Source organism: Musca vetustissima, unplaced genomic scaffold (assembly GCF_032173495.1).
Source record: "Musca vetustissima isolate MV318-11 ecotype Yass unplaced genomic scaffold, APGP_CSIRO_Mvet_v1 utg36391, whole genome shotgun sequence".
In the NCBI taxonomy this organism is placed as follows: domain Eukaryota; kingdom Metazoa; phylum Arthropoda; class Insecta; order Diptera; family Muscidae; genus Musca; species Musca vetustissima.
In genome coordinates, this window is record NW_026879293.1 from 5,565 (window position 1) to 77,653 (window position 72,089).

Genomic DNA, 72,089 nt, shown 5'->3' on the forward strand with positions numbered 1-72,089 from the left:
TTAATTGCATTTTCTGTGGATCATTTCCGTTTCAATAAATGACCTTATACGGATTTTGAACTTTTGCGAAAATTGAACTTTAAAAACTTCAGCCGAAAATGAGATGTACTCAATTTATCTCAAAAATAGAGTGGCCCAGGTTATCCATGGTTCTTAATAGACCGCATTGAAATAGGTATAGATCGATGTACTTTTAGGGTGCACGCAGAAATCGGATGCGCGTTAATGGCATATGGATTTTTCGGAAATTATTCACGTTTTACGAGTTTTTGGGTACTTCAATTCAACGTGTAGTTCATCTTAGCCGTCTAATGAAAGTTCGCAAAACATGCATGGATTGGAAGATAACCTTCAGTATTTCATGGAAACCGCATGCGCATTTAATGATTTTGAGAATTACGCGATTTAGACACATTATAAGATTTAAGATTTATTCCTACTTGTAGAACCCAAAGATTTATCGGTATTGTCTTGCTACAATTCGCAAGTGGTATACTTATATACTCGAAGTGATTATTTTTATATTTTATATATTTATTTTTATTTTTAAATTAATTTTTGGTTGATACATGTCATTAATATAATAAAAATATTGACGTAATCTCCTATATTTTTTATTATTTTTCTTATATTTCGCGAAGATGTGCAACTTTTTCGCAATTATTATAATATATTCATATTCTTATTTTGGGAATGATATAATATATATATATATATGGTCAGTATAATAAACGTTTTTGGTCAGTATAATAAACGGCGCAATTTTAAAATTTTTTTCTTATGCCCAAAATTAAAACTTCGATAACTTTTGCGCGCATCAACCAGAAATTTGATCGCGAACGGTGTCGGAGTCAGAACATTTTTCTCTATATGTGTACCAAAAATCATTGATGTACCACCAAAACAAAAAAGCCGATTTTTTGAAAATGGAATATTAAAAAATTGGCAATATTGCCAATACAGTATTTTTCGGTTAATTGACCCTACGGTTAATTGGTTTCCACGCTTAATTGAACCACATGATGGGCCAAAAAATATTTCATAGGAAAATACATATAAATTTTCTCGGATAATTAAACCCAGTTAATTGATTTTCCCGCTTAAATGGTTCAAAATTCATGTCATCAAAAATAAATTTCCTTTTACTTTTCACCGGTTAATTGCACAACAATAATTGAAACATAATCTGCCATTTTTTTACATACATATTTGACATAATTTGTGAAAAAGAAAATAATTTGCTAAGAAAAAACTGCGAAAAAGCGTAATTTGTAGTTGACATTGGACTTTTTTAAATCATAAATAGTTCCAATTATACGTGATTACTGTAATTGAACAAACTATTCAATTATGCGGGTTCGGATAATTGGTTCCTCGGTTAATTGAACAAAAATTTGTGCAAATTTTTATGTGCAATTAACCGAAAAATACTGTATATATATATATATATATATATATATATAAATGTAATGAAATTGAAAATTAATATATAAGAATAAACAATTTATATAAAAACTTCGTAATTATAAGAAAGCACTGTACTTCAAATGATTAAATAAATTGTAAAATTTTTTTCCTACAAATAGTATTAGCACGTAGCATTATCTTGTTATGGTTTTAAAAAAATGCATTATAGTTTTAAGTGTTCGTTATAATTATTTTTGTTAAAACATTTGGAAAAGAAAAAATATTAAGTCTCAATAAAATCAATCAATCACTTAAAATAATTTAATCCTTAAAAATATTTTGAATATTGCTACTGAAAACTAAATAAAAAAATATTTCTGACTATAAATACATGCAAATTTATAAAAAAAACCAGTGAGCGGAGCAGTATAGTCGGACGGGGCCGACCATACGATACCCTACACAACTACCACGAACTCTAACATTCTGAGGATGTTTATTCCGAGTCTGAGTAATATTTCGTGATATTTGCCCCCTCATGCCCGATTAGAGGTCAACAACATCTCTTCCTTACTTTTTCGAATATTCAGTACAGTCCTTCTAATTACTTGTCCAGATTACCTTCACTGTGGTTTTTGTTGTGATTTTCGGATTATACTCGACTCGAAAACACACAAAAAATTAAGTTTTCGGTCCATTTCATCCCAAAATTTCAATCTGATCATCACCGAATTGTAGGCGTTGTTCTTGACCATAACTGGAACTTCATGAAAAATTTTAAAGCCATCAGCGCGATATTCCCCCTTTAAATTTGGTATTGAGTTACTAAATAATATCTGAATACGTAAGCACCTGTAAATATTTGACTGTAACTCCCACATCTGAGTAGATACATCACTATATTTGGTATCAATTTAAAGGCCAACCACTCCTCTTGGATATGCATTCAACTCCTCGGGTCTACATCTTCCAGGAGTAAATATATATGCCATAGAATACAAATTTTGTCATTTTTCACACAAAAGTCAGGGTCCATTTGACCCACTAAATATTGACCGATCTTTATCAAAACATGCATGCTTATTCTCTGGCCCGGTCCGCTTCTCCATGCAAAAATTCGCGGTGTTTGGGCCATAATTGCGGCCTCTGGAGCGACCAGAAAAACCGACAAAAATAATGTTTTTGGTCCATTTCATCCCCTAAATATTAACCGATCTTTTCCAAAAACAATAGGGGTCTTCATTGGTCAGAACCCGTGAAGATTGGTCCATAACTGTGGCCTGTATCGTGTTGACAAATTATAATGGACAGACGGACGGACGGACACACATGTCTAGATCGACTCACAGCTAGTCGAGATATGACGATCGGTATACTTAAAGGTGGGTCTAGGACCAATATTTCGCGGCGTTACAAACTTTTGGGGCTGCACAAAGCTATAATACCCTGACAACATAGTTGTGTAGGGTATAATTACACTGTTACTAAAAAATATATATCATGTATTTATGAATTGAGTGAAGTTTACTGAACATCTCAAACTTGAAAGTAGAAAATCTATAGTGTATGTACGGTGTGCTGTGTGTCAATGGTTTTTCAATTGGTTCAGTTGAATGTGTGTGAGAGAATAGTGATATTTACTCTCGCGAGAGTGCAAGCGTGCGGTGGTTCGCGCGATACTGTTACATATGGTCTGTTCGGTGAGCTAAGCCGCAGCCAGGCCATCCTTAACATAAGTTATATATGGTCTGTTTCCGTACTCCAAGAATCTACGATAACGAATTTTTCGGTATTCAAGTTTCTCTGTTTTAATAATTTATGAAACTGAAAGATGCCGAGCATGTTCATATTTTTATGAAAAGTGTTGTTTCAACATTTACAATATCATTTCTCAACTATTGAATTTTTCCAACTCTTGGAAGAAGCTGATTTTTTGGCATTTAATTGAAAAATACTAGAAAATAAAACATATTGCTGCTATGGGTAGAAAATAAAACATATTGCTGTTCCGATATATGGATGCATTACGCCATCTATTTTAGCATTTCTTTATAAGTCGTGCATATCTAATTTTACTCAATTTTGTTTAATTATTTATATGGTGCGGCCAAAATTTATCATATGTCAATTTAAAATATCTAATAACTGTACTTACCTATTTGAGTCCCAAAATAAGACAAACATAAGTAAAATGATCTAATTTTATTTATATAAATAAATATATTATGTCAATGATTTATTGGTGAAGTGTGTGGCAGTGTGTGAGTTTTGTATAACATAAATGAATCGTAGACTTGACAAAGCTCAGATAAGCGATATTCTTCCAAACATACTATTCCTTGTAAATTTGGTGATTGTTTCCTAGCACATGTCATACAGTGGACTACATGCCTTTTCTCCTGTTCCCTTATGAAGAGGATGTTGAAAACTTCAATCTGCAGAATAGAAAATGTATTTATTAATATATGTTAATGTTTTGATCATCCTTTGAAATATATTTTTATTCTAAATATGCTATAAAACGTTGTGATAAATAAGTCAAATGGGCCGATATCTGTTTGAGTTATCTTGGTTCATAAAATCTGAAATGGATATCAGTGTGGCCATTTTTGCTACTAAATTTAGCATTTTATTTTTGGATTTAGCTGCTAAATTTTCATATAGCATTTGCATTTTTGTACTTATTTTAAAGAAAAAATCTTATAATGTATAGTATTAAATGTAAATCACTTCAGTAGAATTAAAACAATCCTAGCATTACATCTCATTAGAGCAATTGAGTTTTTTCATTGAATTTTATAGCCGAAAACATTTAGTAATATTAGGTAAAAATTGTTACCAAATGTTGTCTGTTTTCCCAAAAATCCAGTAAAAGAGAGTCAAGTAAGAGAGCTAATTTGACAGTTCAACAACAACAAACATACTGGAGTTTACTGAAAGAATTTTATGCAGTAAAATTTTGCAAACTCAGCCTATTTTGGATCAGCTGTTTTATGACCAAACACAAAAATTATTCAAAACATTTTTTTAATTTGCAAAGTTCAATTTGAAATTAAGTTTTATAAAAATTACAGCAAATGGAAGAAAATTCGTAAGTAATGCAAAGTTTCATTAAATTAGAAACAATTTCTTTATATGTTTAAATGTTTCCGAGGAACATACGAAATCAATTTTTCTTTTACTGTTCATTTTATTTTTAATATTAAAATATTAATTGTGTTCGTCCTTGGTTTGTTTATTTTGGCGAAAATAAATATGTTTTCTTTAATCAGCTGTTTATTTGCTGAATCTTGGAAAAGTGGACCGCAGACGGTCATGCATGCTTGACATGCATTTTGTGGTGTTAGTGAAAATTTGTATGTATGTGCCACACCTACGATGCATGAAGCAAAATCAAAATTTATTGATTTTGACGTGCGGTGGAGGCATCATGTATATTTTCATTTGTGACTTTCTTTTAAAGCGAATAGTTGTATAGAAATTTCGCACAAGGACAAAATCGACAAAATTGTATCGACCGTTATCGACATTGTCTGTACAGCACGAAATCAAAAACAAAATGAATGCATGAACCATGTGCATTGAAGCTTCATGCACACGTATACGATTTTGATGTCATGCGTGCATGATTGTCTGCGGTCCACTTAAATGTTGTCTGTTTACTTTTTCCAGTATTATCGCAAAATAGAGTAAAAACGGCTTAATCTCTGAACTAGAACTTACTGAGTAAATGTTACTGGAAAAGTAACCAGACATACCTTCAACGAAGTTATTTTTAATAGATTTAGGAAATCCACGCACATAAGAATACAAAATTTGAGCAACTTTTAATGGGATTAGTTTCTAACACTTCAAAGCCAGGAAATGGGGACCTATATAGATAATTATTGGATCGCATTAACACATGTCTTGGTCAGAGGTAAACATCTAAATTATTTATCTATACCAGCTGGATTATCCTCATAAAATAGGCTAACCCAGTAATTTTTTTCGTACACTGTAAAAAATTTGATTGACTATTTTTTACAGAATTGAGTTTTTATTGTTCTTTTTACGATACAAAAAAAAAATGATTTGATATTTTATTCAAATTACAACAATATTTCTGACTTTTTGTAAATATTTTCTTTTTTCTCATTGGTTTTCTTCGAAACCTTAGAATTTCGTGAGGTATTACGACCTTTTTTAAGTTTGATTTCAATATAAAATTGGTTTAACTCAATTTTGATATTTTCTATTGTTTTAAGTTGATAATTTCATATATTATTTTCCCACTATGTCGCTTACTACACTACGTTTCTTCATTCGATTCTCATGTTCTAATCAAATTCGATGCTAACCTTTCTTCTCTCTGAGATGATGTTTTTGATATTTACGAAATCGAAGTTCAGGCTGTTGAAGTTAGAGAAATCTGGTCTAAGGCGAAAGAAATGTTAGATAAATATCTTACCCATTAGCATACTCGTGACGATGGTGATTATGCAGATGGCTTCAAATCAGAAGAAGGTTTTAGCCCAACAAAAAAGAAGTCATTAATAGAAAACATCTATCGCTACTAATGTGCCAAACATGACAAGTTCTCCTTACAACTTGATTTGTCAGTTCAATTCTAATTTTATTCTCCCTTAAAGCTACCTAAACTAATCTAACATAGCCTAATATAGAAGATAACAATTGTCACCGTGCATATGGTGCAGTTTGTCTCTATTTGTTTACATTACATTAGAAATGAGCGCACCAACATCTTGGTGTGTGCGCTGCTATTAATTCTTCATTATCAGCTCACACACACATAAATCACATTGTAGCGATCTCTACCCTGTATGACTTTCATCAACTAGTTTAGAAAATGTTTAGTTATAAAGAAATTATTATTCAACTGATTATAAATTAGCTAGAAAGTGATCTAAGACTCAACCACATTGAAACCAAAAATATGTTAATGTCATCAAAATCATAACACACGCAAAAGAAGAAACCGGTATCTAATGACCGTTAGAATTGTATTCCACACAACAACAAAGAATGCAAAGATGAAGAAAAAAAGCTACAAATAGCATTTTAGGAAACATGCCAATAACGCAAAATATACATTTGAGGAATTGTCAACTCTTCTATCGAGAATTGTTTAGTGCTTAAATTCGCGACAAACGATAGTCCACATTCGCCAGTGGCACTTTTATTAAAAAACCAATTGGTATTGGATGTTAGATATTCCACTGATTGAAAATGAGACAAACTCAGGGTTAAAACATATTCAAAGAGTAATTAATGTGTACATTTTTGCTATGGCGATCTACGAAGTTTCTACGAACGCATATTAGTATTTATTTGTATGGAAAGGTTGCCAAAAATGACAGTCATGTTAGGAACAAATGGAAAGACTTACATTGCGTTATTTTAGAGGGAATTCAGACCTCTACAAAGATTGGAAATAAGGTCCGTTTCTTCAAATCGGCTTCTTCCAATCCAGTTCGTATAACGGTGTGAGTTGTTGCTAGAATTTCCGAAACTCTTCCATCATTTTCGTTTAATTCAGATTTTTCTTCTCGGATACTAATTCTTTGTTTGGCATATACGCAGTTATTCGACGGCAGGCCTGTAGATAAGTGCAGGTCTCTACACAAAAATAATACTACCAGGCATGCATATCAATATCTCAGATCCATTAGTTGCACAGAATACGATTTCGAGTATTCTTTGCATATGTCAGTGTGCACTCCACCACAATTTCGGACACAGCTACGTTGGCTTCGTCGACTATATAATTAAAGGAAAATTGACAATGACAAAACTCAAAGTATAAAAAATCAAGTTTTTGATATCCATAGGCAAATAATGACTTGATTATTATCCTCGATCGCTACAACTGCCTCAAATTTCTGAGTGAAGGCACGATGCTTCTGTTGTTTTATGCGTTTAGCTGGATCAAGAAATGAAAATATGTGCCACTAAATTATGTTTTAGAATTTGTTTTCTATTTAGTTACAAATTATTTCATTTCTCACAGATTACATCAGTATTCCATCTAATGTTCCACCGGGTAGCCATTTCATCTTCTATCTGTTATTCGTTTTTCTAATATTTGAATGTTCGTAGATGATGTAAAACTTTTGGTAGTCAAATACACTTAACTCTGCGTTAATCGTGCAACAAGTCTCCCGAGCCCAGTCGATGACGGATGCTGATTGACAGCTCGGGTATTACTTCTGCAGGAACCAACGGGCATCGGTTGTTGTTGGTTTGCTTTATATCTTGACACTTTCTCTCACTAGAATATGTGTATGTAGTTGTATTAAATAAAGATCCTTTGGGATTCCAACGATCATATGCGATCACTAAGATCATCTGCGATCCGCGTGAAACTCTGTTTTTAATTGCATTCCAACCGGCAAGAGGAGCTAACGGTATGTTACGTCGCTAAACCTTAAGAAATTAACACTTTCCAGGACCTGTCCCATTCCTATTAATTACTTTATAGTTTCTTAAAAACCTGATTCTGCAACTCGTTAACAGATCTTGGTATCATTTTAGACAATAAACTAGGATTATTGACTTCTCTCAAAAATTAACAAATTGGCGGACCTTGGAAAAAATATTTTTGGAAAATCGACCAAGTTAAAAAATAAGGTAGATCTTCACCGATTGGATTTATCCTAGTTCATACGATAGCTATACACTCACAAAATTTGGTTAGTTATCGCGCTTGCCATTCGCCAAAACGCTGTTTGGAGAAAAACGCGTTTAAAATTTGAGAAACCCTCTTGCCGTCACTTGATGCTAGCACAATAAATCACCTATATCTTCAAAAATTCTAGAGATTTTCAATTGAAATAATGTAGGGACTTTCTTGAATAAGTGTAGGGTCGAATTAAATCAAAATACAAAATTTTTTGAAACCGAGCTAAGTCGTTGCTAGGTTTTATAAACCTGTTTTATAAAAATTATTCTAATAAAATAGAATCGGTTCAAGACCAGTTCCTTTTGCAAGCTCTTCGAAGATTGCTTTGAATCCACTTGGAACACTTCCAACGTCTAACCGTTAACCGTCTACAAATAATTGATCCTCTAACTCTTGAAAGAAGGCGATTAAGGCTTAGAGCAATATTTATTGTAAAATTGTTACGTGAAAAATTGACTCAAACATTGAACCGATTTAATATTCACTCCTTATCGTCAGATAGACATAATTCCCTACTAGCTAATCATCTTCGCTAATCACTATAGACAAATCTTGTTTTCTCCAACTGAAAGAAAATATTTGACGTGCTCACGTTTAAAAATATATTTGCACCAGAAAATATTTCGTAAAATTGCCAGAAAATATAAATTTATTTGTCAGACAATTGGGAGAAATTTTGGCCAGCTTTGATTTTTTTTTATTCCTGTTGTGTATTTTCTGAATTATTTTTATAACATTGTTGTTTTTAAACAGAAAAACAACAATGCCATAAAAACTATGGGAAACCAATGTAGACCGATATTGATAAGTTTTGGTAGGATAAGAACCCCAAATATCTAATTGGAGACAATTTCGTTGAAAAACAAAATATCAAATAATGGAGCTTATCATTAAATTGATTTCACATAAAAGTTAGAGACTACTTCGCTGAAAAACGGAATAACGAATAATTACATTTTTCCAATGAATATTGAGAATAAGACTAATAGTTTTTCATTTATGTTACATTCACGCTTCATTTATTCTTCATTCCCCTAAATCCCCAAAATAGCCAAATTAAGGCCAAATACTGATAACTTTCACTCGAATAACCAGTCCCAATCATTTAATTTGCCGTCATTTAATGCTAATATTTCGACACATGTCATTGCTACGAGTACATAACAATTATTAATATCATATTCACACAAATGCAATTAATATTTTAATGTTGTAAACCTCACAGAAATAATGAAGGTTTTTTTCTGTCACCTAAACTTTTCGCTAAAAAAAATTGGATACCTGTCTTATTTCTGAGTTATTTCTGTAAATATAATATGTATTGATATTTTGTGTACATACATTATACAAAGAATTCCACAAATACGTTGATGCTATTCACTTACTTTAGCGGAATTTCGCGTATCAGCTATAAATAAAATGTTGTCTATGTTTCGAAATTCAAAAAATAATATTCTTCCGGGAACTCCTTCAGTTGATGCCACCGTTAAAAACGTGAGCTCATCATCCCACACTTCTCGTGATGTGGGAACACAGGCATCTAGCTCCACAATATTGAATATTGGGAGTACTAGAATAGGCCAAAGCTTTGTCATAGATCCTCCAAATGTAGATAACATTCATAATCTCGCGGTACCCCCTTCAATATCGATATTTTCGTGGAAATTTTCTTCATTGACCCACTTTCAGAGATTTTTGTTTGTGTGACAGTCATTACATTACAACGCGTCAAGGATTCCCCCTTTTTTCTATCGTAAAAAAGTAACAAATATTTTTTCTAACATTTGTTACTTTTTGTTTTTCTATGAATTCGTAGAGAAAATATTGTTTACATTAGATAATTTGTTGCTGTAAAGTTATTACAACGCGTCAAGGATTCCCCCTTTTTTCTATCGATCGGTCAAAGTCCATTCGCGGACAGTCTTATGGGAATATTAGAACCAAAACAACATTCTAACATTTGTTACTTTTTGTTTTTCTATGAATTCGTAGAGAAAATATTGTTTACATTAGATAATTTGTTGCTGTAAAGTTAGTCGAAGAACTCTTTTTATATCGCCTTTCATAGCGATAATATTCTTCATAGCCACCGCCTATTTTTCATAGCCATTTGAAAATTTTGTTCGGTCTTCCTGTGCTGCATCAGGAAAGTAGTTCGGGTCTTAAGTCACTTCAAGGCGGTATTAATAGTTGTATTTTCGCAATGGCAATTTATGACATACCAACGGAAAATTGTCTCTTTCAACTTGGAAAGAGTTAAATGCATTCTTGACAGAATTCATAGTTTTCTGTGTTTGCATGAGATGAAAAATTTCGGCACTGTGTAAAAATCAAATAATAAAATCAGTCCCGTTTCGCCTCGTTCGTAGCTTGACTCTTGTTGCATTTTATGTTCAGAGCAACACCGATTACACCTTTGCCATCGGTTTCTAAATAGTACACCTTCCGACAGATTTTAATTAGTTAAAATACATCTTCTTAAAGGACACGAAATCAAAAAATGAAGTCATACTCTACTCATACTCTGAACAGAGTAACTCTTTTGTGAGCACTCCGAGTCAGAATGTGACTCCTACAAATTCACATTTATCGTCTTCGGCTTCTGCATTTCGACCACGAAATTTAAACAGTAATATTGATGGTTTGTATTTTTCTGCTGTGATTGGTCACTGTTGTTCGACAGACATTTCACGCCACAACATAAATTGTTTCCGTAAATCGTACGAAATTATTGCAAGGCGGCCCTCCGGCTCACATATTTCGGGGTCCCTAATGGCCCTTTTGTTCCGCGGGACCTTAATGGATCCATCCATCGTTCCACGGGGTTCCTAATGGCCCTTTAGTTTGTAAGATTGTTATTATTAAAAAAATGAAAAAAAAAATATTTTGAAAAAATGTTAACGGTTTTACTTTTATTTATATTTTATCATCGAATATAAAGCGATTTACCCGTTTCAGCCCCGATTTTTTCCTGTTGTAAGAGAACGATTATCAGTGCACGGCTTTAATGCAATTATCTTAAATATGATATGAACAAAACTTGATGTCGCTACATCCGTGTCATTTGGGACCATAGTGGATTGTCCCAAATGACACGAATTTCGTTTATAGTATTGAAATCTACAAAAACCATGATTGTTCTTGTAATATGTACTACCCCCCTTACTACTACTAGTACTACCCGATTATAACGGTGAGTCACTGATGTTGAATTTGCTTACTACATTTGAATAGAGAATTTCGCCATATGTTTTATGTTGCTTACTTGAGTTAATTGATCGACCTTAAAACAAAGTGGATGTAATAAAAATTGAATTGTATAACGATAGTGATGGCAATTATATTAATATTAATTTCGTAAAAGAAAATAATTAAAAAATCAATACTATACAAAATAATATAAGTTTTCTCAAAAGCATTATACATTTTGGAATCTGTTTTATTTTTTAAGTTTCAGTAAACTGAACAAATTTTGTTTAACTTCTTTTAGCAAAATAATAAGTACCAAAATTACTTAAAGGTGTCTATTTTTTAAAAAAATGTTTATACCGATTTGCGACTTTTTGCGCTTTTTGACTAATTTTGATTTTCAGTCGTTAACAGTTTAGAGAATTCAGCATTTTTTGTAGTAACCACCGTTTTATAATAAATTTGTCATTCTGTTACAAATGGTATGTAATTTAATATCCATGATTATCTTTGGGTAGAAAATCTTCCTACCAAAAACTATTAAAATGGCTGACTTCTAAAAATTAATTGCATTCGAACAATGCATCTTGTTTCATAATGCAACAGTACCAAATATTTACATTGCATATTTCAAAATATCGCCGTCACGTATTAAATATATTAATATGTGTAAGAAATAAATGTATTTTAAGGGGACCCCCCCATTCTCGGGGTCAAAATTTTTGTTGATATAATTCGAATCTACACTGATTAAAGAATGTGTCTACAAAATTTCAAGTGAAAATCTCAAGAACTGTTGAAGATATATCCGATTTAGTGAGTCAGCATCAAGTGACGGCTAAAGGGTTTCTCAAACTTTAAACGCGTTTTTCTCTAAACATTTTTTTGCGAATGGCGGGCACGATAACTCAAAAACTAATAATCCAATCGGTTCCAAATTTTGCATCGTTTCTCTGGGAGTGTATAGCTCTCGTATGAACTAGGATAAAGCCAATCGGTGAAGATCTTCCTTATTTTTTAATTTGGTTTTTGGTCAAAAATCGGCGATTTTCCAAAAATATTTTTTCAAAGGTCCACCATTTTGTTAATTTTAGAGCGAAGTCAATAATCCTAGTTCATACGAGAGCCAGACATGTACTCTTTCTAACACCGTTGGAATTTTCGGATTCCGATGTTCCAGTGAGAAGTTATCATGCCCGCCATCAAAAATAAGGACTTTTCTTTAATTACAAAAAACAACAACAAAACAATAACAAAAATTTTTTGTAAATTATTTTTCTTCTTTTTTAAATCTTCAATTATATATGTGCAAAGTTACAAACCTTAACAAGCATTGGTATTGATTTACCAGCCCATTGAAAATCTTAAAAAATTCAAATCGAGAAGGGGGGGGGGGGGGGGGGGGGGGGGTTCCCTTAAATGTATTGTTCATTGAAAATATCTTTTTTTGGAATTATTTAGGCAGTATTAAAACACATTTTACTTTGAATCAACTTTTATAAACAATCGAAGTTTGTCCGGTTTTTTTTGTAGAATTTGATAAATTACAATAATATTGCCAAATATTTTTTACAGCCGCGCTTTCCATATTTGATTATTTCATAAAACAGCTGATTTGTTAGTGATACATGCATGACATTCATTTCATATTGTAAATGATTGCAAAGTTGCAACGTTTGGTAACTTTGCACGTGTACGATGTTTAAATACCGTAGTATTTATGCCGGACCTAAGAGGGCCACATACATTTAGATTTACTTATATATAAATATATAAATATATATATATATATAATATATAGTCAAAAACAAACAAAAATTAAAAATATGTTGCAATTTTGCTATATTGTTATATTTATTAATCAATATTGTACTTCCAAGATTCGTGAAACTTTGATGCTATTTCAAAATCATTCGAGTAGAATCTGAAACCGACCAATAGTGTCAAGAATAAAATGTTTGAACAGTACAAGCTCTGCAAGGTACATATATCCTGTACGAACTCACTATATTAAATATTTATCAAGGTTGTAAAAATATAGATCACTAAAGTTGACCGATTATAGAAATAGAATACAAATAGATGACATACATTTTGTAGAAGACATCACGGGGAGGTAAAGCCTCTTTGAATGCTTTTGTTAGACGTAAACTTAGCAAATGTTTAGAGAAATGCAACATACCTGAGTCCCAGAATACAGAACGAGTAAATAGAACTGATTGGAAAATACATCCTTTTCAGTTTTAGCGGATGAAACTATATATGAATACGATTTTTGGCAAGGTATATAAAAAGTCAAAGAATGGAAAAGTCGAGGAATGGAAACGGGAAAATAAATTTCGAAATTTTATCATAAACAGTAATCAATTCAGGTTTGGATCCAATATGTTTGAGAGGTCAAGGATATGACGGCGCGCCTAACATGTCAGGCAATTATAATGGAGTGCAGACCATTATTAAATTAAAATTAATTTCTGTGGTATACATTCAGTGTTCTTTTTCCTTTTTAAAATTAGGGTTAAATGCAGCTGAGAAATTTGAGAAAATCAAAGTATATTTTCCACAATTTTGGACGTTTGCTCTTTCTTTAGAAAATCCAAAATGGGTTTCCTACTTTATGTAGAATATTTCGAGAATCAAATAAATCTTTCAAAAGAAACACAATGGGCTGAACAGCAGGATTGCGTACAAATATTTTGAATAGAAGAGATAGTAGAAATATTTAATATTTAATTTGGATTTATTTCTTAGAAGTAGAAGTTTCAGTGCCAAGAAGGGTTGGTACGCAAATGTAGAGGTCAAATGTAATGAGTTCGAACTCCAAGTATTTTTATAAAGCTATATTATTTGCAGATTGCTGGAAATAAAAAATACTATCGAAAATTTTATGAAAAATATCTGAAAGTGTATCTGTGGATCACTATGTGGAACGCGAAAGATCTCCCATCTTCTAATCCACTTGACGCAATTGTAGTATGTGACTAAAATCTATTTCCAAATATATATATATTTTTATAAATCTTCATAAAAATACCGGTTACCGGGTTTTCTGCCCCACATGATGAAAAATCAAATGCAATGCCCACGCTCTTATGTCTATGCATTAATCTTAAGTAAATACTGATCACAAAACTAAAAAATCTTAAAATAGAAGACTTGATTTGAAATTAAGATTATTTTTTTTAAATGCAAAACATTAGTATGTACCCAATACATTACCTCCTATTTAGGATAGTTGCATTAAACCTGTGAGCAGAAAATTATTTTATGATTGCTTTAACATCTTTAACATCGAAAATTCCTGAACGGAATCTACGAAACCAAAATTGGCTGTTACAGTATCAGAACCATAAACACCATTCACAATTTAGCCGCTTGGCTTGAATTTTCGCCTTTGTCAAAGAAAAACTTTAAAATGTACCGAATTTTCTCTTTGTTCACTTAAATTTTTAACAACCTGTAACTCACAACAGAATGCACCAAACAAAAAACAGCAAAATAATTTTTTGTTTACTGCGAAATGTAACCCTTCTAACGAGCGTAAATCTGAAATTGTTTGATCGATACTTTACGAGAAATCTATCAGTACAGCCATGGATTTTTTTCCAAAACCTAATATTTTCTAACAAACATATACCAATTCAACATGCGTAAAAATGATCAATATTAAAATAAAACATGTTTTTTTTAACTTAATCATATTATATTTAACCCAATATGTTCCCGTGGCTATGGAACTATTTACTGTGCAAGAGTTTAATGCAGCTACCCTAAATAGGGTATAAAGAAAATTTGACGTCGCTACATCCTTGCATTCGGGAGATGCAGTCTTCTTTCTGAAAAATAAATGTCCAATATAGACGTAAAAATAATAAAAAATTATTCTGATGGCAAAAATCGTATAATTCAAATGAAAATCGATTTAAATAATTTGGACTGTATATACAAATTGGTACTGTGGTAACTTCACCAAAAATTTGAATTTTTTAGATTTCTCTTTTGATATGTGTCCTCAATAATCACATCTTAACAAATGTAATGCAAAAAATATGTATTTACTCGCTGAGTTTTAAATATAAGCTTTAAGTCTGTGGGCAACATTGGTCAATAAAGCGTTAAGGAAGGAAATATTTTCCTTTCGATACATTTAATAAAGTCAATCACAAGCTGTTACGATTAAAACTTGTGTGCTGGGATTTACTAATAGAAGTCTCAACTGGATTTCTTCATACCTAAAACATAGGAAACAAAGTGTAAAATTTAATAATACGATATCGAGAAGTATTTCCATTTCCTCTGGAGTGCCACAAGGCAGCCATCTAGGTACTCTTCTATTCTCTTTATTCATAAATGACCTACCTCAAACAATACAGTTTTCATATATCCTGATGTATGCAGATGATGTGAAATTATTTCTCAGTTTTTCAGAAATCTCAAGTAATGATTTGTTACAACATGATTTGAATTCGGTTACGAATTGGTGTAATATTAACCTTATGGAAATAAATTACTCGAAATGCAAACTCATGAGATTTACAAAAGGTTAATTGATTCTTATTATACTCTTAACGACTAATCCCTGGAGAAAGTTAACGATTCTGTGGATCTAGGAGTTCTTTTGGATCGTAAACTGAATTTTAATTCTCACATTTCAGTAACAATAAACAAACCCAAGTCAGTGCTTGTGAATCCTTAAAAATTATACACAGCGCTCGTTCTCCCTATACTGGAATACTCTTCGATCACATGGTATCCTATATATATATATATATATTACACACAAAGATCGCATCGAAATGTTGAATGTATCATTTATTTTATTGTAATAGTGGGTGACGTTGATACTGGATTTTTAATCAACAATATTTGCTTCAATATTCACCAAAGAGCTACTCACAATAGTGGTACATAACTAGCTATTCAATTCTCTAGAGTGAATTATTCAAATGTAGATTCCTTAACAAGAATGTCTAATGATTTATACAATCTTATCGATTTTTCTATGAATCGTGAAACATTGAAAAGTAATATTGTAATATATTTAAATTCATGAAATAAAGTACATTTTGTATTATATAGTCTGTAAGGAAAATATCCATAGACTAATAAATAAATAAATGAACAAAATTTCACAGTCGGGAGATACAGTACATTCTTTCTGAAAAGTAAAAGTCCAATATCAAGATAAATATGCTAAATCGACGGAAAAATCATTTTAAATTATTCCCTATATTGTTTTTTAGAAGAATCAAAAATAATTCTGATGAGAGAATTCGTACAATTCGAATACGAAGCGATTTAAATATTTTGAAATGTATACACAAATTAGAACTGTACACATTTTTGCCCTCTTCTCTATATTGAAAAGCTCACAACTTTAGCAAAAATTGAATTTTTAAGATTTTTCTTTGATATTTGTTGTCCATAATCAGGTCTTGATGTACGAAATCCAAAGAATATCTATCTACTAGCTACATATTAAATATAAGCTCAAAAACATGTTGGTGCCTGTGGGCAACATTGGGCCACAAAGGGTTAAATGTTCAAATACATGGAAAGGGTTAAATGTTCAAATACATGGAAAATGTTGTTGCACAATATATATTAAGTTAAGATTATACATATTGAATTAGAACAACTCCAATATTTGATATCTATTTTGAAATCGGTTTCTAACCAAGATTAAGTTTAAATAAAAACCAGTGAGCGGAGCAATATAGTCGGACGGGGCCGACCATACGATACCCTACACAACTACCACGAACTCTAACTTTCTGAGGATGTTTATTCCGAGTCTGAGTAATATTTCGTGATATTTGCCCCCTCATGCCCGATTAGAGGTCAACAACACCTCTTCCTTACTTTTTCGAATATTCAGTACAGTCCTTCTAATTACTTGTCCTGATTACCTTCACTGTGGTTTTTGTTGTGATTTTCGGATTATACTCGACTCGAAAACACACAAAAATTAAGTTTTCGGTCCATTTCATCCCAAAATTTCAATCTGATCATCACCGAAAATTGTAGGCGTTGTTCTTGACCATAACTGGAACTTCATGAAAAATTTTAAAGCCATCAGCGCGATATTCCCCTTTTAAATTTGGTAATGAGTTACTAAATAATATCTGAATACGTAAGCACCTGTAAATATTTGACTGTAACTCCCACATCTGAGTAGATACATCACTATATTTGGTATCAATTTAAAGGCCAACCACTCCTCTTGGATATGCTATCAACTCCTCGGGTCTACATCCTCCAGGAGTAAATATATATGCCATAGAATCCAAATTTTGTCATTTTTCACACAAAAGTCAGGGTCCATTTGACCCACTAAATATTGACCGATCTTTATCAAAACATGCATGCTTATTCTCTGGCCCGATCTGCTTCTCCATGCAAAAATTCGCGGTGTTTGGGTCATAATTGCGGCCTCTGGAGCGACCAGAAAAACCGACAAAAATAATGTTTTTGGTCCATTTCATCCCCTAAATATTAACCGATCTTTTCCAAAAACAATAGGGGTCTTCATTGGTCAGAACCCATCCTACATGCAAAATTTCGTGAAGATTGGTCCATAACTGTGGCCTGTATCGTGTTTACAAATTATAATGGACAGACGGACGGACGGACACACATGTCTAGATCGACTCAGCTAGTCGAGATATGACGATCGGTATACTTAAAGGTGGGTCTAGGGCCAATATTTCGCGCCGTTACAAACTTTTGGGGCTGCACAAAGCTATAATACCCTGACAACATAGTTGTGTAGGGTATAAATATCATAAGGTACAATTTTACATCACCTTTATTATCATTGCAATACACTGCGTATCATAACTATAGACGCACCTTTAACACAATTGGTATGTTAGTTGACAAATAAAATGGACCCATTAAGTTCAATGATCAAAAACATATATTATTCGAAACAAATAATTAATTTACTCTTTATGGTTTCGTCTAATTTTGCACCTTCAAATTTATTGTATTACATAACTATATGATACATATTTTATAACACCCTGTATCACTCTCTCCCTCTCTTCTTTGTTATTCAATTGTTGTTATTATATCCCGTTTATTGAAGTATGTCATTCAATAAAGCGAATCTAATTATTTAGTCTGCTTTTAAATCTTGTGCGTTTCACTTGGTTCATACATATCATTTGGCGACGAGGCAAAAGTGAAAAAAAGTGGTAATGGATGACAAACCAGTGGCAATAATTGGAAGCATTGAGCCTTTCAGTATTGGTGAAGACTTCAATTTGTATGCCAATCGATTAAAGCACTTGCTGTTATTAAATAAAATTAAAAATGATCCAGACAAGAAATCGTTTTAGATAAGCCTAGGTGGTCCTGAGCTGTATAAAACTTTATGCTCACTTCTATCACCGCAAACTGAAGACAATTTCACATTTGAGAACATTATTGAAAAACTTACAGCTCATTTAAAGCGAAGAAGAATATCATTGTTGAGTGCTTTACATTTTTTAAAAGAGACCAGAGATGTACTGCAAAACAACTCATTTAGAGGTCGTGATCAGCAACAAAGAAATGGAAATGAAGGAGGCAGACAGAGCAAAAGAGAACGCAAAACATCTATTATTGAGTGTTATCATTGTCACAAAAGAGGTCACATCGAGAGAAATTACTGGATAAAGATGAATGATGAGATTCGGAACAAAAGGAGATACAAAATAGAGCTAAGAGGTAATAGTAAGAATGTCGTAAACAATATTTATGATTATACGAGCGATAGTGAGAGTGATTATTTAAATAATTTATACAATTTTCTTGCATGCAATTATAATACGAGATTATTAGTTAAAATTATGATTGAGAAGTTTGACATAGAAAAGGAAATTGATACAGGAGCTTGTGTCTCTGTCATTCATATAGATGATTACAATAAGTATTTGAGGCATATTGAAATGCTAAAGGATACCAAATGTCTTAAGGTTGTGACCGGTGACCGTGTTAATGTTGTTGGTGCAATTTTAGTAAATGTGGAAATTAATTGTAACTCGTGGAAACTTAAATTGTATGTGCTTGAAGGCGATCAAACTTTCACGCCTTTGCTGGGCAGAAACTGGTTGGAAGTTTGAGCTCCGAATTGGAGAAATATAGTTGGCGAATTAAAATGATTAAATTCATCAGACAAATTCAATTTCGAAAAGTATTCACAACTATCTTCGAAATCAAATAATTCAATCATTAGGGACTATACAGCTAAAATCTACCTCACCGATGAAGTTTATCCAATATTTTCCAAACCTTATCCAGTGCCATATGGTCTAAGGAAAAAGTAGAAGTTGAATTTGAGAAAATGTTTTTTTTATAAGTTCATTCCCACGCCTCACTTTCCCACCCCTGCCGACCGAGGGGGCGACCTCCCCTTTCGTAGGGATCGCGTACACACCATAATCCGCATTATGATGGAATATGAGAAGCGATAGAAAACCAACTACAGAAATCTACTTCAACAGCCAGTTTGTTATTAAGTTGTATTATTCATTTAAAAATATAATTATATTAGATTTTATTAGTTCTATATTCATGCAAAAGTCTACGTTAGAATACGCAGAATTGAAATCAATACACATTTTACTAAGTGGATCTCCCATAGAATAATTTGTGCGATGAAAATCTACGTATAATGGTTGATAATATCTACTTAATCGAAAAGGAACATTTATTCTAATGGATGAAATTAGGAAGTCTGAGGGTATATTACCGTTTATTATTTTAATTACCATCAGAGTGTTCAACATAATACGTCTACTTTTTAATGTAGGCAATCGAATTAATTTTAACCTGCTAGTGAAGAAGGCAACACAAAGTCACTATTCCAATGTAAACCTCTCAGTGCAAAAATTAGAAATTGTTTCTGCACTGATTCAATTTTATCGGAATATATTGTATATTGGGGATCCCATACAACAGAGCCATAGGGATCAGAAAATCCGTGGGCTTTGTTTACCATAGAAATGACATGATTATTAAAATTTATTTTTGGATCCATTAAAATACCAAGATCAACAAATGAATCTACAGTTGATAAAACAGTACCATTAATATTGTATTGCCTTGTTAAAGTAGAAGATCTGGAAAAACACATATGCTTACATTTGTTTAGGTTTAAATCCATACAGTTTAATTCGCACCATTGAAAAAGGCTATTTAAATCATTTTGAAGTAAATCAGCTTGCTTCATGGAATTATGGATGATAAACATCTTGACATCGTCAGCATATATTAGCAATTGGGAATGGATTATTGCATTTGGTAAACCATTTATAAATAGAAGAAAGAGGAGTGGACCTTGGGAAACACCGGAAGAAACATTAATGGATTTGGAGAGACAATTATCAAAAAAAAAAAAAACTACCTGTGATCTATTTCGCAAATATGATGATATCCATTTAACTAAATTTATACTGAAACCAATTTGATTTAATTTATATATAAGTTAATGGTTAACCCTGTCAAAAGCTTTACCTAAGTCAGTGTAAATTGCATCTGTTTGATTACGCTGAATAAAACCTTTTATGACGGTTGAGAAAAAATGAATAAGATTTGTAATGGTTGAGAGGCCACTACGAAAACCATGTTGATATGGTTAAGATTGGCTGAACTTTATGAGAAATTACATCAGTAATCAGTTTTTCGAATAATTTTGGAATTGCACTTAATTTAACAATTCCTCTATAATTCGAGACATTAGTTAAGCTACCCGATTTGTGTAAGGGAACTATATAGGATATCTTCCAGAAAGTAGGAAAATTTATAGCTATATGTGTCATTATTTGGACTGGGTGAATATGAATATGTTGTAGCGAAAAAAATTGCAAAGCACTCTGAAATTTCAGAGTTTATCTCAAATGTCTGATTATTGAATTTCAAAATGGTGGGTTTTGACGTAGCTTTTCTTTTTATATTAACAAAGTCATAAAAAGATTTAGGATTGGATTTGAAATTATGTTTAATCTTGTTTAGTTTTCGGGACTCTGTCGTATATTTAGACCTTGCGACAGCATAATTAGCATAATCTATAGAGGAGCCTGATTTTTTATATTTTTTAAAAAGTTTATTTTTATAATTTTTAATACTTGAAAGCCCAGATGTGACCCATGGATATCGTTCCGAGTTTCTAATTCTAACAATGGGAACACATTTTAGAATAAATTTATTTAGGATATCATAAAATTTATATACTGATAATTCTAGATTACTATTACTCTTACAAATAAATAATGAGCTCCAATATACGGTTGAGATAAGTGCGTTTAGCTTTCGGAAGTCAGTTTTATTATAATTAGGAACAGATTTAAATGACATTGATGAATTTTTGGTAGCTAAATTATTATGCATCTTCGGGAGTACATACTGGAGGTATTTTAATTATTTCAAAATATTGTGTATAATTCACAAATGCTAGATCTAGAATTCGATCATAACAATTTGATACGCTGTTTATTTGATAAAGATTTATGTCGCTAAATCGATTTACAATTTCAAAGGTATATTGGTTTACATTTGCATCAGATGTCAAGGGCGTTAGAGCCTCAGAATCTGGCAATGAAAGCCACTTTACGGACGGCAGATTAAAATCGCCGAGAACTAATATTTTGTCAGAGTCGTTCATTTGTTAGTGATTGAATTTATTGCTAACAGATGCTGATTATAAATATCAAGTTGCGATGAGGGAGGAATGTATGAGCAAGTCACATATTATTTTTAAATTTTTTAATTCCATGGATATGCTAATAAATTCGATATCAAAACAGTTTAATTAAATTAAATTAGTGGAATATTTGGCATCAACTGCAATAAGGACGCCACCACCTTTTTAACAGCTCTATCTTTTCTAAATATTTGATATCTAGAACACAAAATTTCACTATTTAACACGGATGCTTTTAACCAAATTTCAGAAAATACTATAACATCATAATTAAAACCAAGGCTATCAGAGAGTTAATTTTGTGTTTAACCCTCTTACATTCTGATAATATTGAGAAACATATTTAGTTTTTTGGCAATATTTCAGCCCTCTGAGGCAAATGAGCCAATTTTTCAGATCTTTCCAGAAATTCCTTTACAAATGCATTAGCAGGCCAAAATTCTCTCGAAATTAGTCGATGAAACATACTTTCTTGTACTACGATTTTAAAAGATGATCTACTTTCTGAGAAAGCAGACCGGAGCTTATAACAACGTAGAAAGAAATTTCCATCGATTTTTGATTTTGATATGGGTTAACAGCACCTCACCTTTATTTTGATGATATCTTGGTCGGAGGATCAGATGTAAGAGAATGTGAAGTTAATCTGAAAATTTTACTGGATAGATTATTGCAATTTAACGTCAAGGTAAATTTTGAAAAATGTAAATTCTTCGAGGAAGGAATAGATTATTTGGGTTATACTATTAATTCTAGAGGCATCTCTCCTTCAAAATCAAAAATTCAGGCAGTAATAAACGCGCCAAATCCAACAAATAAAAGATGGGCAATATTTCTTTCTTTTTATAATTATACCATTCGCTATAAAAAGGGTTCAAAAATATGTCATGCAGACGCGCTATCAAGGTTGCCTCTAGCAGAAGAAATTGAAGGGGAAGAGGATAGTATTAATATATTCAATATTTTGGATGATGTACCAATAAATATGGACGATGTTCGCAAAGAATTAAAAACGGACAACGAGCTTAGTCGGATTTATCAATTTGTAATGTATGTGTGGCCCGCAAATCTGAATACAGATCTTATGAAATATTATGATAAAAGGACGGCATTAGGAACAGAAAACGAATGTTTGTACTACGGAGATCGTATAGTAATACCAAAAACTTTACAATGCAAAGTTCTTGAGCTATTGCACGATAGTCACATTGGTATAGTTAGAATGAAAGGTTTGGCTAGTACATATTTCTGGTGGGTAGGAATGGATAATGATGTTGAAGAGTATGTAAAAACATGCTCTACAAGTTGTAAAACACAGAATGTCTCAAAACAAATTACAACATCATGGCCTACTGCTACTTACCCTTTTGAACGAATTCTTTTTGCGAAAACTCCGGAATTGAATGTTTAAAGCCGCCCGCATACCATCCCCAAAGCAATGGAAGCACCGAGAGAGCCGTACAAACTGTTAAATCATGGGACTACAAAATAAATAATTTCTTGTTGAAATATAGGACAACACCAATAACAGTGACCGGTATTGCACCAGCAGTTGCCATATTTCGATTTAAATCTAAAACATTGTTAGACCATGTAAACCCAAAAACTAACAACAATTTAGAACACAAAAATGTAAATATTGTATCGCCCGCATACCATCCCCAAAGCAATGGAAGCACCGAGAGAGCCGTACAAACTGTTAAATCATGGGACTACAAAATAAATAATTTCTTGTTGAAATATAGGACAACACCAATAACAGTGACCGGTATTGCACCAGCAGTTGCCATATTTCGATTTAAACCTAAAACATTGTTAGACCATGTAAACCCAAAAATTAACAACAACTTAGAACACAAAAATGTAAATATTGTAATGAAAGTGAATGTTCAAAAAGAGATAAAAACTAAAATACCGGAATATACGGTTAATGAAGTTGTAATGTACAGAAATTTACATAATAATTATCATAAGTGGATACTTGCAAAAATCGTAAAACAATTAAGTACAATAAGATATTGTATTAGCATCAATGGCCAGCGAAGAGTGGCACATATTAATCAATTGAAAAAGTTTTGTGGGAGAGCAAGACCATATTATTCAAATATAACATATCGAAGAGATAATAATAGAAAGAGAAGAAAAGAAGTATTGGCATACCAAGTGAAGTAGAATTAAGACGCTCAGAAAGAATTAATAAGAAAAGAGAAGAAAATGAAAGAGATGATGATAGCTTATAAATGAATGAGAAATTGCATGATGAGAGTTTAATTGTTTTTGTCAATATTTAAGAGCGTAGATGAAAATTAAAGTTGCATGTTTATTTTGTTATTATACTTAGTCATACATTGTATAATTTGTAAATTATACAAAAAAATAAATCAATTATATAATTTGTAATTATATCATAATACTGTTATTTAAAATTGTTATTATAAGATTTATTTTAAAATTATATATCCTTATTTATATTGGAGAATGATACATATTTTATAACACCCTGTATCACTCTCTCCCTCTCTTCTTTGTTATTCAATTGTTGTTATTATTATAGCCCGTTTATTGAAGTATGTCATTCAATAAAGCGAATCTAATTATTTAGTCTGCTTTTAAATCTTGTGCGTTTCACTTAGTTCATACATATCACTATAGACGCACTCTTACAAAATTAAATAAATTTATTTTTAAAAAATAAAATATTTTTAAAAAATTAATAAAATTTAATAACTTCAATCCACCGAAATTTATTTTTAAGAAATATTGTGGTTCCTTACGTATATATCTCCAATATGTGTTCGTTGTTAATTTTTTTTTTTTTTTTTGATGAGAAAAAATTCAATCTTGATGGTCCACGATATTTCTTAAAACGAAATTTCGGTGGCGATTCCTTAATGGTCTTGGGGGCATTTTATAGCGACGGAATGCTTGAATGAAGTTCGTTCAAGTCTGATAAGACAAATTATTGTGATTTTGGGAAAGCAGCAACAACGAAGGAAACTTTTTTCAGCAGGACAATGCATCAGTTCATAAAAGTTTCTCAAGAAATGTTCAAACTAAGAAACAGGCTAAAAGACGTATCTTTTGCAATACAATATTAAAATGGCTTCTAAGAATACAATATTTATTTCGATTTTGTAATTGAGTATAGGAAAAGTCTATTACAAAATAAGGCATAGTCATAAATTCTACATAATACCGACCCAAAACGTCTACGTCTGGAGAGCTGGCGTAGTATAAGAACGCATACATAATATAAGAACGCATACATATGGGGAATCTTGATTTGTCGTGTCTTTGCAGAAAACCGCCAATATCAAACTGTATTTAACCCCAAAGGAGTAATTGTTAATGAATGGGGGTCAATCGATGAAGAATTGCAAAAAAAAAAAATGATACACAGTATGAAGGATAACATTTTTGAAGTTATTCACCATTATTGCATAATTTTATTTTATTTTATTTAAGTTTTTAAAAATAAATATATCTAATTTTATAAAAGTGCGTCTACAGTTATGCAACACCAATAAGTTTGAAAGTGCAGAATTAGGCGAAACCATAAAGAGTAAATGATTTATATTTGTTGAATAATATGTGTTTTTGATCATTTTATTGTGTACAATATCTTAATGGGTCCATTTTATTTGTCAATTAACATACCAAATATACTGTAACGATACCCGAATTATAAATATTGGCAAGATTGTCTCTAGTTCTTGTTATCCCCATTTGAATAATATGACCAACATCATTGAATAGAACTTGATAAAGTAATCACCCCTATTCCAGTTGTCGTCGTCGACCCAAAACGGAGCCGTTGAGACTTTTGTCGATAAATGTCGACACATTTTTGGTTTGACAATGATTTCATCGTATTTATTTTAGTTGACGAATGAAGAGTTTGAAAGTTTTTTCAAGAAATTAAAAAAAATCCTATGTTTGTTCGTGTAAATCGAACAAACATATGATCTAACGAAAAATGTGGGATATGGGATGTATTTCTAAATATTAAACGATTTCTTCAAAACTTTACACGTTTTTCCATGGGAGCTATATCTAAATCTGTTATGATCAATATCAACTGGTCGACAGTCGAATACTTGAGTGTCGGCCAAGCATAGATTTGGCAATTTAGAAGATAATTCACGACTAACGGCAAAGGATGGAATATTTCTAGAAATGGTAGAAAGTACTAATGCTGTCATTTCTATGGAGAGTGAAGAATCTAGAAGTGATGCAGTACCAGACGAACACAATTTCATTGACAATATTGACACTGATTGATTAAACCCAGTAATTGTGGTTTGAGTGGAAGTTGTTAAAAGGCCCAAACGCTGTAATAATCTATCAGTAACTAGCGGGCCCGGCAAACGTTGTCTTGCAAAGCATTATTGTTGATGTATAAGTCACAAATATAATTCAAGATAGCCCAATATTAAGCTACACTCCACGATTTAAGATAGTGCTCTGAAATTTGCACATACATTGCTACTATCCTATGATATTTGTTGTGCAAAGAGTAAAGAATCAACTATCGATTATGTATGGTGCAGTAAAAGCAAATGTTTCCCTCTTCGAAATATTCTTGCAGAAAACTGAATTTTCTTCTGTCATTTTGTTCAGCTGAAGTAATTAGTTTGTTAATTGAAATTTGTAGAAATCGCCTTCTTAGAAATCTTCTTCAGTTATAGATGAATTGCAAGATGTATAGATATTCCAAAGTAATTCCAGCAATTCGTATAATCCAAACATTCAAATATAAGCATTTAAACATTTTTAATAGATAACGTTAAAATAGTTTGACTTACCTCACATTGTCCGCAGTAATGAGATGCTTCGTTTTTACCTCTACCGTGAAATCGGACGAGCACACCTTTGGATTTAACGTATTCTAATGTGTGCATTACGTTTTTTAACGTTTGCAGTAGACAAGTCCTGAAAATTTTAATAATTATTGTTTATTAATTTTTAATCAATTCATAAGTAGTTACATACAACAATTTAAATAATATTTTCAAAATGTTTCCCTAATCAAACATCAATTATATTCGGTAATTTTTTACAGAAATGTACCGATTCCGAACTTTATTTGCATCTGTGCCAATTGAAAACGACGAAAATGGATGACAAATGTTTACATTTATAGAAAAACAAATTTTTCAATGACTGGAATTCAATTTTCGAAAAACAAAAAATTGAAAATACGCATTGTCAATAGGGTCGTACCTAAATTCATGCGTATGCGTACGATTTTATTCACCACAAAAGTTAAATACATGTATTTCAATGAATGTTTTCCAAATACGCATTGCGTATCAAAATATAAAGTTGAACATTTTCAACATTGACAATGCGTATTTTTGATTTATTGAAAATTGAATTTCAGTCGTTGAAAAATTTGTATTTCTATAAAAGTAAACCTTTTTCGATCAATTATAAAAATGTTTTCATAAATTTTCCCCGTTTTCAATTGACACAGATGCAAATAAAGTTCTTGCGTATTTGGGTAATACGGGCGTCAAACAAACCTGTTGTGTAAACATAATATAAGTTTAAGTTTAGTAATTAAGATTATTTGTAACATAATGTACTTACATATGTACATATATACTTTACACTTCAATATGTATAAAAACCTGATTTTTTTTAATAAAGACGAAGTCACTTGCTAATCACACAACATGGTGTCAGGTGTAAAAATTTGAAAGTCAAGTCAAAATTGCAAGTAATGTGTCAATTTTAAAATACAAAAGTAAAGTGTCGCAAGAAAATTAAAAAAAGGAAAAAAGTCTACAATAATATTTTGAAAGTCTATACAATATTTGTGAGATGGCTCCAGAACACTCTTTGGCGGGTGCATTGCAATCCAGTGTCCAGCAAGTGCCAGTCACATCAGTGATAAAACCAATTGATCTAAGGAGCTCAAATATGTCTGTAACATGGTCTCAGTAGTTTAACTAATTTAAAATTTATCTTCGTGCATCGGATTTGGAAAGACTGAGTGACCAGAGAAAAGTAGCGTTACTTTTGCATTACATGGGTCCCGAGAGTTTAACAATATTCAATTCCTTTAACATTGATATTGACTCGTTTAAATATGATGAACTTGTTAAAAAGTGGGAAAACTATTTTGTGCCTAAAAAGAATATTGCGATGGAGCGTCACATATTTTTTAACAGAAAACAGCAAGAAGACGAATCTTTCGACTCATATGTGACTGCCTTGAAAAACCTTAGTTTGACTTGTGAGTTTGGAACTATGAGAGATGAGCTGGTTAAAGACATTTTTGTTTGTGGACTTGCTGGAGAACATCAAAATATCAAAGAAAGGCTGTTAAGTGAAGGAGGTATCCAAGTAGAAAAAGCAATATGTATTGCAAAAAATATGTTCATGGCTCGAGAGAATATAAGGCATTTTAATAAATCAGAGTAAGGCGTCCATATAAATTCGGTGAACAAAAATATATAAACAAAGCCCTGGGCAGCAAAGAAATTGTAAAAAATGTGGACAAAAGCACCGTTATAAATGCCTGCCAGAAAATGTAATATGTCACGTATGTAAAAATAGAGGCCATTTTGCTAAGATGTGTTATAAAAAAAGACAACAACAAAATTTTCAACAAAGTCGTCAACACCAACACAAATCAAATGAAGTAACGGCAAAATTCGTGAAGCAGATAACAGCAGATGAAGAAGAAACTGAGGAACTTTTTGTTGGTAGCCTATCTAGTACAGAAGGAAACAAAAGGGAATGGAACATATCGGTACGTATTGAGAAGAAATTTGTGATGCTACAAGTAGACACGGGAGCGTAAGCCAACATTCTCTCTTTGAAAACAATTGCGGATTTACGACTAATGGATTACATAAAAACTACAAGAGCGCATATTGTAGCTTTCAATGGAGATGAAATGCCAGTAGTTGGTAAATAAGAAATTGATTTTATGTATAAAGAAAAGGAGTACAGTGTTATGTTTTTTGTATTAAATATACCATGTAAGAATATTATAGGTCTACAGTTAGCTGAACAAATGTCTTTAATTAAAAAAGTGAATGCTGTATTTTGTACTGACATTTTAAAAAAATATAATATGTTTGACGGTTTGGGCAAAGTCAATATTAAGTGTAAACTGGTAATTAGGCCCGACGTTGATCCAGTCATAGATCCACCAAGGAAAGTGCCATTTAGTTTACACTCTGATTTAAAAAATGAATTAAAGAGAATGGTAAATTTAGAAGTAATAAAATATGTCGAAGAACCAACTGAATGGGTCATCTCGATCGTTCTTGTAAGAAAATCAAATGGAAAATTGAGATTTTGTCTAGACCCAAGAAGTCTAAATAAGGCAATATTACGCCCACATTTTCCGTTACCAAATATAGAGTATTGTAAAGCTCAACTTAATGGTTGTAAATATTTTAGCGTTTTAGATGCAAATAGTGGTTTCTGGATGTTACCATTGGACGAAGAGTCGTCAAAATTATGTACATTTAACACGCCATTTGGTCGTTATAGATTTCTTCGTTTACCTTTTGGTATTAACGCAGCTCCTGAGATGTTTCATGGGGAGATGGTTAAACTTTTTAGCGGTATCAATGGTTTAATCATTTATATTGATGTCTTTCTTATTTACGCCAAAACCAAAGAAGAACACGATTCAATTTTGGAAACCGTTCTTCAGCGTGCATTAGAGGTAGGAGTAAAATTTAATAGAGAAAAGTCAAAGTTTTTTATTGAGGAAGTGAAATTTATAGGACATATTTTTAATAAAAATGGTATTAAGGCGGATGATGAAAAAATACATGCAATTGTCAAAATGTCACATCCCAATAACAAAACTGAACTGCAACGATTTCTAGGCATGATTAATTATTTCAGATCATACATTCCAAACTTGTCAGAGAAAAACAAATATTAAATGGAACTTTTGAAGAAAGATGTAGAATGGCATTGGAATATGAATCATGATAAAGAATTCGAAAATTTGAAACATGCATTGACACAGAGTCCTCTCCTAACCTACTTCGATCCATTAAAATCCGTCACATTAACAGTAGATGCTTCAAAGTATGCAGTTGGTGCTGCTCTACTACATGACCTCGTCCACTTGCGTATGCTTCCACATCGCTTACAGATGCACAAACAAGATACGCTCAGATAGAAAAAGAACTGTTTGCAATTTTATTCGGTTGAACTCGATTTCACCAATTTGTTTATGGCATGAAAAATGTAATTGTCGAAACGGATCATAAACCTCTAGTTTCTATATTTAAAAAACCGTTGTACAAAATTCCAGCTAGGCTCCAAAGGTTTATGTTACGACTGCAGTGCTATGATCTTGATGTAAGATACAAGCCAGGAAAGTGCATGTATGTCGCAGATACTTTATCTAGAAGTGCCCTTAAAGAAACTTCGTTAGATGATATTGATAAGGAGGCATCGTTACACATTGATTTAATAAAATCTTACATTGATATTCCTTTTTCAAATTCAAGCGAAATTGCTAACCGTACTAAATCAGATGAAATCTGCCAAAAAATTATTTTTTATGTTTTAAATGGATGACCCAAATATAAGAAAAATCTTGAATATGAATTAATCCCATTTTTTAAAATACGGCACAGCCTATGTATAGTAGATGACATAATTGTAATGGAAGATAGAATATTAATTCCCAAATCATTGCGAAAGGAAATTTTAAGTCGCATTCACCAAAGTCATATGGGAATTCAGCGCACACAATATTTCGCGAGAGAAACTGTTTTTTGGCCTAATATCAACACAGATATTTTTAATCTTGTTTCGAATTGTGAAATAAGTTTAAAATTTCAAAACTCACAACAGAAAAATGAAATGATTTCTCATGACATAATTCACATTCCATGGTTTAAATTAGGTTGCGACTTATTTGAATATCATGGCAAGATTTATTTATTAATAGTTGATTATTTTTCAAAATACTTTGAAGTTGCATTACTTAATACAGGTTACAACAGTTCACAAGTTATTGTTAGCCTCAAATCTATATTTGCCAGGCACGGTATACCACAGTATTTAATTAGTGATAATGAACCACCATTTAACTCAAAATAGTTTAATTCTTTTTGTACAAATTGGGGTATAACACATCTAGTCCTTTTTTACCAAGGTCTAATGGACTCGCTGAACGATGTATTCAAGTAATGAAAAATATTTTTAAAAAATGTTCACAAATAGGCGAAGACCCGTATTTGTCCCTATTACATTATCGTACAACTCCCAAAGGAAATTGCCAAGTCCGGCAGAAATTCTTATGTCTACAAAATTGTGCACCAATCTTCCTATACTTGTATCTAAATTAGAGCCAGTACTTATAAATAAACGTCAATATATACGAGATTTGGATGCATTGACCAAAGCCAGCGCTGATCGTTATAACAAAGCAACGAAGACATATAAGAAAATAAACAAAGGCGACAAAGTTATGTTCAAAAGAAATCCTTCGTCGTTTTGGTACCCTGCAGAAATCACGGAAAGCTCAAATGAACCAAGATCATATGATGTTAGGGATGACGAAGGAAGATTGTATCGTAGAAATGAAGAACATATCAGAGTGAGAAATGAAACGTCAACATCGACCAGTAATAACATCGAAAATGAATCAGACAACATACAGCAGTCACCTAATTTAACAAATGATATAGAGAATTGTAATAACAGTCTAAATTCCAATTTACAAAGTAATGTTTATACTGCCCGAACTGGGAGAAGTATTAAACCGCCTTCAAGATTAAATCTTTAAAAACGAATTAATCGCCCATGTGCTACATTTCGAGTTTGCTCGAATGAGAAATATTTTCCAAAATTTGGTGTGCTCCATTCCGAATTCCCAAAAAAATATTGGGAAAATAATTCGCGCACATATAGCCTTGTGAATTGAAAACGAAATGAGATCGTACGTGTTTTTCTGAGCACGTACAAGTTGAAAAAGAACACTGAAGTAATATTTAACGTATTTTTACAATATTTATTTAAAAAATAAAATATATATACATTATTTGTTATAGTAAAATTAAAGAAAATAAAAAAGGGCTCCTTTTATCAAAAACAGCGCGTAACATTTGTGAGATCAATCTAGCAACTCAACCACAATATGATCAAAATAAAAATAGAATCTATAAAAAATCTACTTTTAAGATTTCCAATAGTCCTTTTAATAATGTTTCTTGCAGATGTGTGCACTTTATTATATCGATGTTGACAAGATCCATGCTCCACTTGTTTATAGGGCGTCAAAAAAAAAGGTTTCTAAAGCGTAACCACTGTCTCCTAGAAGCCAACTATTTTGCATACCATTTCCTCTTTTTTAATGCTGCCTAGCTGCACTCATATGCCAAATAAAAGCATCACGGCTGGATCCTGGTCTGCAGCTGTCCACAGCTTGCACACACTTTGTCTTCCAGGACTTTTATTACTCTCCACAATATTTTACACATTGTTGTGTAAAATACCTGCTAACTGGAGGGAATGACATCCTTGTGTGTGAAAGGACCCACATCTCTCAAAATATCCATAAATGCTTATTTTAACACGTTCCAGTATCATTAGACTTTTTCTGGTAGAAACCAGGGCAATTAATAAGCCAGCAGGCATATTTTTTTCTTAATTTTGTTGGTAAACAAATTGCAAATTCCAATGAAACATATGTTTTTTATTGAACACCTTTCGTAATATATTGAACACAGCTATGCTTTCGAGCAGCACTTTCGCTCGAAATTGAGCACACCATTTTGCACAACATGGGAATTTAAAAAGGTATGGGAATTCAAAAACTCTCGGAACATGTCACATGGGCGAATATTATTTTTAATTTTTTGTACTATACTATATATTTTGAATTTTTTTTAATATACTATATGTTAAAGCGAGAATTGCTGTTTAAAATGGTTAAAGAGTTAGCCTTTAATTTGAAAGGTCGAAGCCGTTGAAATCTGTCTACTCCTCATTATTACATCCTTGTAATAGTATGAGACTGACAGATTTCAACGGACTTTTGTTTACATTTTGCTATTGCGCCACCTTTAGGCATCTATGTGTCAACAAACAACATTGTCATTACTACTTGTTTAACTCTCGTTGTAACCTACTGGCCACACATCTTGTTGTGAACAACTTGGCTTAAATTGTAAGCCATCGTACATATTGTTGTACATTACAGGTAATATCGTTTACCACAAATAAATATCGGCATTGGTCGACAACCTTTTAATAAAACTATTGTGTTTTATTTATTTCTTTTATTTTTGCTCACGAGTACGTATTGGGCGTAATGACTCAATTGGAGAATCTGTTGCACTGTACCTACCAACCACCCAAGTCCCTATAGTGCGGACTTAACATTTGATCCAATCGATCCGGATTTTGCAGCTGTTTTTCTCTAAATTCGTAGAGAAAATACGTTCTTCAATTTGTTTTCGTAAAATTCGTTGAAGAACTTCTATTACATATCTATTGATAGTTTTGTTTTGCATATTATCTCCTGCCATAATATCCAAAAATATATTCATAAATATTCCTGTGACATACGTACGTTTACATCCTATTCGTGGCTGCCTAATTGTTGATTTACATACGTACGTATAGTTAAATACTCCAGCATCGACGCTTTGTTGTTCTGGTTAGTTGGTCAGCCAGTCGCTTGCATGCGAATAAATATACACACGTATGTAAGTATACATACTGCATTTTCGCTAATTCCCTTTTCTGTTGAGTCCTTTTTATTGCACGGTCTCCGGCCAGTGTATTATTACACAGTCCCCGGCTGGTATATTAGTACAGTGGCACATATTATTACATTTTATGGTAAATATAATATTTGTGTCAGGGAATATTATTTACATAATTTTGGACATTTTCAAATCCAGTGCACTCTACAACCGGTCAATTGGACTTTTATATAGTGTAGGGTGCATATTAAGCATATCGTTGCATATAAATAATTAAGTGGATTTTAAATATTTATTTATCTTTTATTCTGCATATCGTTGCAAATTAAAAACATTTATTGATTTTGTATTTGTAACTATTTGTTGTGAATTCTCAAAGTGTCCTACCATCAGTCAATTGGACTGTTTTTCTGTATGATTTTTTTTTAAAAATTTAACAATTTGTTTGTTTTATCTGTTAATTTGATATTATTACGCTACAATCGGTAGTTTGGTTGTTTATTTACCTTTTATACGCTACAATTGGTAGCTAGATATTTGATTGTTTACTACAATTGGTAGTTTTTTGTCAGAAATTCAAACGTAATATTCGACTTAATATTATTCAACTTTTCTGATTTGGTCAAATTAATATTTTTACTGATTTTTTATTTAAATTTTACTTATAGCTAGAGAGTTTAGATTGAAAGTTGGCAATCTACTCGGCTATTTGGTTTTTAAAATCTTAATATTATTGGAAAATTTCGTTCCTTTTATAATAAATTTTAATTATTTACTGTTTTTATATTTTTGCGTTTACATTTCATTTGATTTCGACATTTCTTTCGTCTTTTATTCTCAACTGACTTTTCCTGAACCTAGAATTATTTAATATTTTTGGTTAAATTTATAAAATGGCTTCCACTCCCTTGAACTTATTCATTCGTTCTTCCAACTCTATGGTGAGATTCGCTGCACACTTCGGTGCATTGAAGGAAGACGAATTAGATATTTATGATATTGAGGTTAGGAGTGAGGAAATTGAAAAATCTGTTGAGGAAAGTTTCAATAATTGTCTCTCACATATAGAAAATCCTGAAGATCTCGATTTATTATATAGCAAGTATGAGGTTTCATCTAATGAATACATGGTTTCCGTATCTGCTATAAAAAGATTGTTATCAAAGATTAGAAGTTCTGATAGATCGACCCTGAATTCTCCTAGCAATTCATTTGTTTCAGTAACGGAGCATCCCGATAATATTCTTCCAGGAAAGCCGTCAGTCGATGCCTCCGTTAATAATTTGAGTTCATCGTCCCGCACTTCTTGTGATGTGGGAATACAGACATCTAGCTCCACAATATTGTATATTGGGAATACTAGAATAGGTCAAAGCTTTATTGTTGATTCTTCTAATGTCGATAACTTTAATAACCTTGCGATTCCTCCTTGCAATATTGATATTTTTAGTGGAAATATTCTTGATTGGCCCACTTTCAGAGATTTGTTTATTAATAACTCCCGATTGACAGACATTGAGCGTCTATGTCATCTGGTGAGTAAAACTAGTGGTGAGGCTCGAAAAATCGTCTCGAAATTTCCTTTGACTCATCGGAGTTTTGAACCTGCGTGGAATGCCTTGAATTCCACTTATGATAATCCACATTTGATTGTACATAGCCATTTAAAGTCTTTATTCGCACTTCCTGTGCTGGATCAGGAATGAAGTTCGGGACTAAAGTCGATTCAACGCGGAATTAATAGTTGTCTTTCCGCAATGGCAATCTATAACATTCCAACGGATAATTGGGATCCGATAGTGGTATTCATTTGTTTACAAAAAAATGCCTAAATTTACACATGCATTATGGGAGCAAAATGTAAAATCAAAATCGTCTCTTTCATCTTGGAAAGAGTTAGATGCATTCTTGACAGAGAGAATTCGAACTCTTCTATGTTTGCATGAAATGAGAAATAGTTACACTGTGTCAAACTCGAATAATAGAAAGAGCTCCATATCTCATAAATGTATAGCTTCTACTTCTCGTACGTCGTCTGATTCTTGTTGCGTTCTATGTTCAAAGCAACACCGATTACATCATTGCCATCGGTTTGTAAATAGTACACATGCTATAGATTTAAATTAGTTAAAAGGCGTCGTTTGTGTGTTAATTGTCTTCGTAGGGGACACGAAGTCAAAAATTGTAATAGTCGTTGTTGTCGAAAGTGCAATCAGAGACATCACACTCTATTGCACAGAGATAGCACTATTGTGAGCTCTCCGAGTCAGATGGTGACTCCTGTAAATTCTAATTTATCGTCTTCGGCACCAGCTTTTCGACCACGCAATTTAAATGTTAATAGAAGTCATTCGTCCTCTTCCACTGTGATCGGTCCACCCGCATCGGCGGTCACTGCTATTCGACAGACATTTCACGCTGCGCAGAACAAAGCAGTTCTATTGGGAACAGCCAGGGTCAATATTGTTAACCATGGAGCTTGTTTTGCTGCTAGGGCGCTAATAGATCCGGCTTCTGAGTCGTCTTTCATTTCCGAGCGACTTCAGAAGAAATTGAAGCTACCGGTCAAATCCACAATTTCGACAATTCGCGGAGTAAATTGTACTGTCGCTACTACATGTCGAAAAATGTGCTCGTTGAAACTTAGCAGTCGTTCTAATAGGTCTCACAGTTTGGAAACGTCGGCCTTGGTCGTAGATTCCAAATCAAGCAATCTTCCATCCTCTTCGATTACATCGGACCTTAAATCGGATTTGTCTAATATAGTTTTGGCAGATCCCGACTTCCTTGAATTTCGTCCAGTAGATATTTTGATAGGAGCAGACTTGTATCCAAAAATCATACAAAATCATAGTTTTCGACTCTCGTCTGGATCGCTGCTCGCTCAAAATACAAAATTAGGCTGGATAATTACTGGTCCTATAACATAAAATACGAAATCGTTGTAAGGCGGCCCTCAACAAACATTACACAATTTGGCTCACATATCGCGGGGTCCCCAATGGTCCTTTCGTTTCGCGGGGTCCTTCATGGCTCTATCGTTTCGCGGGGTCCCTAATGGCCCTTTCGTACAATAGATCCTTCATGATCTATGTAATCGCGGGGTCCCTAATGGCCCTTTCGTTAGCAAGTAAGATTGTTATTTGAAAAAAGTAAAAAAAAGAATGATGAAAAAATATTTTGAAAAAAAAATGTAAAAGGTTTTGCTCACCATGCACTATGCCGTTAATTATAATTTGTCATCATTTGTTAAAACATATGGATGTTTCAAGGGAGGCGGCAAATGTTTAAGCGAGAATTGATGTTTGAAATGGTTAAATAGTTAGCCCAAGGTATATTTAATAAGGTAGCCGCATCGGCCCAGCTGTTGGACAAATTAATGTCAAAAATGTTGTAGTAATGTTGAACCAAAAAAATTTAAAAACAAAATTATAAATGAAAATCTCCGAATTTCGAATAGCTTTTTTGGCAATACTTTTATTAACATTTTCTACAAGAATTTGTGTAAAAAAATCTTGTCAATCTGTTTGTTTTGGCAAAATATCTTTGACATATCAAAATACAACAACCGATGTTTGTTGTAGAAATTCGCCGATGCGGCTACCTTGTATATCTACCTTGAGTTAGCCTTTAATTTGAAAGGTCGAAGCCGTTGAAATCTGTCTACTCCTCATTATTACATCCTTGTAATAGTAAGAGACTGACAGATTTCAACGGACTTTTGTTTACATTTTGATATTGCGCCACCTTTAGGCATCTATGTGTCAACAAACAACATTGTTATTACTACTTGTTTAACTCTCGTTGTAACCTACTGGCCACACATCTTGTTGTGAACAACTTGGCTTAAATTGTAAGCCATCGTACATATTGTTGTACATTACAGGTAATATCGTTTACCACAAATAAATATCGGCATTGGTCGACAACCTTTTAATAAAACTATTATGTTTTATTTATTTCTTTTATTTTTGCTCACGAGTACGTATTGGGCGTACTGACTCAATTGGAGAATCTGTTGCACTGTACCTGCCAACCACCCAAGTCCCTATAGTGCGGACTTAACACTATATAATTAAAAAAAATAAAATATAACATTCTCATTGAAATCTTGTACAAGTTGCAATCCTTCGTTGAAGTATAAAGAAAGGCAGATGTTGTGTAAACATAATATAAGTTTAAGTTTAGTAATTAAGATTATTGGTAACACCCTGTTCTTACATATGTACATATATACTTTACACTTCAATATGTATAAAAACCTGAATTTTAATAAAGATGAAGTCACCTGCTAATCACACAACAAAACCCTATAAAGGTGAGAAGGTGAGTATTTTTTTACGGAACGCAATAAATTTGGTACAACCCTTAGAATATAAACATTTGTCAAAAAAATGTAGGGGAAAGGGGAGGGTTCCCAAAATATTTTCGACACTTTTGTTGATATAAAAATTGATAAATTATTTGTAACAATGAGAAAAATTAACCAAAAGCTTCCTTTGAGAAATAATACAGAGATATTCAGCCTTATTCTGGATATTCGCTGGGAAATATCTCGCACGTAAAAAAAAATCGCTTTCACATTCTCGCCTTATTCTGAATGAATAGGGAGACGCAAAAAATGCGAGATGCGGATTCGAGTTTTCGATAATGGGGGTTGCCAAATTGTAATTTAAGTTACAATATGTGTTGCCCGCCACATTGTAATTAAATTGTGTAATATTTTTCAATATTTTATTTATTGATTTTTTTATTAAATTTTTTACTTTTGATTGTTATTTAAACTTTATAACAATACAAATGTGAAATATTAATAATCCGCTGTATAAATGCTTTGTAATTAAAAGAAAATAAATTAAAGTTTGAAAATATGGCAACCTAAAATATGGCATGTGAAAAAGCTGTTCATTGTTTTGATGCAATTTGGTGCAACAACTACAATAGATTACAAATAAAAGAACATTTTTATGATGGCAAAATCACAAAGAGTAATGGGAAGATAATTGTGTGCTTTTTTATTTAACCCCTTGACGTATTTTAACGAGTCGGACTCGCGATATAATTTTTTGCCAAACATGATTAACACGAGTCTGACTCGTGGTTATTAAATTGGGCATTTCATTTTTTAATTTTTATTATTTTTCGATTCTAATAATAATAACATCAAACAACATCTAAAATAAATAGTTTTATTACACGCATTCACATTTCGTTTCGTTTTGCATTCGTTTGCAAGCATCATAACTGGTTTGTTTTGTGCAAATTGCGATAATTTTGCATTTTGCATTTAGGAGAATCAAACTCGACTTAAATATTCCTTATTACCATTATACATTCCGTGGCAATATTTGGTTCAGCATGCATCGTTATCAATATGATTTCCAATGGCATTTTATTTGTTGTTTCCAGTTAAAAATTTGCATAAAATCATTATAATATTCTGAATCGTCATAGGATAAGCATTGTGTAAATATTTTTCATAAAAATATTTATTACTTATGTTTTTGTAGTCAGCTCCCTTTGAATTTATTAGAGAAAAAATTCGCACAAAATGTCATCTCATTCTCCTATTCCCTGTAATCTAGAATACCTAATTTTTCCCCAAAGCCGATTTTTTCGCTTTCGAACTTCATTCAGAATAAGGCGAAAGCGAGAATGTGAAAAAATGTTGTTCAGAATAAATCGAAGGGGAAGAGCGAGTAAATTCACGTGGAATTGACATACAGAATAAGGCTGATTATATTAATTAATTTTAGCGAAAAAATAAGAATCTGGAAATAAAAATATTATTGGCACTTTTATTAATAATTCATTTGTAACTACTAAATGAGAAAAATAAGTCTTGTTATTAAAGATCGAAGATAGTTCTGGCAGAAATTGAATAGTTATGCTGGCAAATAGCAAAATATTTCAAAAATAGTCCATAGTAGTGTCCAAATTATTCTAAAAAAATATATATCATTCAAATGTATCACATTAAGTCACTAATGATTGTCAACTGGCGCATATGCCCGACATATTGATCAGGGGTAGGCTCTTAGATTCGGACTTACAGAACTATAATAAACCATTAATTTCAAAGAATAATTTGTTAGCTCCTCTTCACCTGTGACGTAATGTGGCCATATTCATCTTGGAAAAAGGCTCTATCATGGCTGTTTCAACATGACAATGACCGCAAGCACGCGTCTAAGTTGGTAAAATAATGGATATCCAATAAAAAAATTGTGTGCTTGATTGGTCTGCTCAGTCACCTGATCTAATTTACATAGAGAAACTTTTGGGAAATTGTGTAACGAAAAATTGGAAATCATATTTTTTTTTAAATTTGGATTTTTCGTTGCCCTGAATGATCAGAGGGATAACATCCAAAACAAATCATTTATTCCACGCTATTTCTAACTGTGAAACGAATCGGTTCTGCTTTTTCTGTCAAGAAAATTAAAAAGATTACATATAAACTAAAATTCAAATTTGGAAAACAAATTTTAATCAGATTTTCATTTTTGATTTCCCGAAAGAAACCTTTGAAATAAGACAAGAATAAGAACGAAAAACGCGTCTGGCGCGGGTGCAAATAATGGGGAAACCTCCATCCGATTCTTAGACCGGGAGGAGGCCTCCTGATACATCCTATTCGGAAACAAAAAAATATCCAAATTATGTTGCTTCCGTTAGACAATTGGATCGTACAAATAGATGCAAAGAAAGCAAGTCACATTCGCAAAAAATTTTTGAATGAAGATTTTGACAAGACTTTGTTCAAGTCTGTGTTGGATCTTCCAAGTAATTGTGTCCTCCAGGTCGATGCTTTAATGTCAAATATGTCTGAATTATACGGTGATTGGGATCAGGAGACGAGTTCCATGGATCAAGAATTCAAAGAAGTTAAAAGGAAGAAGAAACGAAAACATGATGGTAATGTAGAAATTGACTTATCTAAGCATCATTTTAAAAATCCAGACAGATTGGATAATGGTGTTAACTGTTCAAATAGGGTTTCCCTATTAGGCGATTTAGATATAGAATCTAATTTAAAAGTAAAAACTAATATTCATAAACACAAACTGAAATCACAATCCAAAGCTGATAAAAGAGATTCGTTTTGTCCACCTATATTCCTTAAAAACGTTAATATATGCTCTCTTATTGAGCAGTTAAAAACGAAAAACGTTCAATTTAAAATTAAAAACCAATCCAAATCGAAAAATAAATTGCTAAAAGAAAATAAGATTTAATCTCATTCAAATACTCCTAAAGAGTTTAAACGGCAACGTGTAGTTTGTAGGGGACTTTACTTTAAGTCTGATGTCGTTGATATTAAGTCGGAAATTTAAAATTTTGTTCCAGACACTGTTGTTGAAAAAAAATGGATTTGATACAGGGTTATTTTTAATAACACTTAAACCTAACCGGATAATAAACGAGATCCTCGGCATAAGGAATATCCTTGACCAAATAGTTACATGGGACAGACCGAAGACATAAAAAAAAAAAATCCCTCAATTTGGAGATGCCAGAAATGGGGACATATTTCAAAAAACTGTACTCGCCCTTTTTATACCCTCCATCATAGTATGGAGGGTATATTAATTTTGTCATTCTGTTTGTAACTCATCGAAATATTCATTTCCGACCCTATAAAGTATATATATTCTTGATCGGGGTAAAATTCTAAGACGATCTAGCCATGTCTGTCCGTCGTCCGTCTGTTATAATCACGCTATCTTCTGAAGGAATTGCTATAGGGAGCTGAAATTTAGGTTTGTCTTTTGTCTGCAGGCAGGTCAAGTTCGCAGATGGGATATATGGGTCCACGTTTAGGCATAGCTCCCTTATAACAGTACTCCCCCATTTTCTGTATTTTGGGGTTCTTGAGCTCGTTTTTCAGCCGAATACGCTGAAATTTGGTACATTGAGTTCTTATTGGGTACTAAATGTCTCCACAAAAAATTATAAATATAGGTCCACTTTTTCTGATAGCCCCCATATAACGGTACCTCCTAATTTTCAGTATTTTGGGGGTTTTGATCATACTTTTCCACCGAATTGACTGTAATTTAGTATTTTGATTTCTTATTAGATACCAAATCTCTTCACAAAAAATTATAAATATAGGTTAATTTTTTCGAATAGCCCCCATATAAGGGTATCCCCAATTTTCGGTATTTTGGGGATCTTGACCAAAAATGTTTAATATTCGTCCATTTTTGGGGTCGTCCCCTATAACCCCATTTATACCCTCCACCATAGTATGGAGGGTATATTTATTTTGTCATTCCGTTTGTAACTCACCAAATATTCATTTCCGACCCTATAAAGTATATATATTCTTGATCAGGGTAAAATTCTGCAGGCAGGTCAAGTTCGAAGATGGGATATATCGGTCCACGTTTAGGCATAGCTCCCATATAAGAGTACCCCCGCGTTTTTCAAACGAATTCGCTGAAATGTGGTACATTGGGTTGTTATTGGGTACTAAATGTCTCCACAAAAAATTATAAATATCGGTCCCCTTTTTCTGGTGCCCCATATAATTATGGGTGTATTTCGGGGGTTTTGGTCGCATTTTTCCACCGAATTGGCTGTAATTTAGTACCTTGAGTTCTTAATAGGTTCTAAATCACCCCACAAAAAATTATGAATATGTGGTACCAATTATCTGTATTTCTTGTTGCGTTTTACGAATTCGCTGAAATTTGGTACCTTAGGTTCTTGTTGGGTACCAAATATCTCCACTAAAAGTTATAAATATAAGTCAATTTTTTCTGGTAGCTCCCACATAATGGTACCCCAAAATTTCGGTATGAAATTTGGTATATTGGGTTCTTATTGGGTACCAAATATCTTCACTAAAAATTATAAATATAAGTCCATTTTTTCTTGTAGCCCCCATATAAAGGTACCCCCAAATTTCGGCATTTTGAGGTTCTTGAGCGCGTTTTTCAACCGAAATCACTGAAATTTGATATTTTGTAGCCGTATATGGAACCCTTTTAGGCGTAGTCCCTATATAACCCCATTTTTTATATTTGGTTCTAACACTCTGTTGTAATCATTTCACCTGCGAAGGATATCGTGATAAAAAACTAGAACATACGGTTCGATAATGATCTATATGTGAACTATTTAGGCTTTTCACATATAGATCATTTCAAGAACCTGCCAGTATATCTATGGTGGAGGGTATCCAAAGTTCGGCTCGGCCGAACTTATTTATATTAAAATAGTTATCTAATTTGTTCCGCGTTTTGGGTTTGGTTCTAAGAGTCTGTCGTAATCATTTAACTAAGTTTGAAAGAAATAATAAGATAGGCACAGATTGGATGTAATCAAAATTTTCTGGAACATGGTTCACATTATGGTTTACATAATCGCGTTGTAGAAATGTCGTATAGGTCCACTTTTAGGTATTTTACCTATATTTTCATTTCAAGTACCTGTCAGTATATCTATGGTGTAGGTTATCCAAAGTTCGACCCGGCCGAACTTAACAATTTTTCACTTGTTCTTGCTAAAAAGGCGAAAAAATCATGAAATTGGTGATTGTAAATTAGGTTCAAATGATAAAGTTTTTTGCATCAACTACAAACAGTTTGAACATACGGCAAATTATAGATGATGTAGTGCGTATGTCGTCGTCGACACAAACGACGACGTACAGATTGGTATTCCCTATTCCTTTTGCAAATTGTCGACATTTATCGATGACTATTGAAACATTTTTGATATTCAGCAAACATTTTTGATATTCATTTATATATAAAAATTAACCGATTTTGACCAATATCAATTGGGCTCGTATTTGTGGCAATGTACCAAATTTTATCCCATTTGGATCATCAAGGTGACCTATAACATGGACGGAGCGACATGCATAAATCGACTCAAAAAGTAATTCTATGTACATATATACTAAAAAGGAAACAATATATGGTATGTTCCCGTACTGTAAGAATCTACTCGATTTTACTATTTTCTTCGATATCATAAAGGAAAAAAGTGTTATCGGAGTAAAAAATAGTAGATTCTTGCAGTACGGGAACATACCAATAGGTTTAGAGGCTCATCTCTGATGACATTTTTACCACACGTAAGTCCCGTCTACTGATCAAGATTTATAAATTTCATGGGAGAAGCCAAACATCCGAAATCGTCATTTATAGACCAATGAAGGTAATATTGTTATGATTGCAAAGCGTATACATTATATTTTCACATAAATTCGTTTTAATTAAAAAGTATTCAGAATAGCCGGGCTTTTCCTATGGACAGGCAGAAATAAATTTTTTCAACTAATTTCTTTTTCTCAATAACCATTCTTGGACGGCTATCTATGACAAATGGAAAATTCGGCTACGCGATCGAACATTTTCAAAAAACATGCATTTCTTAATAGCCGTCAATATTACCATCATCGGTCCATGAAGGACGCTGTTATGAGCGTATGAATTCGGCAACTTCAGAGGTCCATACCTCGGGAAGTACGGACTTCTCCCATGAATGTCATATATTTTAGTCATCAGGGAGACGAGATCTACCTTCAGAAAAATTGGAGATAAGCCCCAAACTCAACATAAACCAAAATATCAAACGAAATAAACAGCTGACTACAATTTTAGAGATGTCATTAATGTCAACAATGTTGGTAGATTATCCTGAGGATGCAATTTAAATCAATTGCGAAATATTGAACGTGAAAAATAAAAAAAGAACCTAGACCTCAAGCTCGAACAAATATATTGTTTTATTAATATAATCATCTAAAGGTCGAACAAAACAGATGTTTTTTTTTAATATTATCGATAAATAGTCGACATCGTCGCATGAACGTCGAATTAATGTCGGTGCGAAGTGATGTCGACAAAGGAACTTCGTCGACAACGACGACGACATACGGAATAGTATGAATATAGTGAATATGTTTCTTATAGGAGGAAGAATGCTGAAATTATGAAATCTCAGAATATTGCAAGATTTAGAAATGTGAATTCATAAAACTTAGTTACTACAAATAGGAATTTTGCTAGCGCTCTTAAAGGTGCTAGTGGAATATTTGCTAAACAAGATAAGCCTGTTTTGGTTCAGGATTTTTTAAAGGTTGCAAAACTGTTATGCGGTCCCGAGTTATCCCTGGAGGAGAGGATAAAACAATTTATGGCTAATTAAAAACATATGTCTCAAGATGAGTACTCTCTATAGAGGTTTAAACTTATTCACATTCAATGTTGGTTCTCTTGTCTACATTTGTAGAAAAGTCGAACTGAACATATTATTAGATCAATATAAAGCCGATATAGCATTTTACAAGAGTTCAGATAACTTCATTATTTTGCGTGATAATAGTGCGCTAGGGGTAGGTATAGCAATTAGAAATGGCATTTCATATACAAAGATTACAATTCCCGGTTTAAATTTTCCAAATGCGTTGGTTGAAGTAAAAAACTAGTAGTTGGTTAAATTTATTTCCCTAGCAATTTTGATCCAATATTTATGTGTGTTGGCTTAACGTTAATTTTAAAATTTGCAGAAAATTTTGATGGCTTAATATAGCAGGTGATGTACCGAAAATTTGAATGTGTCTAGAATTTGTGATACATATCCCACCTATTCAGGTGGTTCGTCTCATTTGGACAACTTTATAATTAGTTGCAATTTACTGGGTTATCAAAATTAATCAACATGTACTTTGCCTACTTTTTCAGATCACTTACATCTTAAACTTGAACTGTCTTTCCCACAATTTGATTTCATACTAAATATTCCTGATAACTTTATTTCCTTCAAAAATACAAATTGGAGTGTATTTAAAAATGATACTGTAAATGTATTATCGAATCATTTTCCCCCAATTGACCAAAATTTTCAAACTGTTCGTAACAACGGTCAATTTTATTGTTATGGTCCACTCTTCCGAAGTTAAAGGACAAAGTTCAAAATTTATAGTTTCAAATTATTATTTCAAATTATTTAATGAAATTATTAAAAATTGAATGTGATTGGTAACGAGATCTGAAGAAAATGTGCTCTCGCACACTCAATAGAAAGCATCCGGACTATTTGTTAATATCAAAACAAATTCAGTTGATAAAAATAATTATTAAAAAACAAGCTGAATTAGAGCAAGCTAATATTTTAAATAAAAAACTTGAGAAAATAAAACCTGGACTTTGGGCGTACAAGCAGATCTACAAACTTAAAGGGAAAAAGCATAAATCTTAATTAAATGATATTTCGGTAAATGGGCTAAATATTTCGGATAAAAATCGTCAACTAGAAGTCCTTAAAGATCATTTTACTTCCATTTATCAAGGTTCCCCTCCCAATAGAGACACATCGCACATATATGACACTATATACCAATTTTTTTATAGTACAATCTCATGTGGTGTGCCGCAAGGCTCGGTATTGTGTCCTCATGCATATAACATGAATTGTACGAACTTTGTCATCAGAATTGTTTTTGATTCTTGTAAAAAAGAATATACAGCCTTTTGCTGGATGTCAATTCCATGTGAATTTACTCGCTTTTCCCCTTCGACTTATTCTGAACCACATTTTCCTGTAAATTTTTTCGCATTCTCGCTTTCGGCTTATTCTGAATGAAGTTCGAAAGCGAAAAAAATCCGCTTTGGGGAAAAATTAGGTATTCTGGATTACAGGGACTAGGAGAATGAGATGAAATTTTGTGCGAAATTTTTCGCTAATAAATTCAAAGGGAGCTGACTACAAAAACATAAGTAATAAATATTTTTATGAAAAATATTTACACAATAATTATTCTATGACGATTTAGAATATTATAAATTATAGTAAGTAAATTTTTAACTGGAAAACAACAAATAAAATGACATTGGAAATCCTATGCATGCTGAACCAAATTTTGCCAAGGAATGTATAGAGGTAATAAGGAATATTTAAGTCTAGTTTGATGCATTTTGGAGGCGAAATACAGACATTTTGGTTGAGTATCTGTCACTAAAGAAAAAAAATTTGAAAAAGTATGGAAAAATTAAATTTGCCTGATGAGCCGCTTAACAGTGAAAAACTTAAATAAAAATTATGAAAGAAGCTACAAAAAATATATGTTTTTTTCAAAATTATCGCGTACATGATTTGAAAGAAGAAATAAAGGAGTAGGAGCAAATCATAACATAACTGGCCACTTTAAGAATTTGGGGAGATAAATATCGAAATTAAATAAAAAGGCACAAAATTATGTAGTGAAATAATAAACTGTAAATTAATTAATTCAATCGCAGATTTCTTCCTATGTTCTTTTAATTGTATTCCATTGTAGTTGTTGCACCAAATTGCATCAAAACAATGAACAGCTGTTTCACATGCCATATTGTAGGTTGCCATATTTTCAAACTTCAATTTATTTTCTTTTAATTACAAAGCATTTATATAGCGGATTCTTGATATTTCACATTTGTATTGCTATAATGATTAAATAACAATAAAAAGTAACAATTTTTAATCATAAAGTCAATAAATAAAATATTGAAAAATATTACATAATTGGATTACAATGGGACAACACACATTGCAACTTAAATTACAATATGGCAACACACATTTCAACTTAAATTGCAATATGGCAACACGAATCTTTTTTCAACCACCATTTTCGAAAACTCAAATCCGCATCTCGCATTTTTTGAGAATGTGAAAGCGAGATATCTCCCTAGCAAATATCCAGAATAAGGCTGATAGAGAATAATTAAAAATGATTTTTCCATCGATTTACTATTTGGTTTTCTTGATATTGGACTTTTATTTTTCAGGAATAATGTACTGTATCTCCCGAATGCAAGGTTGTAGCGATGTCAAATTTTGTTAATATCCTATTTAGGATAGTTGCATTAAATCTGTGACCAGAAAATTTTTCTATGATTACGGAAAATATTCGGAGCACAAAGGGTTAATGAAGATACCAATTTTTATTCTGATTGGGGTATCAAAATGATTGTGGTTAAAAGTAAATTTATATCTATTCGTAATGATTCGGGTAAATGTAAACATACGGTGGTACCCGAAAGTAACAAATTGTTCGTGTTTTTGAATGGTAACAAAATTGAGTTTAAGGATAGCCTGAAATATCTAGGTGTTATTTTTGATAAATTACTAAAATTTAACAAGCATGCTACAGATAATTTATATAAGGCTATCCGTGTTAAAGGCGCATTTTCACGATTGTTTAATAACAAATATTTACAAAAAAAAAAAAAAATAAATAAATAAAACGAAATTACTAATTTATTTGGTTTAACATTTTACAATACAATAATGAAAAAATTGAAATTTTTGAGCGCCATATGCTTCGGAAGTGCCCAATAAGCGTTTTCCTAATGATTTTATTTATAGAGAGAGTAAAATTACTCCGTTAGCTACTTACGCCCTACTTATTTTTTTTTAATTTTGTAGATACGACTCTACAAAGAATTTCAAGTGTCAGGAGCAAACACTGTACTTCAAATTATTCAATTAATTGTAAAATTATTTTACTACAAATAGAATTAGCATGTAGAATTAACTTGTAATGATTTTAAAATAATACATTATATTTTTAAGTGTTCCTTATATTTATTTATGTTAAATCGTGAATTGAAAAAATAGCAAGACTCAATAAATAAATCAAAATCAATAATTTAATCCACTCCATATCTTGAATATCCACAGAAGTCATAAAACGGCGTGGTTATGGTATCGATTACTAACAAAAATATTAAACTTTTTCGGTGACACATAGTATAAGTTGTAAATGCTTTGAGCACAGAAAAAATAGCAAGACTCAATAAATAAATCAAAATCAATAATTTAATCCACTCCATATCTTGAATATCCGCAGAAGTCATAAAACGGCGTGGTTATGCTATCGATTACTAACAAAAATATTAAACTTTTTCGGTGACACATAGTATAAGTTGTAAATGCTTTGAGCACAGAAAAACATAAGTTTTTACGTTAATTTGTAAATTAACAAAAATTTTTGTTTATATAAAATTAATATTTTATAAACCTTATAAACGACTGAATAATGAATATTTTTGCATTTGAAATTTTTTGAAACGACTGAACAATGAATATTTTTGCATTTGAAATTTTTTGAAACTAAGTTCAAAAAATTTGTTTTCAATAAAATAAGGGGGTTTTCCCGCAGATGACTTGGTTGCAAATGTTTTGAGCAGCACTGTATATAATAAAAAATAAAAATAGGGGTAAAAGACGGATTTGCCAACATGCGCATACTTTTGCTGGCCACAGTATTAAAACATGCCGTTGTAATTGCGATCGATATTCAGTATACAAAAGAGCTAATATAAATTAAAACAGCAATAAGTATCTATTCCTGATTATCTTAAAATTATTAGCAATTTTCATCTTCATTATAATTACTATTTCTATTTGCTTGCTTGGCCGTCATTTCATGTGTCATAATTTACACATGCCAACAAATATATCAGATTTCGAATATATAAAGTTTTTTTCCGCTCTACCTGAAATGGACATTTTGCCAAAAATCGGGTTTCTGTCCCATAGTGATACATTACAAACTACGTAAAATACTCCACATGTATATACCAAAGCCTATATAAGATCGGACAGTAAGCGAATTCATAGAGAAAACAGTTGCTTCCATTTAGTATAACTCCAATTTTTTGGCGAAAACTAATTGCTTTATATTTTTATGTAGTTTGCATAAGAAAATAGAGCGTCCTTTAAACGCAAACATTATTTATGTGTATTCATTGTCGTTTTAACAGATGCAATTTTTCGTGTGGGTCACACGACGTATACAGTAATCACATATATAAAATTTTAACGTATATATGACATTGATGGCTCGTGTGACAACGTCTTAACCCTTTCAGTGTTTTTGTCGAATATATTCGACATTTAAAATTACTCTCTTTCTTTGCGATTTTTCGGTTATCCTATGTACCGTTACAATTGATGTTTTTGTTTTTGCTGAAAGACAGACAAAACTGTGTGAGGGTTAAAATAAAAATTCCTTTTTTTCTAAACTCTGTGATTTAGATTTTTATTCCGACAAAATTTTTTTTTACACTGAAAGGGTTAATGTAGCCATTTAAGCGAATTTCAAAAACAAAGCCATTTAAGCGAATTTCAACAACAATTTGTAAAATATTTTATTTTATATCGATTTATTTAATTTATTTATTTTTTGGAAAATGCATGTTTGTAATATTTTTAATTTATTAACCCTATGTGACCAAATGTTGCCCACAGGCAGTGTTGCCAATTTAGCACTTTTAGTGATAGATTTAGCACTTTTTAAACTTCTTTAGCACCAAAAAAATTTAACTAGCATCTTTTTAAGTATTTTTATTTTTCTGGAATTTTTCAAAGATTTTGGTATTTTTGGTTTCATTCCAAATAAATTTGTTGTTTTTCAATTTTAAATTTATGCATTGAAATTTCCCTATGCTGTCTAATAATAAAAATATGTCAGTAAATCTGTAAACAAGTAAAAAAGCCCGACCCGGCGATGTAAAAGTCCTCAACCGAAATAGGTCAAATTATTGTCAATTTTGTTAAGAAACGTGCCCGACGTCCCCAAAATGTGTGGTACCGCGCTGTTGGCGCTACCCCGAAACATAGACAAATTTTAATAATTCCTGGTAGGAAGATTTACTGCCCAATGAGAATTCAAAATACAAAATTGAAGCCACTTCGATTGAAAAACGTTTCTAAAGTTATAAAAAACTAGTAATGGAAGTACCGCTCTATGAGAGCTTCTCCGAAACTTGTTTCCACATTGATAATTTTTGATAGAGAGAATTTTTACCCAATGAAAATCCAAATTATCAAATTAGAGCGAATTTTAACAATTTTTAGTATGAAGATTTTCTACCCAGGGAGAACCCATAATACCAAATTAATGCAAATTAGGTTTAAAAACCTATATAAGATCGGACAGTAAGCGAATTCATAGAGAAAACAGTTGCTTCCATTTAGTATAACTCCAATTTTTTGGCGAGGCGAAAACTAATTGCTTTATATTTTTATGTAGTTTGCATAAGAAAATAGAGCGTCCTTTAAACGCAAACATTATTTATGTGTATTCATTGTCGTTATAACAGATGCAATTTTTGGTGTGGGTCACACGACGTATACAGTAATCACATATATAAAATTTTAACATATATATGACATTGATGGCTCGTGTGACAACGTCTTAACCCTTTCAGTGTTTTTGTCGAATATATTCGACATTTAAAATTACTCTCTTTCTTTCCGATTTTTCGGTTATCCTATGTACCGTTACAATTGATGTTTTTGCTGAAAGACAGACTGTCTGAGGGTTAAAATAAAAATTCCTTTTTTTCTAAACTCTGTGATTTAGATTTTTATTCCGACAAAAATTTTTTTTTGACACTGAAAGGGTTAATGTAGCCATTTAAGCGAATTTCAACAACAAAGCCATTTAAGCGAATTTCAACAACAATTTGTAAACAAGGGAATTAAGTTAGCTTCGCCTTTGAAGTTTCATGTTTAATGTTAGTTTGCTGCGTTCCGAAGAAAATATCTTATTTTATATCGATTTATTTAATTTATTTATTTTTTGGAAAATACATGTTTGTAATATTTTTAATTTCTTAACCCTATGTGACCAAATATTGCCCACAGGCAGTGTTGCCAATTTAGCACTTTTAGTGATAGATTTAGCACTTTTTAAACTTCTTTTAATGTTAGTTGTTAGTTTGCTGCGTTCCGAAGAAAATATTTTATTTTATATCGATTTATTTAATTTATTTATTTTTTGGAAAATACATGTTTGTAATATTTTTAATTTCTTAACCCTATGTGACCAAATATTGCCCACAGGCAGTGTTGCCAATTTAGCACTTTTAGTGATAGATTTAGCACTTTTTAAACTTCTTTAGCACCAAAAAAATTTAACTAGCATCTTTTTAAGTATTTTTATTTTTCTGGAATTTTTCAAAGATTTTGGTATTTTTGGTTTCATTCCAAATAAATTTGTTGTTTTTCAATTTTAAATTTGAAATTTCCCTATGCTTTCTAATGATAAAAATATGTCAGTAAATCTGTAAACAAGTAAAAAGACCCGACCCGGCGATGTAAAAGTCCTCAACCGAAATAGGTCAAATTATAGTCAATTCTGTTAAGAAACGTGCCCGACGTCCCCAAAATGTGTGGTACCGCGCTGTTGGCGCTACCCCGAAACATAGACAAATTTTAATAATTCCTGGTAGGAAGATTTACTGCCCAATGAGAATTCAAAATACAAAATTGAAGCCACTTCGATTGAAAAACGTTTCTAAAGTTATAAAAAAACTAGTAATGGATGTACCGCTCTATGAGAGCTTCTCCGAAACTTGTTTCCACATTGATAATTTTTGATAGAGAGAATTTTTACCCAATGAAAATCCAAATTATCAAATTAGAGCGAATTTTAACAATTTTTAGTATGAAGATTTTCTACCCAGGGAGAACCCATAATACCAAATTAATGTAAATTATGTTTAAAAACTTGTTCAGAGCCTAAAAATATTAAATATTGGGGCGTTCCTTTATATGGGCTACACTAAAAAAACGATATTGGAAATGGGATACAATACCAAACATACTAGAAATAGAAATGTACGTGCAAAATTAAAAAAAACAACTGTGTTCAATATTGTGAGCTGTATAGTTATTCAATCAGATAGATGGATTTGGTATAGATTTTTATTCTGGTTAATAATAAATGGGGTCTTATGTGAATATATATTCCTTCCATCTTGTGAGTATAATTATTAACTATAAGCAAAGTTCTTTATATAAATTTTTATCACTTTTGTTTGGCATTATGTAAAAATGTTTGCACTTTCTGTCATTTTTTTTAACAAAACCTAACATTTTTGGCAACACTGCAACCAACATCTCCTGTTTTCCTTTTTATGTGAATTTTAAGCCATTTAGCCGATTTTTATACATGCTTTCTCCAATTTATACATGCTTTCTCCTACATCGCGTTGATCATACAAGAGAATTCGGAGGTATTGTTACCATCACTAGTCCATTTGCTCTTTTTAAAAATATTTAGTGAGAATTCGAAGTGAAATTGTAATAAGTACAAACAATATTTCCATTCGACTCTCTGTAGTTAAATTACTAACCATTACAACTTACACTCTCCAACCAAATTCATTCTTTTTTCTTACACGTCTTCAGTGGTTTTAATAAAGCCTTAAACTTTGAAATCAACTCATCACATTTGTACTAACAAAACACATCTTCTCTTTCCTTTCCAAGCAAAAGAATTTGTGCTGTTATTATTCTCCTTCGTTTATTTCAAATGTCTCTTCGAAGAATTTGCTTGCAATAACAGCAAACACACTTCTACGCCTATTATTCGTTTGGTGTATTTATTGTTGCATTTTTTCCCAACCAAACGATTCTTTTCTGTTTTTTGTTTTGACACTCGCAGTTGTTAAATATATATTGGTCTGTTTCCTTACTAAAACAATCTACCAAGTTTTACTAAATTTTTCGAAAAAAATCGTTATCGTAGTAAAAAGTTGTATATTCCTGTAGGTTCTGGAACATACCATATATCGCTCATTTGCTGTAAGACAGGCATAACTAAAAATACGTGATGCACGATTGTGATATAATAGACCTCATGTTGTGTATAAAATTCATATGAATATCTCTTACACACTTTAATTGAGAAGCTGTAGAAGTTCCTCTGTCCCATATAAGGTGTGAGTAAACTGAAAACCTAAAACGCATTTTCTGTAAAATCGTTTTTTTTAGTTATGCCTGTCTTGCAACAAATGAGCGATGTGTACTAGCATATGTCCGTTACTTCGTTAGCGAATGTGGGAAATATTTAAACATGTCTCAACATATACTGTTTCCACATAAAACTGAAACTGATGTCAGAAGAGCTAATAAACATAAACTACAAAAATTTCGACCATACTTAAAATTTGACTACCATTTATACCTTTGTTCTATTATAGTAGGTATTTCTAAAACTACCACCATATCTCAAGACTACATGCGAATTCTGACCGCAGCAGAATATTTTGTAACATTTATTATCGTAATCTTGTAGTACTTATTTATACAAATAATTCCAAGTTTCATAATTCGAGCTCTGGTGGTTCTACCAAATCCTAATTTTACCCATGTTTGTGTACACATTAGTATAAATTTTCAAAAGTGCCCACCTCAACACTAATACTAATTTCTTAAATTTCCTGCATACCGCGATCCAACACTCCAATAGTAATTTAAACTCCAAATTTCAGGATTCGGTTCACCCTAACTCCAAATTGTACCAAATGTAGTGCTATTTAGTACACATTGGCAGCAAATTCCATACTACATACCCCAATCCTACACCCCAACATTGATACTGAATTTCTCTTCAGCTTTTCGTCTGGGCGTTGATGAATCGTTACTCTTACTCTTTTATTAGTGTTGGTGAAAACACTATTCTACCAACTTTAATACATTTGCATTATTGCACTCTATACTTATTTTTATATTTAATACCTAGCATTTAATATTTGAGCACTACTGTAAAGTAAGTTTTAGGACTGAAATATTAGCTCTGCTTTATCATTGCCCACAGATGTAGACATCTTAACAGATATAGAAATATCATAACAGTTCTATTCTGTTTACCTTTTTTCTTTTCGCGTTCTTTACATTGATCATGTTGAGTATATTTACATCTGAAATTGGCGACGGTAACAGCGATATGCTATCATTAGCATTGTTGTCTCGCTAAAGTTAACTCACTACATTTCTCATTTGCATCTTTCGTTTATTTCATTCTATGCTTCATATCACTGCATTTCTTCGATTCGAACATCCAAACACTCTCCTACTCTTCCACTCAATTATTCATTTTTGAGTTTGAATGGTGCTAGCAAGTCCTGTTGTGTATATCAACGCAGAACCAACTGCTTATGTTTGTGCCTAAGCTGATTGGTTATTGCCGCTGCTGCTGGCTGCAAATGACAGAGAATACATTTGTTACACCAATCCCTAGACTCACACGGCAATGTTTGTGATCAAACATTAAAATTAATAAGCAATGTTATTTCTTATTTTGCTTGATGTGATTCAAGGCCGAGGTGTATTCAAAGTTGTTCTTCTTTATTGAGATGGTATTGAGTTGACATTGATTTCTAATTTAAATCAGAAGCACTCAAAAATAATTAAATATTGCAAATTTATTTGGTTGATGCAAACGAGAAATACCTTGTTGCGATCTCTTCTTTTTTGGCGCTGAAGCAGACAACATTATTTGATAAGTATCGATCCTGCCTGAACTTATGCTTTTCATGCATTTTCAGGAAATTTATTCTTAATAAAAGAAATAAAATTGTGTTATTTTTATATAATTTGGATTTGTTTTTGTTTTATTTTTTTCTTCTTCTAAACTTGCGTTCTTTACGTACATTGTTGGTGCCGAAACCCGGGATTTTCTTTCAGTGATAAAATTATTTAAATTTATTGTGCTATTTTGGTTTTGTTCTTACCTTGCATTTGCATTCTCTTGGTCAGCGAATTGATGATCTTTTTAGCAATTTCGAAAGCCAGTATAGTGAAATATTAAAGAAAATTCACGAGGATGACATTAATGCTTCTGATGTCCCTTACCTACTCTAAGATTTCTACTTTGAATTTTCCGAAAAATATTTCACTTTTAAAGGCAAGCTAATGGATACGTTGTCCCAGCAATCGGTCACATATTCCCCATTATCGAGTACGTTTGTTGGACCCAGCGGTCGTGCTGACACCACAATTGCAGTTGAAGCTAAACTTCCAAAAATATCTTTGCCAAAATTTGCAGGAGATTATATGGAGTGGGTCCCTTTTCGTGACATATATATCTCACTTGTTCATAATAATGAATCCCTCACAAGGATTCAGAAATTTTATTACTTGAAAGGCACACTTGCAGGCGAGGCTGCAAATTTAATAAAGACAATTTCTGCTACTGACGCAAATTACGATTCCGCATGGGAAACTTTAGAATGCAGATACCATAATAAGCGAATGCTTGTGGGGCATTTAGTAGGAAAGCTTTTCAACATTGAGAAATCTGACGGTGGATTTCAATCAATAAAAACATTATTGGATTCTACCAAGGAATGTTTATCTTCCCTAGAAAATTTGGGAATACAAACTGGTAGCTGGGATCCGGTCTTGATCCATTTGATAGCCCAAAAACTGGATTTTCAAACGAGAAAGGATTGGGAACAATCCTTGAAGTCGTCCACAGAAATTCCTACTCGTGGTGAAATGTTTGATTTTCTAGAGAGGATTTTTAGAACTTTAGAATCAATAAAGAATAATTGTCCATCTGTAAACAAAGACAAATTTCAAAAAAATAAGAAAGTATCTTCTCAAAATAAGAAAACTTCCGTCCATTCTGGAAACTTTGCAAAACCGAATCAGATTAAATGTTCTTTTTGTGATAAAAATCACGCTCTGTCGAAATGTTTCAAGTTTCTAGGGCTTTCGTTAACCTTGAAAAACAATTTTATTGCCACAAAAAAAAATGTGTGTAGAAATTGTCTTTCTTTCGGACATAACTATAATAATTGTAGTTCACCATTCCGTTGCATTATTTGCAAACAACAACACCATACTGTACTTCATTAAGACGAAGATGGAATTCAAAATCAATTGACTAATTTACCCTCCTCCTCTGGTGCAAATCGAGACTTAGTTTCTCAAGTTTTTTCTCACAGTGCGAGTTCTTTTCAATCAGTTTTGTTATACACGATTCGGCTTTTAGTTTGTACAGATCGTGGGTACTTTCCATTGAGAGCCCTATTTGACCCTGGGTCCCAGGGCAGTTTGATCACAGAATCTGCTGTACAACTTTTGGGGTTGAAAAAACACAGATCGCATTGTAAGGTAGTAGGAATCGGTAATGACCACACTAATATATCCAAATTCACTGTAAATGTTGACTTATTTTCACGGACGAAAAAGCCGGTGATAAGTTGTTTTGCTTTGGTGTTGTCCAATCTTTCATCGTATACACCTGCGCCTTCTTCAAGGCATATAGTATTACCTGACATAAGTCCTGAGCACCTATTCCATAATACTGATCAGATAGACATGATACTTGGTTCTGACATTTGCGCCAAAATTAAAATCCCAACCGAATCATTTGTACATGACACTTGTTTTTTCAAAATACTTATTTTGGTTGGGTTTTCTCTGGCTCTTCTGACGCTATATCTGCAAGCAGAGTTCATATTCACAACACAAACTTGGAAGTCATACTTCAATCTTTTTGGGAACAAGAAGAGGTAGGCTTCGAAAGGGATTTCACGAATGAAGAATCTCTTTGTGAGACCCATTTTTCATCAACTACTACTAGAACTGAGTCTGGGCGTTATATGGTACATTTGCCATTTAAGACCCTGTTGTATGACAAAATTTCCCTAAACTGAAGAACAAAATCATTAGCGCCTTCAAAAGGCTACGGCAACTTGAAATTTCCTTTTCGAAGCGCCCTTCCTTGGAAGTAAACTATAAATCTTTTATGGCCGAGTACGAAACGTTATGTCATATGACCAAAATTGGAACATATCCAAGAGATATTCGCCAAAATTCGTACTTCTTACCTCACCATGGGTTTTTAAGGAAGACAGTACTACCACGAAGTTTATAGTAGTTTTTGACGGTAGTAGTCATCTGAAGGATTTCAAATCGCTTAATGAGGAACTGTCTCCAGGCCCTGCTCTACAAAACGATTTGCCTGCAGTACTGACTCAGTGGAGGAAACACAAAATATCCTTTTGCGCAGACATAGAAAATATGTTTCGTCAAATTGATATTTGTCCTAATCATCGCCGATTTCAACAAATACTTTGGCGATATTATCCATTTGACGAAATATCAATTTACGAGCTAAATACAGTTACCTACGGTACTGCCCCTGCTCCATATTTAGCAATACGGGTTCTACGCCAGCTTGCACAAGATTACAAGTCCGATTACCCACAGGCTTCTCAAGCTCTTCTGTCTGATTCATATGTCGATGACATATTATCCGGAGCTGAAATGGTGGATGATGCTATTCAGTTACAGAAGAACTTGTGCTTTATTTTGGAGCAAGGGGGATGTAAACTTCGGAAGTGGATATCGAATTCCAATGATCTTTTGAAGGAAATCCCGGAAGATTATAGAGAACCTTCTCTCACGTTAGATTTTGACCGTGGTGACACGGTTAAAACTCTTGGGAGAATAAACTTGATTGGGATGTAGATATCCCAGACTTTATTCGCAACCAATGGTTGAAATACCGTTTGTCATTACCCGAACTAGCCAATTTAAGAATACCACGGTATTTGCAATGGTCAAAAGGAGCTAAAATTGATTTGCATTGTTTTTGTGATGCTGTCAATATTCTACAGGCAAAATCAAAAGTTTCACCCATAAAGACAGTCACTATACCTCGACTTGAATTGTGCGCTGCTACTCTTTTGGTAAGCTTAACAGAAAGGGTAAAAACCTCATTGAAAACACTGTCCATCGGTACAATCTGTTACTGGAGTGATAGCTCCACAGTTTTGTCTTGGATCCGTAAATCACCCTCCAATTGGAATGTTTATGTAGCCAATAGAGTGACAAAAATTCAGAGATATTCCAAACCTGTAGATTGGAGATACGTTCCAACTGCAGTTAATCCGGCTGACTGTGCCTCCCGAGGTATTCTTCCCAAAGATCTCTTGGAAAATGAGACTTGGTGGCATGGGCCAAAATTCTTATATGAATCTCCAACATTGTGGCCAGAAAACCTTTCAAACTTATGTACTCTGGAAGAACAAAAGAAAGATAAGGTATCTTCCCATAATTCTAGGACAATTTCGTACCCTGATATACTATCAAAATTTTCAAGTCTAAAGACATTTTTAAGAATTACAACTCTTTGTCTCCGTTTTGTCCACAATTGTAAAAATGTCAAAGATAAATGTATAACATCTTTGACTTTATCAGAGACAAACAAGTCTCTTCTCATTTTTGTAAAACTTACACAAATTGTGGACTTCAGGGAGGAGATTTCACTCCTTTCAAAAAACGGTGAAATCAAAAATCCTCATATTTTAAAATTAATGCCATTTTTGGATGATGATGGTATTATTAGGGTGGGGGTCGTCTACAGAATTCGTCTTTACCAATCTACCAATCTTATTGGCAAAATCTAATCCTTTGGCTAAACTGATTATTTTAGATTCCCATGAAAAGACGCTCCATGGTGGCCTGACATTGACAATGTCATATGTGAATAGGAAATTCTGGATAATTTCTTGAAATACATTGGCGAAATCGGTGATTCACAAGTGTATTCGCTGCTTTAAATATAGTGCCAAAACATCTCAGCAAATCATGGGTAATCTTCCAAATGTCAGACTCAATGTCACCAGAGCATTTCGTCATATTGGAGTTGATTATGCCGGACCTATACCTATGAAGACTTCGTCGTTAAGGTCCGCATCCACGACTAAGGATTACATATGTCTCTTTGTTTGTATGGTGACCAAAGCCATACATTTAGAGGCGGTCTCTGGTCTTACAACGAGTGCATTTCTTGCTGCCTTCCGTCGCTTCACATCAAGAAGAGGTGTTTGCACAGACCTTTATTCGGACTGTGGCACTAACTTTATCGGTGCATCGAAGGAGCTAAAAGTGATTTACAACATCAACTCAAAATCATTGCCAGATGACTTGCGCCAAGCGTTGAGTTTAGAAGGAACTAACTGGCATTTTATTCCACCTGCCTCCCCTAATTTTGGTGGTCTATGGGAGGCAGGAGTAAAATCAACGAAATATCATTTAAAACGCATAATGCACGATAAATTGTTAAATTTCGAAGAGCTTTGTACATTACTGTGTCAAATAGAGAGCTGCTTAATTCTCGACCGCTGGCCCCCTTATCATCGGATCCCACCAATTGCGATGCACTTACACCAGCGCATTTTCTGATTGGAGAACCAACAAAATGTATACCTGAGGAATCACTTTTGGACTCTAACATAAATCAACTTACTCGTTGGAAAAGCGTGGAAAAGCTAAAACAGCACTTTTGGAAAAGGTGGAGAAACGAATATTTAAACCGGCTGCAGGCACGTCCAAAATGGTTAAAACCAAAACAGAGGCAAAAGTTGGTGATTTGGTACTGGTTGCTGACGAAAGATGCGGTCCTGGTCAATGGTTACTGGGCCGAATTCATGAGATACATCCCGGAACAGATGGACACATTAGGGTTGTATCGGTTCATACCAAAAATAAAATAATTAAACGTCCTATCACTAAAATTTCTTTTCTTCCAGGAAATGACCATCAGATCATTGAAAATCTTCCAGGAAATGTCCATCAGATAATTGAAAGTCCATGTCCAGAAAATGAACATCAATTTACTGAAAGTTCCGCTAATCCTGAAGTCTAAACCTTACATACCTCCATTATATGGAGAATGGATTACCAAACGCTGTGAGTCGGAGCATAGCGGAGTTCCAAAAACTCGACTAAAATACTCCCATCGTTAGGCCTCTTATCATCACCACCATCTAAAAACATCCGTTCTTCGTGGGGGGAGAATGTTGGTGAAAACATTATTCTACCAACTTTAATACATTTGCATTATTGGACTCTATACTTATTTTTATATTTAATACCTAGCATTTAATATTTGAGCACTACTGTAAAGTAAGTTTTAGGACTGCAATATTAGCTCTGCTTTATCATTGCCCTTAGATGTAGATACCTTAACAGATATAGAAATATCATAACAGTTCTATTCTGTTTACCTTTTTTCTTTTCGCGTTCTTTACATTGATCATGTTGAGTATGTTTACATCTGAAATTGGCGACGGTAACAGCGATATGCTATCATTAGCATTGTTGTCTCGCTAAAGTTTCATTCTATGCTTCATATCACTGCATTTCCTTGATTCGAAAATCCAAACACTCTCCTACTCTTCCACTCAATTATTCTTATGACACTCATTTTTGAGTTTGAATGGTGCAAGTCCTGTTGGGTATATCAACGCAGAACCAACTGCTTATGTTTGTGCCTAAGCTGTTTAGTTATTGCCGCTGCTGCTGGCTGCAAATGACAGAGAATACATTTGTTACACCAATGCCTAGACTCACACGGCAATGTTTGTGATCAAACATTAAAATTAATAAGCAATGCTATTTCTTATTTTGCTTGATGTGATTCAAGGCCGAGGTGTATTCAAAGTTGTTCTTCTTTATTGAGATGGTATTGAGTTGACATTGATTTCTAATTTAAATCAGAAGCACTCAATAATAATTAAATATTGCAAATTTATTTGGTTGATGCAAACGAGAAATACCTTTTTGCGATCTCTTCTTTTTTGGCGCTGAAGCAGACAACAGGTTCGTTCGTGTACTCAATAATTTGTACGAATTTGTACAAATTATTACAAAATGTTGTTCGTTTACCCAAAAGTCCAGTAAAAGAGAGTGAATTGAGAGAGCAGATTTGACAGTTGTGTTACTGAGTATTTGCAAATTTTTACAAGGAAAATTTACTCAGTAAGAATTTTCTTGTACCATCAGCTGATATTTAATCAGCTGTTTTGTTATGTTTTGTAAACAAACAAAAAATTGTTCTCAAGAAAAATGATTGTTTTGTGAATTTTATTTTGATTTTGTATCATTAAATACCAAAATGGATGAAGAAAACGCAAGTATTTAAAAATAAGGTAATACAAGAGTAATTGGCGAACGATTTTTTAGGTTCCAAATCCAAACAAAAAAGTGTGTATCCCTAACATGTCTGGAACACCATCGGTTATGTCCACCCCAATGTCAATTGCAGATACAGGAATAACAGGTCACAACCCTTTTAAATGTTTGTTGGGAACAAACAACATCAATTTTCCGCTTGTTATCCATTTTTCTAATAAAAATGCTGTTTTTTAGTTTGCGCCAATTTGTTTGTTGTTTTAATCAGCTGTGTCGAAACAATCTTTTTACTGGATGTTGTTCGTTTACTTTTTGCAGTTTTCTCTCTTGAAAAGGAAAACATCGTATTTACTCTCTGCAAATACTTACTGAGTAAATATTACTGGGAAAGTAAACGAACGAACCTAACATTATTTGATAAGTATCGATCCTGCATGAACTTATGCTTTTCATGCATTTTCAGGAAATTTATTCTTAATAAAAGAAATTGAATTGTGTTATTTTTATATAACTTGGATTTGTTTTTTTTTTTTTATTTTTTTCTTCTTCTAAACTTGCGTTCTTCACGTACAATTAGTATAGCGATATAAAAATTGTTTAACAATTATATCTGTAGTGTTTGTGTTTTGGATGTTGCTTTTTGGACAACTGCACCCTATAATTCACATTCACCTTCTTAACAATACCAAACAATTGGTAGATTTAACTAAATTTGAGGACATTTTGAAGAAATATGTTGTGGTATTTTTAGAGTAGTAACCTTGGGGAAGTTTCCTTAAATTTTCTCGCACTCGTACTACTTCAAAATATACATTTTTTTACAATTTTGTCAATATTTGGAATTATTTGCTTTTGAGCTACAGCAATCTTTGTTGGATTTCAACTTTTGTTGCCCCATACTTTGTTGTATATTGCGGCATTTTCATATATTATATATATACGAAATATATATACCTATTGCTATAGATCCACCAATTTCACAATCTCCACCAAATTGTAATAATTATATTCCACATAACAACTTCTCTTCACCTTCCGCTTCGAATACTGTGCAGTCCCCCACTCCTATAGTTGTTTCAGATTTTCAAAATTCTTCCCCCACCAATAGCTACACCAATACACCTGTCGATAATCATAGTCTTGTTGTTTCACCTATCGACATTGAAGTTTTTGTTGGAGATTTCCTATTTAGGACCACGGTGAGGATCATGACATCGTCCTGTTCTTGGAAAATTTTTGTTCCTGTTCTTGGACAATCCTCCGACTTTTACAAATTTCAAAAGTCGAGTATCGAATTATCGCACCAGTTTTCAGAACAAAAACCGGAGAATCCTTCCCTAGATAGAAATGTGCTTTTTGGGAAGAGCAGTTGTTAACATAGGATCTGTTGTAAGTAAGAGATTTAAAAATATATTTGGCATTTCGGTCCATTTTAAGAGATCCAAATCTGCCCCAAGAGAACTTTTTTCTCTTAAGACGTCTTCCCCTAAGCAAAACATTAGTCCGGTCTAATGCCAAGGGGAATTTGTTTTCGCATCCACCCATATCGACATTGAAATCTAAAATTCATAAATTAGATTTAGCAGATACCTTTGACGGCAGCCCAATAGCTTTGCTACTTGGATAGATGCTGACCGTTTCAATTCCTGCCACCTAATCTCGCACCCATAATAGAAATCGATCACCCTATGGAACTCCACCGTGTGTTCCAGAACATGCACTTCACACATACACTTCACCTCTGAAATTACCTTCTTTTCTGGTTCTCACTTGAATTGAAATTTTCGAACTTCTGCACAACAAAAACAACATGTCAACATGGTACTTTGCAGAAATATTGTTGCCATACGATATAAATTGTATTAGTTTTTTAACATTGTTTGTCATTTTTTAGTAATTTCGTTAATTTTATTATTATTATTTAATCAGTAGTGTTGGCGGGTTATTTGTTTTTGTTTTTGCAAAATAGTCAGTCGAAACTACCCAGCTAACAATTTTTCCGAATTTTTTTTTTTCAGAAATTTGTGCGATTTTTCTAAAATTTTCTTAGAAATTCGACCGACTTTCTTTCAAATTTCCTGTAGAATTTCTGCACATTTTCATGTGCATTTTGCCAAAAATCTCACATTTTCATAAGAAATATCCCCAACGGAGAGTAGATTCTCTATATTTGTGGCTTATTTTCTGCTCCACAAGGATAAATCGTGGTGGGTTTTTATTTTTGTTGTTGTCATGTTCATACGAAGTACACATGAAACTGACTTTTTCTCTTTCGTTGCATGTTCACATATTCACCTTATGAATATGGTGGCCAATACTAAAGGAACTTAAATTGCAAAGATAACATTGTCAAAAAACATAACTTGTTAGTTGGTTGGAAAAAATACAAGGCATAAACTCAAAATTCATTTTGAAGTTAATAATAATGTATGGGAAAGGAAATCGTCTAAATTTTTGCTTGGACAAAACTAAAACAACTCTTCTGTACAAATGAATGAGCTCTGAGGTTTTGTGCTTTTACCTTTATAATTACTATGTTTTGGTTTCTACACCTATTTCGAATCATATAGATAATTTTTAAAATATATATTTGTCTGTTTTCGATTTTGACTTAATGCAACAACATATAAAAATGGGTAGAAACCTATAAAACAGCGGAATTAGTGAGATGGTTATCGTTGGATATAACCTTAGGAACAGAGCATAGACGATCTGTGATTACATTTCTACATACCCGGATACCGTCAAGAAAGCTATTTATTTCCTGAAAATCGGTTTTCGCATGGACTCATATCAATTGGAATCCGACTCAATGGAGTAATATTATGTTCTCGGATGTATTAAAGTTTAATATTTAAGGCTCAGGCGTGAACAAATTTGCCGTGAGAAGGCATAAAAATTAAAGTCTCAGGACTCAGTATTGCAAGGGTACTGGGAGGCATTAAGGCGGGTCACTAAAGACATTTAAACCTTCGTAAAAACTAATTTTCTAAATGAAATGAAAAATATTTATATGTATTTATTTAAAAGGTGAGAAAAATCGAAAACCGCTAAAATTTTCCAAAAAAATATTATGGAGAATATCTGCATTTCCGCGAATATAGTTTTGAGCTATTTTGATTGCACCACGTCGTATCATTCCTTTAAGCTTTCATTTGTCAGTTACTGAAAATCTTCAAAATATTTTATTTTTTGGCAATTGGACTGACATTGTATTGAATGTACACGTTTTCCATGGAACCTACCTACATTTTGGAACAAATGCAAGGATGGAAAATCAGAAGGCATTCTGCATCGAGTTCGCTTCCATTCAGGGAATTTTGATTCAAAGATAGATGCCCTAGGTTTGATAATAATAACATTCCATAGGAAGATATTGGTCCTTAAAATACCTAAAATGTTGCTATGCCACGAGAAATATCAAATCAGGTAGTGCCATTATATATGGCGGTTATATGCTTAATCGTTGGTCAATGTCTTTGAACTTATAAACACAAAACCTCACATATATCCGATACCAAAATGTGTAGATAACTAATATAATAAGATATTTTGAATTGAAATTTTTTTCTGACTTTCCTTTTCTTTGCAAAATGTGACTATTAAACTGGAATAAGAACAACTATAAATAGATAAACAAATAAAAAAATGTATAATATCTAATATGAAGGATTACTGGTGTTATTAACAATGTTGTGTCAAATGTTGTTTTCCGTTTTAGTAAAAATTGAATTCATGGAAAATAAATGAAACGTACTACAATGGCACATATAATTAAATTCTTCCCCAATATATTTACTTGACTTCCTAATAACGGTAGCCTAATATTAATTAAGCTTTTTATTAGATGTCCTCATTTTATATATCGGTAGTTGACATGTTGTTGTCGCTTGAAAGTCACATGTTCAAAACGAATTAGTAACATCATGAGTCTCTATTTTATAATTAATGTTTTTGACTGCTTTTTTACTGAAAAACGGAATAATGGGGAGTACCGTTATATTCAATTCCATTTATTAACAAAAAAAAACTCCTCATTGGGTTACAAATTGATAGAAGGCGTATAATAAAGTATCTTATCAAATTTTAATATTACAAAATAAAAATTCCCTAACGCACATTTTTCTAATTCTTACATATATGCTAAACAAACCGTAATGTTAATTTGTGAGATATCAACTCGATGCTGTAAGCGAGCCAGAATATAATTCTTTTATTCCAAAGAACAAAAATATTGCAGCAATTTAATTTTAAAATTATGTGGTGAGATTGACCAGACTTTCAAAGCGTTCAAAAAGAATTTGAGAATTTCTGTTAGAATGCAAAAATCGGAAATTATAAGCAATATAGTTAGGTATACCATGTTTCATGGTTTTATAGAAAAAATATAAGCATCGAACATGGAAGTAGTCATCAAAAGAACATCCAAGAAACTCTTTTTTTCGTAAAGATTATAGTCACGATTGCAGTGTTTCCCATAAACGTATTTTAAACAACTACGTAACCTGTCTAAATGGGTGTTATCAGTGCCAGAATAAACCTCCATTCCATATAGAAAAACAGACATTAATAAAGAATGACCAAGTTTGTATTTAATGTGGAATGGTAAAAAATTGTTGACATTGTACAAACTCCTGAGGCAAAAATTAACTTTTGAACAAATGTTCGCAAGAAATTGTTGGCAAACTTCTGAGGCAAAAATTAACTTTTGAACAAATGTTCGTAATATGGGATGAACATTTTAGATTACAATCAATATCAAAGCCAAGACAAGTCACGGACTGCGAAGAATTAATTGATTTCCCCTGCACGCATATACTTCGCTGAATAGGTATATCACGACCACTTTGGCAAATAATTAACTTTGTTTTATCAACATTGATATTAATACAGTTGCGTGAAGCCCAACTGCAAATTCGACCAATATCACTATCAAGTGCAGAAATGGAACCATTTATGTCAAGACATGGACTAGATATAAACAACCCGAAATCGTCCGCATATATATTCAAAGAAGAATGCTGAACACATCCACAAACATCATTAACGTATAACATAAAAAGGAGTGGACCTAAAATTGAGCCCTGTGGAACACATGACGAAATATCGCAAACGCAAGAAGAATTACCGTCGTATACAATTTTTTGAGAGCGGTTGGAGAGGAATGAGGACACAAGATTGCAAGACGGAAGAGAAAAATTAAAAAGATTAAATAGCTTGGAGCGGAGAATACAGTGATTGATAGAATCAAAAGCTTAGACCTTTCTAATGCCTAATATACTAGGAAACTTTTTATCAACCGAGCGACGGATGTCATCAGTTAGTCGAAGCATTAATGAGGTTGTGCTGTGATGTTTTCTAAAACCTAATTGACAGACATTAACCAACGAAAATTCATCCAGGTGTTCCCAAATTTGGTTTTTGAGCAAAACATCAAGAACCTTTGACAGTGAGGGTAGAATAGAGATTGGGCGACACAGTTTAATCCAGTAGTGCCTTTTTTCAGTAAAGGGTGCACTTTGGCTACCTTCAAAGCAGACGGAAATGTAATAGTTAATCGTGTTAAAAAGGTGTAAAAAATGATGTTGCAAATAAGGAAACACAAGCTTAAGGAAACGTAACGGAATTTGATCGAAGCCTATAGCATTGGACTTAACCCTATATATTGCACTAGTGAGCTCATTTATATCGACATTGTGAAAATTGAAAATATTAGAACGAGGCATAGTCATAGAAGTGTTGTAAGAAATAGTAATATTAGCACCATTATTGGAGGTAAAAAAATATTTAAATGATCTAAATCTATATCACAGTTATTGTTATCACAGTGTGTCGCTTCAATCAGAAATCCTAGACCATAAAGTACGAAGATTATCAATAACACTAAATATAATTTTACTAAATTGACGCTTGGCTTGTCGAACAACTTTACGAGCAATATTTTTATATTTCTTATACACCTGTTTATTGTAATCTGTAGAATTCTCAATAAGGGCACTAAAAGCTAAGTCCCTATTTCTGATTGCAGAAAGAACTTCTGGCCGACTGAACCATCGATTTGAATTTGTTCTAATTAATCTATTTTTTTCTGGGTTTCAAAAAGATATTGCAAAGTGCTATTCAAATAGTTCAGCTGCAAATCAGAACTGTTCGTATTGTACAAAAAAGAGAAGTTAATAAAATTTATGTCAGATATTAAGTTATCAAAAATTATTGAATTGTAATCACGAAATGTTACATCACGAAATCTTTCATTGATTGTACGTAGTGTGGCAAACGCGTGATTGGAATTAAGCGCAGTGAAATTAAACTGACTACTCTTATATCACTAACTAATGCATAGTCAATGAGCGAATATGAATTCCAATGAAGATCAATGTGAGTTGGGTTTATTATTGTGTACAACCGACAAATTACACCTGGAAAGAAGATTAGAAAGGGAGTCAAAGTTTCTACGACCAGAAATATCGAAGTTAAAATCACCAACAATAACAATATCTTTATATATATCCACAAGTTCAGATTCCAAAGAATTAATATCACCAGTGGGCAAGTATACAACACCAATAATCAAGCTAGATGTACCTGAATTTACATGCAGAAAAAGAGCTTCACATACACCAGGTTTTGATATCTTTGAAACAATTTTAGATTTCATAGGAGAAGAAATATATAATGCGACGCCTCCTCCACGACGACCTACACGATCATAACGAATTATCTTATATCCCGGTACATGAACAGCTTTGTTGGTAATATGGGATTTAAACCAAATTTCAACCACACCATATGTAACAAATTAGATTAAAAAAAAAAAAATAATTTCATCAAATTTTATCGAGATTTCGCATTGAAAACCCCGATATTAATAGTATCAGCGTTAGAGCAAAATTTTCTTATAAAAGCATCATCGCTGATAATCTCATTACATTACGTGAAACCATAAATGAAAATTAGAAAAATGTGCGTTAAAGACAAGTAATTAATTATAAACATCTTAAAAATCATTATATCGAAATCTTAAAATGAAATAAGCTGATTACAAAAAAAAAAAAATAAATAAATAAAATTACATAAAAGATAGCAACTACTGTAAATACCGTGCTGTTCTATCGATTATCAAACAAGCGATAGGACAGCACGGTATGCTAACCCTCCCTGCCCTACCATATCTAAACAAATTATCTACATTATTGGATATTAATTATCTGCTAAATCGAATCTATTACACGGGACACTGCGACGACCAAGTTGCCTTCTTAGAAAAGCTTTATCTTCAAAGGGCACATCATTAATATTTTCCGACGTCACAAACTTTGTAGAGCCGCACTATAAGTCTAAAACCTTTAATTTCCTTATCCTTGAGAGCACGGCGGCAAGAATTCTTAATTTTAATTGCAGCCGGAGGCAAATTATCATTGAGATAAATGCGGGAATCAATAGCTGTAGGGATAACTTGGCCGAGTTTAAGATTCTTGCTTGCCATATATTTTTTCATAACTTCATCTCGTTTTAATATAGAGCAACATTTTATTAGAAGAGTTTTTTTTTTCGTTTTCCCCAGCCAAAAACAACATCGCTTTCGCCCAATGATACTCCAAGAACTTGGGGTATTTTAACGGAGATAACAACAGGCTCCACATTTGTTGGCAAGCGGCTCACTAAAATATCAGTGCGATAAAGCTGGTGTCGGATTTTGCGCATATCTTGGTTCAATTGCCCTATTCTTTTCTCGACTTGATTTTGACATTTTCGCTTTAGTTTTTTTTGTTCTACAAGTTCCTTCGATGTTATTATACAGCTGTCAATTTCATTTTTCACGGTAAGCGGTATAGTTGCGATTAATTCGTCAACTTTTTTGGTTAACTTATCGATACTATCCCAGATTTTTGCAGAACTACTGTCTCGATTAAGGCATGAACATGACTCACACTTCCAGAAAATTGAGCCACTGTTTTTTATAAGGAGATCATACGAGCTTTCATTTAAATTTGTACATTTATCTCTATGGTACCAATTTTCACAGACATAACAACAAATACTTATGCAGCTTTTTGTTATGTCGCATAGGGCAAAAATATAACTTTGCGGGGTGTTATTATTGGATTTAACATTTGGTGTCAGAAGTGGGATAATGCCATTGGACAACGAGGAATATAGGCAGTTTGCAAAGTTGATTGCTGATGCTCTGCAACAATCTGTTAGCGCCACGACGGCGCAAGGGCTCGGTGGCGATGGATCACGAACAGCAAGTACGGCTGTATCCATTCCGCCCTACAAGAGTGCAGATGGAACTTTGGTGAAAGATTACTTCGAACAATGCGAATGGGCATTGCAATTGGGCCGTGTACCGAACAGCGAGTACAAGAAGTTTTTGTTAGTTCACATGGGCATGGAGCTTAATAATGCTCTTAGGACGCTGGTCAGCCCGAGTTCACCATGCGACATTGAATATGATGTGATCAAACAAAAGTTGTGTGATCATTTTGATGGCAAAAAGAACAATTATGCAGAAAGCGTCAAATTTCGCAACATCGTCCAAGGAAAGGAAGAGACGATAGCAGCATATTCATTACGGCTACGCCAAGCGGCAGCGCATTGTGAGTATGGTGAATTTTTAGACAGAATGTTGACGGAACAACTACTCTGCGGCCTTGAGGCACGGAATATATGTGATGAAATAATTGCAAAGGAGCCGACCACATTTAATGCAGCTTATGACATTGCAACAAGATTGGAAGCTTCACATAAATCGGCTAGCGAAATGAAAGCGGGTAGCCAGTATAACAATGTTGATGATACGACGCTCAAAGTGGGGTTCAGCAATGTAAAGTTCAAGGGGGCTCAAATGCAGTTGCTGGCGATAAGTGTCAAGGTTGTGGTGGACTGCACACAAGAGATAGTTGCAGATTTCGGAATGCTGTGTGCTTTGCGTGTAAAAACAAAGGTCATATTTCAAAAGTTTGTAAGTCAAAAACGTATCAGGTGGAGTCTGACTACAAATCGGACTCAGATTCGGATGCCGTACAGTGCTACGCATGGAAAATAAGGTTAAGAAGCATGTTTTAAATGTACGCATTGAAAATGCTACAATTCCAATGGAGCTAGATACGGGATCTCCCTGTGGAATTGTGGGTGAGACGACCTTATGTAGAATAAAGAAGAATGCAAAGCTTATAAAAACAGAGAGGCAGTTCACTAGTTACAGCGGTCATAAGGTGCCATGTCTCGGACGTATAGCAGTCAACGTTCAAATTGGCTCTAAAACAAAGAAGTTAAATTTAAATGTTGTGAAAGGAAATTGTGATTCGCTGCTGGGAAGAGAATGAATTGCGCATTTTGTAGAAGAAATTGATTTCAAGAAAGCATTTGGTACGGACGCTATTCATTCCATCAAGACGACAAACAAACAATTAAGCGAGAAGGAAAACGATGTTCTACGCCATTTACTAAAAGAATACGACGATGCATTTGGTGAAGTTGCTGGTAAGTTGAACATGCCACCTGTCAAAGCTAATTTTGCACCAGAAGCCAAACCCGTATTCGCTCGTGCTCGAGAAATCCCGTTTGCTTTGAGGGACAAATATGCAGCGGAGATAGACAGGAAATTGGAAGCCGGTCTCTATAAAAGGGTCGAATTTTCTGATTGGGCTTCAACAACGCATGTGGTGGTAAAGAAGAACGGCAAAATTAGAATCACGGGTAACTACAAGCCCACATTCAATCCGAGAATTATTATAGATGAGCATCCAATACCGAAACCGGAATTTTTGTTTAATAAGATGAGAGGTGCCAAATTAGTTTGCCTTTTGGATATAACGGATGCTTACTCTCACTTACAAATTGATGACGAACTGGCCCACGCATTGACACTGAATACACCCACCCATGGATTGATTAGACCATTAAGAGCTGTGTACGGAGCTGCGAATATCCCTGCGGTTTGGCAGCGAACGATGGAAGCTGTGCTACAAGGTATTTCTAATGTATGTAACTTCTTTGATGACATACTCGTGTATGCGGAAACATTTGAAAAACTTATGAGTGCTCTCGAAAAAACGTTAGAACGTTTGCGGTGCAAAGGGCTTAAACTGAATCGAGCTAAGTGTGTATTTGCAGCATCATCAGTTGAATTCCTGGGGCATAGAATTGACGGAGAAGGTATACACAAGTCTGACATGCACGTTCAAGCTATAAAGGATACACCGAAACCAAAGACGCATGATGAGTTGCAGTTATTTCTTGGGAAAGCCACTTACTACGGCTCGTTTATTCCCAACTTATCATCCAGAGCTAGACCATTGCGAGAGGTGCTCTCTAAGAAACCATTTCAGTGGAATGCGGAAGCTGAGAGGTCGTATAGGGATTTGAGGAATGCGCTTATGTTCGACCAGGTGTTGATACCGTATGACCCTCAGTTACCCCTGGTACTAGCAACTGACGCAAGCAAGACGGGTCTAGGCGCGGTGTTGTCGCATAAAACAGAAGATGGAAAAGAGCGACCAATAGCATATGCTAGTAGGACATTGTCGGCCACGGAAAGGAAATACCACAGATTGATAAAGAGGCTCTGGCCATTGTGTGGGCAGCACAAAAGTTCTTCCTGTACATGTATGCGAAGCATTTCACATTGATAACGGACCATAAGCCATTGACACAGATTTTGCACCCGGACAAGAGCCTTCCCACG

At 33.0% G+C, this 72,089-nt stretch overlaps 1 long non-coding RNA gene across 1 annotated transcript; it reads right to left on the minus strand.

The window, feature by feature from the left end:
• Positions 1 to 3,720: 3,720 nt before the first annotated feature.
• LOC133324110 (uncharacterized) lies at positions 3,721 to 26,881 on the minus strand. The gene is made up of 2 exons (XR_009754114.1): positions 26,771 to 26,881; positions 3,721 to 3,842 (listed from the first exon to the last, which is right to left on the minus strand). It is a non-coding gene; the product is annotated as an uncharacterized LOC133324110 (long non-coding RNA).
• Positions 26,882 to 72,089: the final 45,208 nt, after the last annotated feature.